This window comes from Pseudoliparis swirei, chromosome 5, assembly GCF_029220125.1.
Source record: "Pseudoliparis swirei isolate HS2019 ecotype Mariana Trench chromosome 5, NWPU_hadal_v1, whole genome shotgun sequence".
NCBI classification, from domain to species: Eukaryota; Metazoa; Chordata; class Actinopteri; order Perciformes; family Liparidae; genus Pseudoliparis; species Pseudoliparis swirei.
The window spans coordinates 22,585,549-22,642,254 of NC_079392.1; the positions used below are offsets into that span (position 1 = coordinate 22,585,549).

The following is a 56,706-nucleotide window of genomic DNA, read 5'->3' on the forward strand; positions in this document are numbered from 1 at the left end:
TCCTCATTAATCACCAGTGTTATCACTCAATTGGCCATTGGAGGGACAGCTGCTCAGTGTCCTTCCTTATCTTTACTGACGGATTACTATACTATTTATTGCACCAGAACAAGATTGATGAAATGTTAACTAGATATCAAACTCACTGAGGAAGCTGTTTTATGGTTTCTTATCGTTGACTTCCCTGCATATACACTCCCATAACAGGGAGCCATCAAATAATAAACTGCAACACAAAAAGTCAACACAATTTATGTGCTCAGTTTGAATTGAATATTTTAAACCTCTAGCGGAAAGGAAACAGTGACTTTAAAAAGCTAATTTCGAAAATATGTTGGCAAACACCCAATATGTATACAACCAATAGATACAAAGCTACATTACTATTCATTGGAAGACGTGATTGTGTGCACCTGACACATCTTAGTGCAGTTTTAGCTCCGTTTTGGTCGCCACCATCCCAAGATATGGAGCAAGATGCTAAATGCTCGGCAGGTAGTGTATTATGGGATTATCAGAGCTTTTCAATGAAGCGGCCAGAAACTCTGCTGATGAGAGCTGAGGGAGTGAAGCAAAACACTACATTTGTAGGCCAGAAAAAACAAAACAATGGGAACAAGTCTGTAGAGCTGAAGGGACCTGCACATTCTGGTGGTAAAGTTCTTCTCCTTTACATTACATTTTGTAATTTGATCTATTGTTAATCAAAAAAAATCTTAATTTGTTATATTTTTATGATATATTTGTATAATTATTGAAATTTTAAATGACTCATTTCAGCTGAACAGCATTATTCAACGGTGGAATAATGTTGCATATAAAAATATAGTAAATGTGCGTAAAGCCGTTTACTTTCATCCTATCATAAGTTCCATTTATTAATTGACATTTTTGATGGATTAGTTCATAAAAAAAAAAAGTATATGTTATGTTTTAAAGTTCAACCTGGGAAGAAAAAGATCTAATAAATACTAAAATGCCCTTGGCAGATACATTTAATGTTACATTTCGTATTTCATGAACACGTAACCTCCCAGACTGCAGTACCGATATCGTGCCAGCAGGCGGCATCGCTCAGTCTGTGCTGTGAGAGAATCTGCCTCGTCTGCTTAGCTTGAGGCGGCGTGACCACAGGATGCACTGCCGGCATGACGGCGCTCCGTTACTCAGCTTTCTGTGACACACAAGTACGCACGCGACACACGCGCACGCAAAAAACACACACACACACACACACACACACACACACACACACACACACACACACACACACACACACACACACACACACACACACACACACACACACACACACACACACACACACACACACAAAGATGCCACACAAAATAAGATCTTCTTCGTTTTTATTTTTAATAGAAAAAAAAGTATCCAAAATAATAGAACAGGAAGTATCCGGTAAAGACGAAACAAAATAAGTAAAGAGAAAAAGTGATCTGTGTCTACAGGGAAACGACGCATCCTCCCCTTGAGCTTAGCCCTGTTTTCTGCTTGTGTGTGTGTATGTGTGTGTGTATGTGCGTGTGTGTGTGCACTGAATCAAAGCAGAAACAGAGCTTTATGATGCACATGACTGCTGGTGAAATGAAAAGGGATACAATGTGTGTGTGTGTTAGTGTGTTTGTATGGTTTATATGTACATGCTGAGGTTTGTTGGAATGAGAGTGTGCTACGATATGTACAAAATAAGACTGTATGCGTGTGTGTGCGGGGGGGGGGCTTGGATGTGCAGTATTATTATTATTATATGAAGGAGGATGGATTGGGTTGAGACAGATGATCTGAATTAACACAGCTTCAGCCTGCCTGCTGTGGTGAGGAGGATGATAATGGAATTGGTGATGATGATGATGATGCACTACAAAGGAAGCCAAGAGTAAAACAAACTGAAGAAAAATAACATCAGAAAAAAGGAGGGGGGGGGGGGTAACTGAACATGTAGCTGCGAAACACAACAAAAATAAAAATAAAAAATGTCCTCGACTTCAGAAGGCAGGGGAGTCTTTAGTTTCTAAATCACCGGCTCGCTCCCTAATCTCTCTTATTAAAATATCACACATTTGTCGCTCTCTTTCCTCGCCCGCCTCCTCACCCATACTCAGTCCCAGTCGGCCCAGTCGGCCCGGCTGTAGGTAGGCAGGCCGAGAAGTTCAGTGCGGACCCTGCTGGTGTTGCGCAACACCTCTGCCGACCCCGAGGGCCTCCTTTTGGTCTCGTGTCTCGTCCCCAACACACACACACACACACCGAGGACACGCCTCCGTCGTGGGAGCTCCACGTTTAGGAGTTCCTTTGCCCACTTGCATGGGGGAAATATCCAGGATCGGGGGGAAAAAAACACGGGGCGGTGCAGCCGGATACACGGAGGGACGGATGGAGGGACGAGGAGCCGCCGGGTGAAGTCCCTCAGTTTGAGCCGACGGGCTCCTGCTCCGTCACGTCCTCCGCCACCTCTCCCTCCTTTCACCTGTCCGCCTCTTCATCGCTCCGCCACCTCCATCTGTGCGCTCAGGAGTCTCTGAAGAAAGTGCTCTTCATCCCATTTTTCTCTCTTTCTCTTTCTCTCTCCACCACTCTTTCGATTAAAATACTATCTTTGCCATACGTCCAAAAACACACGCATACCAACATATACCGTGTCCCTCTCACTCTCTCTCAGGCACACATACACACACACATCCGCATTTACACACACACACACACACGTTGTGAGGCTCTCTGTGAGGATGAATCTCGCTGGCCTTTGTGCTATGTCCCATCTTCCTCCTCCTCCTCCTCCTCCTCTGAACAGTAGTCTTGTCCCTGCAAAAACAGAGATTGGGGGAGAACATGAGATGTGCATAACGTCCTATTTTAACTCGCTGTGGTTGACTCTGCTCGGCGATAACAGACTTTAAATGACTCCTGTCTGAATGCATGACAGCCCCTCCCCCCCCCCGGTCACATCCAAACAAACCCGTATCCGGCATAGAAGACGCCGGATGAGGCGGTTAAGGCGCCGACAAGTGGGCAGTTACGCTGCTTTATTGCTCCCGTCATAATGAAGAGCTAACTCAACCTTCCTCTCCGGAGCCGGCCTGACAGCTCGTCTTCGGTAACTCGGCTCGCCGTCTCCATTTAAATTAGGCTTTAAAACACAAGCGGCCGCAGAATACTAAACAACTGAAACTCACTGGCCAGAAAGTGATGCTTTACATCGTCTTGTGCGATAGAGGGGATTTTCTCTTTTTGGTGGCCAGAATGAACTATTTTGAAGACGTCATCTTTGGGCTTTAGGGGGTTGTGTTTGTTTCTTCGTTATTTTCTTGTACGTCGAAGACCAAAGAATAAAAACGACCGCCAGATGGATGATTAAAATAAATCGCTCGGAACAGCACACATCAAGTAAAGTGGGACATTAGCATTTTGAGCGTTTCTGGCTAATATTTCTGGGACGCCCAGTATCCCCTTTCCTTTTGTTCTCCTCCAACTCGTGAACAAAATAAATTTAAGCTGAGTGCTCCGCAATGCTCCCCAGTGGTCGCCATCTTTGACCGTCTGGCCAGACGCCGTGCAGAATCCCAAAACGATTAGCTGGAAGAATCTAAAACACGCGCCGTGCAATAATTCTTTGCGTTTTCATTTCTATGGGAAAACCTACTTGACATTATGTAACCATTTAATCCACATTTAAAACTAAAATATTGAATAGAGCAGCTTTACGTTTATATTCCTGATAATAACCAGATTATATACAGTACCGTTACCTGTATTTCCACACAAACCTCATTCCCACTGCAGAAAACAGACTTATTTCATTTAAAAAAATGTAACGCATGAGCCCAGAGCTGAATCCAGCCATTACTCGTGTTCACTCAGACACAACCGGGGAGATGAAGTGGCAGACGAAGAGCAGCCCTCCTCCTCCTCCTCCTCCTCCCCCTCACACAGAGTGTTGAGCTCGTAAGCAGAGTGACAATGTGGACTAATGGATGTTGTTGTAGTGCAGCCTGTCTCTTTAAATGTTAAGACCCAGCTGTTAGGAGACCCAGTCCATGCACCCCTCTCTAAACTCACACACACGCGCTCGCTCTCTCTCTCACCTTCTCAATCTTCTCATCCAGCAGCCTGAAAAATTCCTGCTGGCTCTCTGACGTGTGAATGCTGAGAGAGAGAGAGATATAGAGGGAGAGAGAGAGAAAGTTGGAGGCGAGGAGACGGGAGGCAACAAATACATCATGAGAATTTTCCATTACACCCCCCCCCCCACACACACACACACACAGTGTAAAAGGCTGTGGAGGAATTTAAACAATTATTTTCTAAAGTTAACCCGGTCTCTCATCCGAAGGCTAAAAACTAAATACTGTGCAGCCACCAACAACCAACACACACACACACACACACACACACACACACACACACACACACACACACACACACACACACACACACACACACACACACACACACACACACACACACACACACACACACACACACACACACACACACACACACACACACACACACACACACACACACACACACACACACACACACACACTATATAAACCAGACGCTGTATATCCTTTACTTCACACATCGTTATATGCACGTACAGATTGTAAGTTGCATCTTAAAGGGTCAGTTCAGCCAAAACTACAACACACTATGACGACAACGAGGTCTTACTTTTCATTCAAGTTGAACATTTCGCTTTGGCTACTGCGAGAGCTAAAAGACAAAGTATGAGGTTTTTTTATTTATTATTTGGGTGAACTGTCCCTTTAAACATGTTGGTGGTCCAGAGCTGTCTTTTGAAACATTATTCACTTTTATTCCAGCAAACGGACACAGTGGCGGCCACTTACTTAGACTTGATGTTTGCTGAAGATACCTCTTTCTGCTGTTTGCCCCTGCACTGCACATTACTCTTCTCCTGAAAGAGACACACACACACACACACACTAAATTATGTCCCCAGCTGGCAGCCGTTGGCCATCGGGTGCAGATATAATGCATGCAGGTGTAATAAAAACGGGTGAAGGTCGGTCACCTCCCACGAGGCGCCCTCCCGTGTATTTCTGAGCTGTGTGGACAGTTTCCTGCTCCAGTCGTCACCCCAACAACACACCGTGACGCGCTTCTTGTGGAAGACAACCAATACTGGTGGAACCACATGCCGAGGCCGAACCGGAGGCTACCCAACAGGTTTCAACCTTAAGAGGCTGGGAGGCGCTTCTCCTTGTGGTTGCAGCCCGTTACGCTTTCTGAGCTGCAGTAATAGAAATTAGCGGCAGAAATGTTTACGCCCATTTCATCCGAGTTGATGGGAGACTTTTTCTTTGCACACAAAAAGACAGGTGTGACTTTATCAAGATGCTGATTAGACGTATTTCTCTCAAAGCGAACACTTCAGAGAATCTGTACCCCTGACAGGGTTATTACAGTGTTATTAGTGTTATTACACAGCTGCGTGCTCTAGAATTCTATTTATTTTTTTACTGGTCACACAAACTGAAGTATTAGTCAGTAACTGGCATGACCACCCGATGCTTTATGTGGCGCCACACACATCTCTTTAAATTGTCTGACGTCGCCGATTTATCCGCCGCATCCCAAACACGCTCGCTGGGCTGAAGGGTCACGTGGACGTGCAGGTCGAGCAGGAACCAGGATGTCTTCAGCGCCCACAAAGTGTCCCCCGGGTCCTTGCAACACGGGGCGGTGCATTGAGATGCATTGCACGACGGCTTCGGGTCGGGACATGAACATTTAATTCCCAGCTGTAGTGACCAGCCCGAGGCCCACCTGTGTGATAATCACGCCGTCTAATCAGCATCTTGATAAAGTCACACCTGTCGGGCACACCGATATGGATTTAACAAATGTGTGAGAGAAACTTGACATTAACCTTTTGTGTGCGTAATCTTTTAAACAATCAAAAAACAAGTGTGTTTTTCTAATTATTTGTTTGTTTTTTTAATCATTTTGTTGTTGTTCTTTACACTTGTCTTTCTCCCTTCCCTTTGTATTGTGTCCTTAAAGTCCTCTCTTGTTAATTTGTAAAATCAAAATAAATATATATCTAAAAAATAAGACACTAAATAACTCTTACAAAAGCAAATACACAGTTATTTTCTCATATCAACTCCAGTAAACGTTGTTAAAGAGTCTTTGGCAGTTTCATCTGGAGCATGATGTAAAAATAAACTGTGAACAAAACAAAAAAAACTGTTACTTTTATAGATGTTTTATGTTCTTCGTTTTATTTATAGAAGTGCAGTTGTAAGCCAATTTGTTGTACATTCCCAAAAGGATAAAGACGTGAGTTGTGTTATCCCATTTTATGAACTGCATGAATTGTTTTAAATGGCTCGTTGTCTTGTTTCTAACTGGGAGGTATGACATGTTATTTAGAGGAGTTATGGGAGTTATGGGAGACCCAAACCACTGTTTCACACAGCCAGGTAACCTCCAGTAAAGCCACAACATGTGGTTAGACCAGTACGTGCTTTCTACCACGAGTCATTAAAGGAGGTGGAAGGAATTCACACACACACACACACACACACACACACACACACACACACACACTCTGGGGAACTCGTTTGGTGGACCGACCTTCATCCGAGAGTTAAACCCGTTGAGTTTATTTAATCCAAGATAAAATTGCAGCTTTTAGAGTCATCGTTTTGAATACATGTGAATTATTGATCAGCAGCTTCGGATGTCGGGTGGACGGATTCTCTCGATTCTCGTGGATGGCTTCTGTGTGCACAGAACAAGTTTTATAAGTATTTTTTTTTAAACTTGTGAGAAATGTGAGCAACGTGTTTGTTGTTTTTCTGATCATTGGCGTCGCTTTTCGCGTCGCCGCTCGGCGGGACGCCGGGCCGACCGGTCGACCGGCTGAGCGGACGGGATCTCACGTCCCTCGACGAGTCATCAACACTCACTCGGCGAGCGTGTTGATGAGGGTGTAAACCGTTTGCTTTACAAATTGGAGGTTAAATGTGCATCGGATAGTGGAATTTAGCAAGTTATTAGCACCAAATAAAAATAAAAAGACTTGTTGAATGACGATTTAACGATTCTTTCCACCGTTTTGGGGTCAAACCAAACGAGCGATCACCCCCTGCATTCCACACACGCCAGCAGGGTGTCTCTACCTGCGTGGGAGGCGCCTCTTTGTGGGGTTTTCCACACGCGCGGGAGACAATGTGTGTGCATGTGCAGGCTGGGGGGGGGGGGGGTCTGCCTTCAGACTCAAACACAAGCTTGTTTGCCTCGCGTTGATAAACTTGTCAGGTAAAAGGTCTGGAGTCTGTGTGAGGATGACGGGCTGTCAGTGGACAGGCTGGTGTGTGTGTGTGTGTGTGTGTGTGTGTCTGCTTGTGTGTGCGTCTCTCACCAGGTTCTCCTGGTTGCGTGCGTTCACCCGGTTTTCATCCCCTCTCATGTACTTCACCTCCTCCACTCCCTTCATCTTGTATTCGTCTGAGGAGAGGAGGAGGCATGATTAAAGGAGGGAGAGAGGGAGAGAGCGAGAGAGAGAGAGAGGGACAACAACAACATGTATTCATCGGACATCTCGCAGAGGACAAACACTGACCACATTTCTCTCAATCATCCCGGTGGATGTGATTTGAAAGGCTAAAGCGAATTCAACCTGCGCCACGTCGGCCTCACCGCATTACTCCAACATCGCCGCCGCCGCCATTGATTTTAGTGGCAATTTGTCGACGGTAATCCGATAACTGCGACCGGACGCAGTGTTTTTCGAAAGTGGACGTGACAGCGGAGGTTTTTTTTTCGAGCGGGAGGAAACTAGTCATCTCCTTTCCTCTAGTCACCTCCTTTCCTTTTTAAGCTGCAGCAAAAGAGGAGAGGGCGAGAGGGACGACGCGTCCGCGTGATGGAGGAGAGAGGACAGAGGAGACGAGGAGGGAGAAGAGACACAGATGAGGAGGAGAGAGCTGGAGGGGATTCAAGATCAGGCCGACAGATTCTCGGCTGCATGGACAGTTTAGACGAGCTCAGCTCTTCCTCAGGACGACACAGGAGTCGGGCCGTCACAGCGGCGTGAGCCGAACACACGAGCAGAGCGGTGTGTTTGAACACGCATGAGGACATCGCTCCTCGAGAGACATTTCAGTTAGATTTGCATCCCTTGTTGCAGTTTGCAGTGCAGTGAACCGCCACGTTTGCATGTCAACATTTCCATTCGGACGATCGGTGGATCGCCCCAACGCAACAACAAGAATACCAAACATTCCCTCGGTGCAGCTTTGGAGTTCGGAGAGAATTTCTCTTCCACGTTTGCGAAGTGAAAATCTTCTGGACTGCTGGTCACAGATATCGAGCAATTTCTAAGACGTCGTCTTGAATTTTAGGAGAAAGAGATAAATGATGAGGAAATTATTTTTCATTCTCAACTGACACCATAGTCAATATCACAGCCTCATTCACTATTCGCTTCATACATGCCGTAATGTGGACTCTAGTTTACTCTATAATCAGAATGAATAATTGTATGCATATCCTTATCAGTTCATGTATTATATATAAAATAGGGACAAGAGGCTTTTTGTTTGAGTATAAAAAGCACAAAAAATGAGTTTGAATACCCAAAACAGACTTTATACCAGACAATAAAGTTACATTAAAATCAAATATTTGAATCCGTTTCAACAAAACATTTTGTAATATTGAGGGATTGAACATCGGTGCTTTTACAAAAGACGACACTTGAGCCATATCACGATATCCAGAATCTATTCTCATATCACGACGTCATATCAATATTTTGCCTGACCCGACGATGAACCCGACAGTGATGTAACATGATATGACACACACACACACTTTTACCCTCCCTCGCTTCTCTTTCTGTTTGTCCTTGTCTTTTTCTCACACTCTTCCCCCCCCCACCACAGCGCCAGTATCACCTGTGTGCACGATCGGCCGCGTTTCGACATCAGACGTGTGCGTCACCGCGCCCTGCGTTCGTCAGATAAACGCTGCTGACGAGAAATAATTTCAAAAGGGAGAGAAAGAGAAAGAAGAAGGGAGACAGAGGAGGAGGAGGAAGAGGGATGAAGGGATGAGAAACGCCGACTACTTTTCTGCTGTTCTGTTTGCAACAGGAATGTAAACATGTCAGCTCCTGTCTGAACACGCTGACACACACACACAATGGTGTTACAACACTACACAGGATACACACACACACACACACACACACACACACACACACACACACACACACTCTCTACAGGAGCGATCTCATTTAATTAATTCGCTGTAATTACCGGTGATCGTGATAGAGCAGAGGAACGGGTAACATCCGCTCCGGGCCACGCCAACAAATCCAGACGGACGTTTTTCAAGCAGCGAATCGACAGAAAAAATTTCATTTTTTGTCATTTGGGGGCGGGCTCAATCACACAGATCAAAGATCAGATCATCATCTCATCATCGTCCTCATCACAGCTCCCACAAAGAAGAAGAAGGTCATGCTGTGTGAGTATAGAGTGTGTGTTTGTGTGTGTGTGTGTGTGCGGCAGTCATCGTCACAAGAGACGACAAGGGTGTTTCCTCACGCCGATGCCATCCCGGCTGGCTTTGGGACGGAGGGAAGGGGCTGTGTGGGGGGGGGGGGGGACAGACAATCATCAGTGTTTTGCATGGGTGTGACTCATTTAAATAGCAATATTGGAGAGGAAGAGACAGCGTGTGTGCGTGTGTGTGTGTGTGTGTGTGTGCGCGCTCTAACAGCCCTGGCTGTCCTGTGGTGATGTCACTCCGTCCTTCCCGCTGTGCGTCCTCCCTCCAGGCCAGCCATGACATTTACACCTGAGCACAGAGTCTAGTCACGAACACACACACACACACACCACACACGCGAACACACACGCTGGGGGAATCAATTTAGGAGGAAATGCGGTGCATAATAATGCCACAGCTTTTATTGGCGGGAATAAAAAGACGGGAAGCTCGTGCAGAATGTTTCCAACAAGCCGTTCTGATTTGTAAGCGAATAGAAAAACACCCGAAATTGAATTTGCTACACAACTAAATAAATGATCAAGATGATATATTCTGGCTCCATCTGTCACAATATCTTTCAGCGGCAGATTCCTTTTTCTAGCCCCATAATGTTAAATATTAGACGTTATGTTTCCTGTATGAAGGAGGATACGGCTCCGTGAACGTTGTCGTTAGCCCAGTGATGCTGAAATCAGCGGACAGCAGTTCTATGTAGACGGGGAGATGCATCAGGCCAGCGTTGGAAATACACGAGGGCAAAACTGCCCCGAAGAATTATAATGTTGCCCCTGATATCAGTAGGAGGGGAAAAAAATGCCCCCATGATTTTATCAAATAAGTCTGATAATTTAATCGCCTTTTCTTTGTTGAGTGTGTCCTATCTGTACTTCCTGTACTTGGTAGGAACACAAAAAAATCAATAAATATAATTTTGATTTATAAAAAAATAAAGATATAAGTTATAATTGTTAATAGTTGTTTAAAAAATGTAATAATGAATAACCACAAAGAAATAAGAATACAATTTAATATGATTGTCTGATTAATTATTTTTCTTTTTTTCTTTTTCCAACAATCTAACATTTTGAATCTGTCGACTACTGCCTGATAGTCTTATTTTTGCCATTTTTATGACAATTGCTCATATAATGTACGCCTAAATAAGTATATGTATTATTTTTGAACAACGGTTAAATGTCATTTCACAAGTTTCAAAAAGTGCCCCCAATTTATCTTGAAATGCCTCTGGATTTCAGTTCGTGCTGGGAAGAATTGAAAGCAAAATCTGAGGGAACCGAAAATAATCGCCATTTGTGGAATCAGTCAAATCTAATGCCGGAAGAAAAATTGGACAGTGCAAATGTTTGGGGCTTGCTGGAACTTTAAAAGCCTTAAACGGACAGAGAGCCATCCTGCTAGACAATCTGATCACATGAGGAACCCTCAACAAGCCACAGACCCGTGAGGCGTTCAGGGAACACACGTCACCAATTAATCCAATACACTGCATTACAAAGAGAGTATATGGACTTCATATTCTATGTATATCCAGTCAAGTGAGGGAATGAAAAATCTCTCTCTCCGGTACCTACGTGCAGCCATCTGACCTATTATTCAACAAGCGTTAATTTGAATCTTCCTTTCCGCGAACGCTCTGCTCCACAATCACACACCCGGAAGTTTTCCCCAATACAACCACCGTTAAAAAAAAAAAAAATACAGTGGAAATCTCCAGTGGGGCGGCCGAGCAGCCTCATGACAATGAGGGGCGGGGCCCCTCGACGCTCCTTCGCCTTTCAAAGGAAGTGCACTTGTTGTGCGTCGGGCTTTGTGCTCAGCAAGAGGAGACAATTCTCTGAAATGTGTCAACACAACAACAACAACAAATCATTTAAGGATGTAGCTGCTCTCTCGGAGAGATGTGGTGATATTTACAGGGTCACTTAGCGGTTTGATGAAGAAAGCTCAGTGTGATTGAATTTCTTTGAGGCACTCATAAAACAATATCAGAGACATCTCATTTTACTCAAAACACACACACACAATTGCTTCTTTTCGCAGCGGTTTTGGACTGAAGTGTGACTGTCAGCCAGTCACAATCCTTTCTGGGGGACAGGGGGGGATGGGGGGGGCACTCAGCTGCTCCACCGCCTCAAAAACAACACTAGCTCTTTAAATCTGCACGCCGCCACGCTGCGCGTCCACGCCGTGAGCGCCACTTTCACACAATCGCAAACGCACACGCAGTCGCACGTGCGCAAATCTGCGCTCTGATCTAATCTCTCCTCATGTCTCGTGTCACGGAGCTCAGCCTTTTCCGGTTATTGTGCGAGAGATGGAGGGGGGGGGGGGGGGGGTAGTGGCCGGAGTCTGACAGACCGGGCAATCAGAATATCTGGGACACACACACACACACACAAATACACACATGGGGACAGACTGACTGGCAGACAATGTGTTGGAGGCGGATCAGTGTGAGTGAGCTGACGGCTCACCTCACTTAATACGTCGATATGCAACATGAAAACATGCATGAACACAAACTGATGGACACCTGCTGACACGCGGTGTACAGGAGGTAGATTTGTCTGTGTGTGCGTGCCTGTGTGTGTGTGTGTGTGTGTGTGTGTGTGTGTGTAGGCAGCTGACCGACCAAAACCGACACATCTTTTCTGCCTCGATCATGACGAGTCCACCGGACGCGGTGGAGCAGGTCTGCCGGGGGTTGGACAGGGCAGCGAGTTCAGTGGGAAAGAGTGACGACGCCGTCAAGAGACTGAACTACTGCAGAGGAAGAGGAGGAGGGGGGGGATTGGAAAAGTGAAGAAGAAACAAGAGATAAGACTGGATGAAGAAAAAGGGGGCGTGAAGAAAGGGTGTCATTGGGCCTGGGATAATCCACACTATCCAGGTCACTTCTATTGCGTCACACACACACACACACACCGAGGCCCCCCTCACTAAGTGACAGTGACACTAGGGGATAGGACGGGAGGAAAGAGGAGGTGAAAGGACAGAAGGCTCTGACCCGATGCTGTGCCAGAGGAAGAGAGGAAAAGAGCCGGGGAGAGAAGAAGCGGGGGAGGATGAAGGCAGGAAGAGAGGGAGGAGGAAGAGGGTGTGCAGAGAACCCAAAATAGAGAGAGACGGAGAGAAGGAGGAAGGGAAGAGCGAGGCCTTGAGCAGGGAAGGGGAGAGGCGATCTGACCGAGAGAGAAGGTTTCAGAGAGAGAGAGAGAGAGAGAGAGAAAAAGAGAAGAGCAGCAGCGTCAACACAAGTCATGCTCCCTTCCTTTCTCAAGGAGAAAAAAGCGCTCCACTCCTCCCATCTCCCGCCTCAATCTGTTGCTCCTCAAAGAGACGAGGAGGGGAAACAAGAGAGCGGCGAGATCACAGGAGGGGGGGAGGCGGATGAGGGGAACGCGCCGAGGAGAGAGGACAGAGGGAGAGAGAGAGAGACAGAAGAGAGGATGAGGAGAAGGGAGAGAAAGGGGGATGACGGACAGAGGGGACCTCCTGCGAATCGTCATCCGCCACCAGAGTGTTGCTCCTAATTCTTAATCGCTGTTAATCCCCTCGCCAACCCATCATCTCTCTCTCTCTGTCTCTCTCGCTCTCACTTTCATCTCCGCCCCTCATTGCGTAACAGCCTGCCAGCTATTATTAGAGCCGCCACTGACGATCATATTCCTCACAGATGAAATTTATTTCTCCAATTAAATCGATGATCACCTTTTTGGGGGGGGATTCCTTGTCAGAGGAAACCGAACGCCATCATCTCATGACGGTCCTGCGACGACGGCCACAGATACCGGATCTTTTTTCTTTTTCTCAGTGTTTTTTGTTTTTATTGATCGCTGTCGGGATGCACAAACTGATTTCAACAAACGAAAAACAAAAAAGTGTTTTTGAAGGAGATTACCAAACCACGGCCGTACGATAAACCTGGAGGGCAGCCATGGCCGCCGCGCGCATCGATTCACCCTTAATGGAAACTCTCCCGCCTCCCTCCTCCTTTTTACTTTCCTCGTCCTCTCCGGTTCCAAAGATGACAAAAAAAACATTCAGATCGTCCAGAAAGCGGCAGCGCGAGCACACGGGCTAACGCCGCTGACCGACTCCCCCTCCCCTCCTATTAACGACATAGATAGCGCCAATAAAACCGCAGTGTTGACAGTTGTTGCCTGAAATGGAGAACTCATTGCGAGGGCAACCGGGGCGACGCCGAGCAATTAACCGAGTGAAACGGAGCTTTGAAGCTTTTATTGACATCTCCCTCTGTGCGTCTGTGTGTGTGTGTGTGTGTGTGTGTGTGTGTGTGTGTGTGTGTGTACTAACCAGTGAAGAGGTCTCCGTTGCTGTAGGCCTTGCCGCGTCCCTCCTCCTCGTTGGGCACGGCCGACACCTGCTTGGCCGAGGTGCAGCCCATGGCCTCACGCTGTGAAGCCTCTCCTCATCTCACTCTCACCTGGAAAAAAGGGGGCGGAGACAAAACATCAGGAAAAATTGAGCAACACTGCGGCCGTTTTTTTTGTTTTTTTGCACAATGTAGTGAAACACTTTTGAGATCTGCACCCCCCCCGCCCCGTTTTTTTTTCCAAAAAGAGGGCACTTCAGATGCAGGGTGTGCGATAAAATTCCACACTTTATTTATTTAGAGAAAGAAAGAGAAAAAAAGGTCCCGGAGACCTCCGAGCCAGGAAACACATTCCTCTTTCCGCTTCACAGACGTGTTAATTTCACACCTGGTGTTCGGAGCCACAAACGTGGGTTGAGTCATGAAATACAAATTGGGTGGGGGGGGGGGGGGGGGGGGGGAGTGAAGTGAGCATTTACATGAGCGAGATGATTTAGATTATGTATTTCCGGGCTAAACAAAGACCCGGACGTTACATGTGGAGTGGGTGAATAACAAGGCGACCTGATTTGGAGCTAATGAATTAGCATTTTCATTATATTCACATTAGATTAGGGTGTTGCATTATTGAACGCCATTGATGATTCTTTGTTGATTAATACATGGATTTACATAATAAGGAATCATTCCCACCGCAAGAAGAAAGAAAAATAAATAAAAACACAACTGTTTCATTACGCTTGAAAACTGTTAAAAAGAGATTAAATTTGTTTCAATATAAAATAAACAAAAGCCTGAAATTATTTTGTATTTTTATGAATATGAATATAACGCATTTCCAAACTTTTTTTCAAGGACTTTTCCAGGCCTGGAAATAACAAATTTTAAAAAAGCGCTGACTTTTCCAGGTTTCCCATGACCGTACGAGCCCTGTAGATTATTTAGACGCCCAGCATCACTTGGAACGGCAGTACTCGCTCTCTCCTCGCAGCTCCGTTTGGATCTTCATCGACTCCCGAGGGAAATATCTGAGTCATTAGCTGCTAAACGCTTCATTATATTCAGCAGCTAGTCTCTAACGCCGTGTGGCTGCTGTGCGGCGCCGTGGGTTGATCACAGCTTGCTTGGCTTCGAATAGCTGCTTGCTGTGGCTGGAGATGAGGCGGTTAAGAATGAACCCCCCCAAAAAAAGGTGCAAGCCAGAAAAACAACAACAATGAGCTTAAAGATAGCAAAGTGATCCATTGTTTAAATAATAAAATATTGCTCGCTGCAGCGTTCACGTCACTAAGAAAACCACTGAAACGGTCGTCTGTAATAATCTCAACATGTATTTCCAAAAGTGATGAGAGTTGAAGTGTCCTTTAACCAAACGGCTCCCTCTTATCGTCATGAGGGTGAGAGTAAAACACACTTAATCAGGGCTCTCCAGCACGGGTTGTCAGGTTGCCGTTAGCAACCATGAGCGGTTCAACCATAATGTGCACCCCAAAATGAATCAATAAAATGACAAAAGAAGAAATATAGATATATTTGCATTGGTGAAATTTAAATATTTCCTTTAAATGATTCTCTTCCCGAGACCACGGAGGAGCAAATGAAATAGTTTGACCTTGCGGTACAAAAGGTCGACAACACCATCAACATCACAGACGACTGTGCAAAGTGATTCAACCGGATGTAAAAAAAAGGAATCAGGCGACCGTGTGACCGTGACGTGCATATCAAAGTACTCCAAAAAATATGTGGGGAACAAAAGTGTCAACCGTGTTTTTCAGTTACAGCGACCGAGAGACGGCAGCCGATTAATAAGCGAGTGATGAGCCCGGCGAGCACTTCATTAGAAAAAGAGGAGAGCGAAGCGCTCACACCCACCAGGACAGCTGACACGTCACCGCCAGTCTCACACACACACACACACATTACGTTACAGAGAGCCTCCATGCCACACACACGCCATACGCCATCATTGACAGAGCCCGTCTGACTGCTCCCAGTGTTGCGCGCACGCGCACACACACACGCACACGCACAACATTAAAAGACTTAGAGGAAGCCAATGATTACCCATCACTAAAATGAAATCTGCATCTTCAGTACATTAGTGAGAGGAGGAGGAGGAGGAGAGCTGACGGGGCTAAAGAGCTTTTTTTTCTTTTCTTTTGGAGCGGCAGAAACGACAAAGTTAGAAGGTTGAGATGAAGGGTGACGGAAAAGATGGAAAAATAAGCGGGATAGAGAGAAAGACGGGCACCGAGCTTCAAAAGAGCTCCTCCTCCTGCTCCTTCTCCCTCCTCCCTCCTCCCTCTTCAGCGATCCTCGGAGCGTTTGAACAGTTGTGGACAGGAGGCCGCCGGTGTTTACTCCAGAGTTCGGCCTCCATCCCTCTGGACTCGACACACCGCTGTGTTCAAAGGAATCGTTAGTTTAGCAAAACATGGGCCTTCTCATCATCGCTTTGCCCACCACCCCTCATCGGGGAACTCAAAGGTGTTGCCGTGGCTACAGAGATGCTAGTTAATTGGGTCGATCGTGCAGGTTTTAATAATTAAAGATCCCTAAAAAGGACCAAATGGGTTCCTGAAGCTGTTGAGATCCTGGATCTGTGGACAAACTGCTGACTGGCCGTCTTTCTCTCTCACTACGTTCCCACATGAGGAAAATCACACTACTATTTGAACGTGTGAAAATAATTAAATATTCAATCGGAGACGATCTGTCCAAAACTAAAAGCAGTGCAAAGCGTGAAGCAAACTCTGACTCATGATCCATTTCATGATCTGCTGGCTTATAAATAACAATACTTGCAATTATATGAGTTGCAAAATGTATAGAAATATAGTCAAGACATTGACAAGGTTAGAAATAATGATTTGTATTTGAAGTATTAATTTTTTTCTTCAAACTTTGCTTTCGTCAAAGAATGCTCCTTTTGCAGCAATTCCAGCATTGCAGACCTTTGGCATTCTAGCTGTTAATTTGTTGAGGTAATCTGTTGAAATTTCACCCCACGCTTCCTGAAGCACCTGCCACAAGTTGGATTGGCTTGATGGGCACTTCTTGCAGACCATACGGTCAAGCTGCTCCCACAACAGCTCAATGGGGTTGAGATCTGGTGACTGTGCTGGCCACTCCATTACAGACAGCATACCAGCTGCCTGCTTCTTCCATACCTGCAAACTCATGAGGGGTGAAAAAGGTGACAACGGGGCGGGGGTGCAGGTGACTTTTTTTTTCTTCTCTCACCACACCACATCCACGTTGTTTGAAGCCTCAAAGCTTTTAGAACCACAACTACAGTCATTTTATTGTTCTGACCACAAATCTAAATAATGATAATAAACAGTTTAAGAACAAAAGGTCCTCCGCTCTGACTCAGCCCTGTAATGATAGTAATAACAAATATACATTGTCATTATATATAATATGGTTAAAGTCATTCATGAACCAACTTCCTTTTGTTTTGCCTGAAGTTCCTCATGGACTTTTCCCTGAATCTGTTCTGTCTCTACCTGTTTGTCACGATACTCATATTATAACTTCTATACATATTACATACCTGCCATAAATATCATGATACCCGATACCAGAATTCAATACACCATACAAACAATATGGTACCATAAATACGAGACTGGTATATTTATCTATAATAGTAATAAATAAAATATCTGTATGGTTCACTTTTTACCAACTTTTTCAACACTTAACAAATGACAGTAATATTAGTATTAATACAGCCAGATATGAATGAAACTACATGGTTCCATCATAGCATTGATTATACACTATGAGGCCGTTAGTCTCTGACCAGATGATCCACAGTTCATCAGGATGAGCAGCTGGAGAGTTACACAACTTTACAGACTGAAACATTTCACTTCTGGCATCTTTGTATTTGTTAAGCCGAAGTCTCTAAAGCTGCGCCACTTCTCTCGCTGTGAGCTGCGCAGCGCAGTGTGCGCAGACAGCTCGACACGGAGCAGCGCGTGTGCTCTGATCGCTCTCTTAATGAAGTATCGATACTAAAAATATGCTAAATCACATCGTGTTTAACGTACGGTACTTTGTTAGCATCGCTACACCGTGCAGCGGGACAGCAGCAGATGTAGCGGGCTAACATTCAAGCTAACCTGAACCCCCAAACGCTGTGGACATCTGAACGCTGATTGGCCGAGACGCGACACGTCCCATCAAAGATGTTTTATTGCGAAGAGCAACACTTCACACTTTTCTCCGCGTCTCACTGCAATCTCAACGGCAGCGGGCCAGGTGACCCCCCCCCCCCCAAAACAAAAAACAAAAACTCTTCGGATCTCCACGATTCACGTGGATGACCTATTTTGAGTTCAAAACGGTGAATTTCACCGAAAGGTGACAAGTTTGCAGGTATGTTCTTCCCTAAATAGTTCTTGCACAATGTGGAGGTGTGCTTTGGGTCATTGTCCTGTTGGAGGAGGAAATTGGCTCCAATCAATCGCTGCCCACAGGGTATGGCATGGCGTTGCAAAATGGAGTGATAGCCTTCCTTATTTAAAATCCCTTTTACCTGGTACAAATCTCCCACTTTACCAGCACCAAAGCAGCCCCAGACCATCACATGACCTCCACCATGCTTGACAGATGGTGTCAGGCACTCTTCCAGCATCTTTTCACCTGTTCTGCGTCTCACAAATGTTCTTCTGTGTGATCCAAACACCTCAAACTTGGATTCATCTGTCCAGAACACCTTTTTCCAATCTTCCTCTGTCCAATGCCTGTGTTCTTTTGCCCATACCAATCTTTTCTTTTTATTGGCCAGTCTCAGATATGGCTTTTTCTTTGCCACTCTGCCTAGAAGGCCAGCATCCCGGAGTCGCCTCTTCACTGTCGACGTTGACACTGGCGTTTTGCGGGTACCATTTAAAGAAGCTGCCAGTTGAGGACCTGTGAGGCGTCTATTTCTCAAACTAGAGACTCTAATGTACTTGTCTTCTTGCTGAGTTGTGCACCGGGGCCTCCCACTTCTCTTTCTGCTCTGGTTAGAGCCTGTTTGTGCTGTTCTCTGAAGGGAGTAGTACACACCGCAATTTTCAGTTTTTTTGCAATTTCTCGCATGGAATAGCCTTCATTTCTAAGAACAAGAATAGACTGGTGAGTTTCACAGGAAACTTCTTTTTTTCTGGCCATTTTGAGAGTCTTATCGAACCCACAAATGTGATGCTCCAGATAATCAACTAGCTCAAAGGAAGGCCAGTTTTATAGCTTCTCTCATCAGCAAAACAGTTTTCAGCTGTGCTAACATAATTGCACAAGGGTTTTCAAGGGTTTTCTAATCATCCATTAGTCTTCTAAGGCGATTAGCAAACACAATGTACCATTAGAACACTGGAGTGATAGTTGCTGGAAATGGGCCTCTATACACCTATGGAGATATTTCATTAGAAACCAGACGTTTCCACCTAGAATAGTCATTTACCACATTAACAATGTATAGAGTGTATTTCTGATTGATTTAATGTTATCTTCATTGAAAAAAACAATGCTTTTCTTTGAAAAATAAGGACATTTCTAAGTGATCCCAAACTTTTGAACAGTAGTGTATATATATTAGTGCTGTGAAAAATAACGCGTTAACTCAGTTAATTAAATTACAGGTTTAACTAGTTTTAAAAAAAAACGCATTTAACACATGCGCAGAATGAGCTTCCAATCCGTCTGTTGTTGGTCGTCGGGACGAACAAAAAGTCACTTGCAAAATGAGCTTCCAATCCACCACTTCAATCTGAACTCTGTCCGCTCTCATGCAGACGGTCTGTTCATCGGTAATGATCCTTCCGCAGGTTCACCTCCGGAAACCTTGTTACGACTTTTACTTCCTGTAGATCAGGGTCTCAACACGTCGATCGCGGCGTAGTGTCGGTAGATCGCATGACATTAAAGAGATTGGCCCGCCCCCTGACATGTTCTCTATAGCACGTCTTTGTTCTTTTATTAAACTAAACGTCTGTTGTTGATCGTATCTCCACAGCAGCATGTCATTTCTGTCTCTTCGCGTTGCGTTAACACTTAGCGATCTCAGTCTCACGCGCCACAGAGCTCCGTGCGCGCATCGGGACCGAGCAAAAAAAAGTCACTTGTCAATCTGTCCACCTGTCCGTGTCGGTGAGGTTTCAGCTTTGCAGCGGTGTCCCCGCCGTCCCTTTCATCACGGCCCAGTTCATGAAGAAAACCCACACAGTCAGTTTGCCTCAGCAGCTGCTAGAGGAAGACTAGAGGCCTTTAGATTGTATCATGGTGGAGTTAATGGTTGACAAACAAGAGAAACATGTTCTGTTTAACCCTCCTGTTACCTTTACATTTACTAACATATTTTACCCTCGGGTCAATTTGACCCCAGCAATTAAAACCTCCAGAAAATTATTAGAATTAATATTGCTTCCCAAGTTTAAGTGTGAGGTACTTTATGTTTGTTTGTTGACAACCTAAATAGCCCTTTAAATAAATAAAAAAGTTGATATTTCTTATATGTTTGACACAGTGAAAAACAGCCTGGGGTCAAATTGACCCCAAAGAACACCGACATTAAACATTGAATGGGGTCAAATTGACCCGAAAGGTAACAGGAGGGTTAAACATTCTGTTTAGGATGAAGATGTATTAATGTTAAGAAAACTGCTAAATAACTGCTGAGTTGCAGCACCATTGAATAGAAGAATGTATAAATGTTCTCACAAAATATACCGAGAATATCGGTAATATGTGATTAATCATGATTAATCCACAAAAACCTGTGATTAACCCGATTAAAAATGTTAATCGTTTCACAGCCCTAATATATATATATATATTTGACATTTCAGCAAAGCAAGCTCTTACTTGCACCGTGTTGGTCGAGCTCCAGCTATTGCAGTAAACTAGGCACCGCAGTTCTCACGGTTATTATCACAGATGTGAAGAAACTGACGGACCCAAAGGAAACCACATCAAAGCGTACGGTTTATGATTCACTTCAATTTGAAATTGTTTAAATATGACTTCTTTTTAAAAAGCACAGCAGCACTACAGCGACTACAATGCAAGGGCATAATCAAAACTATAAATCCACGTCTCCCGTGCAAATGAACCATCCTTTCATTCGGCAGTGTGTGTGTGTGTGTGTTCAGTAGAAGATGAGGGAATTTGTATGGGAATCTCTTTCTCAACTCTCCAGGTAAACACACACACACACACCTACACCCGCCTACACATGCCTACACATGCACCCCAACGCCTACTCCACCCCCTCACACACACACACTCACACACCTGGGAGGTCTTAGTGTCGCAAAGACACACCGGTGACACAAGTTTCAACAATAACATCTCATCCGCCGTAAGTCCAGAGCGGGGCTTCTGCCCGGAGGATGACGAGGCGGACCCCCGGAAACTGCCTGTTGTCTGTCAGAGCATCACAGGCACAGCGAAGCAAAAAAGAGAAGAAATAGGAGAAAAGAGGAGACGGAGAGGGCCGCCAGTGCAGAACTGAAGTGAATATTAGACGAGCCCAGAGACTCCCTTCTGACATCTCAAAAGAAAAGGGTCTCCAGTGAGTGGGCGGCATCTGTTTGAAGGGCTTTGATCTGTGTGTATTGAAACATCAAATTGAGAGTAGGGGCGCGCTAAAAATAGACCCAGCCGCCCCAGAGCCATTGTTGTGTGCAGGGATAATGCTAGGCTGGGAGCATCTGGAAGCCACGCTGCTGCTCTCACTTTGGGTTATTACCCATGAGCTACAGCTTCGTAGGGCGACTATTGCAAAAGCCCAAAACAGCTAGAAATACATAACGGCGGCCTGCGGCGAGGCCGACGGTGGAGGGACGCCTCAGCGACACGCACAGCCCTGGTGTTCAGATTCAAGGGAGACACTTGGATTACGCATGGCCTTTTTACACTCAGGAAATCCTGAACTGTGCAGTACATAGACGCCGAAGATTAATAAATAAACAGGGTTTTTTAAACTTTTTGATCTGAGAAAAAGAAATGGAAAGAAAATGATCCTTCGCTCCACAAACTTGTGTTTATTCCTCTTTCATCAATCCTCTGAACGTTCTTTAAATAAAAACCAGCCAGAGAGAGGACAATATGCTTTTTGATTGAACTCCTCCTCACAATACACACTCTGTATCGAGCGATCGCATCACTGGCACAGGGCCGGGAAACCGACCGCAACAAAAAAGGAAGAAGAGAAAACTATGGAGGCCGAGGAACACAAAACTCGACACAATGACATCAATGCATGCGCTCTCCCCTCTCCCTCTCCCTCCACCCCAAAAAAAGAGCCGCTCGCCGCCACATGAGAGACCACGGCGGGGCGTTGCAGTGTTGATTCAACCCACGGGACGGCTGCTCTCGGGCTCGCCTCCTCCTGAAGTGTGTCAACGGTCGGGATGGGTATCGTTTGGGTTTTTTCCGATACCGGTGCTAAACCGGTACTTTTAAAACGATACCGGTGCCTAAACGGTGCACAATGAGGACATTAAAAACCTCTTTGGCCATATTCCCTGTAGAAGCCGTTATCATGGAGCCTAACAGACAACGGATATCAGACTGTTAACATACACAATACATGTTCTCCATTATAGGATGTGATATGTATTGTCATGTGCAGACGTTATAGGGTTAATCCTGTCACTGTGTTGATGGGCAAAGAGAACAACCAATCAGAGGGACTGAAGATGACACGTGACAAATAAAGGTTTGCTTCTGACAGCGAGAGTTACACTGAAACAAAGTGACGCCCCGCGGTCTTTATTCCTCCGTCATTATATTCCCGGTAACACCGGGTATACAGCCGGGACCGCTGCTAGCAGACTGTCACGCTCGTAGCTCGTAGCTAGCGCTAGCTACGAGCTAGCTTAAACATGGTTATAATGGCTAATTTATTATTTCTTGGGCTACTTTTATGAATGCAACACTTGCAAACAACGATACGGTACTAATCTGAGTTACGGCTGCTCGTCATCATCGGTCTCCCCGTGTTCAGGGGGACCGGTGACGGTCTCCCCATCGCACCCAGCCTGACGCTGGTGTGCTCCACACGGGCTCACTAGTCACACACGGCGCAGCCTCCGCTGTCAAAGTTAAATATGAGAGGCTCGTAACCTGCTGACAGGGCGGAGTCACCAGAGAAGTTCACAACAATAGTTTTTTTCAATTTCAATCGGCTCAGGCACCGGAAAGAAGCACCGGAATGTGCGTTGCGTTTCGGTCCGGGTAATACCGGTTGTATTGGAACCGGTACCACATTGGCACCGGGTTTCGGTACCCAACCCTAGTCAACGGGACCGGCTTAGTCTGGTGAGTCAGCTAAGACCCTCACACACACACACACACACACACTCACCAACCATCGCTCGCTCGCTCCTGCTGTGTGTGTCTCTCTCACACACACACACAAATCTGAGCCAACATGATCTGATAAACGTCACATCGTCTGAAGGGGATAAGAGGTCTTAATAATACCAACTGGCACACAACCACGGTCGCTCCAGATGCCCGACATCCATCCAAAGCAGCGCATTAGCCGAATTTAGAGCTCTAAATAACGCCACGATGTCAGCTAGCGGAGGTCCTCTCAGAGCTGAAACTTAACAGCATTTGACTCCGAGAGCCGTTCCCCCCACACCCCGTAAGCAATCCTAAAAAGCGCCTGAGCAATAACGAAAAAAGGGCCCTCCCGCTCCAGCAAACGCACGCGAAGGCCGAAAAAAAAGGGGCCGAGCGCGTGGCAAATGACCACGCCCTCATAATGAGTGATTTGGTGAAACACGCGGGCTCGCCCATGCCCGCATACCGTGAGCTGGGTGTCGACCTTTCCCCCCAGCCAGTCCCCGTACACACGGCTTGCATAAACACGAAACCAGCACACAGGCTGAGCAGTGTGCTGGTTTCTCAAAACACAGGGTTGAGCCAGAGGCGGAGCACGCCGCCACCGAGCCTGAAAAACTGGCTGGGCGACGGCGAGAGAGAGAGAGACGAATGCAACAGGTTATCGGTTCTCTTTTAATGGACCCGGTTGGCGTGTGGGTTTATGATCAGTTTCCCACGAGCCTCCTGTGGGGGGGACTCGCGCTCTGCTTCCTCGGCGCCGCGTTGCGATGCGCTGGTCGTGATGCGCCGGAAACGATGTTCTGGTCTTGATGTTCCGGTCGTGATGTCCAGGTCGTGATGTCCCGGTCGTGATGTCCCGGTCGTGATGTCCCGGTCGTGATGTTCAGGTCGTGATGTCCCGGTCGTGATGTTCAGGTCGTGATGTCCCGGTCGTGATGTCCAGGTCGTGATGTCCCGGTCGTGATGTTCCGGTCGTGATGTTCCCGGTCGTGATGTTCCGGTCGTGATGTCCCGGTCGTGATGTCCCGGTCGTGATGTCCCGGTCGTGATGTCCCGGTCGTGATGTCCCGGTCGTGATGTTCCGGTCGTGATGTCCGGTCGTGATGTTCCGGTCGTGATGTCCCGGTCGTGATGTCCCGGTCGTGATGTTCCGGTCGTGATGTTCAGGTCGTGATGTTCCGGTCGTGATGTCCCGGTCGTGATGTCCCGGTCGTGATGTTGATGTTCGGTCGTGATGGTCGTGATGTGATGTTCCGGTCGTGATGTCCCGGTCGTGATGTTCTGGTCGTGATGCGTCGGTTTCCTCCAGCGAGCGGTTGGGAAGCGAGCCACACATATCTCGACGCCTGTGGTCCTCTTCCCTTTGAGGTTAATGTTTCGTCTCGTAAAACAAAATGTCTTTTATGAGGCTCGTGGGCGCGAGTCGTGATTTTATTTTACAGAGAGGAGATTAAATATAAACCGCCATGTCGATAACAGAGAGGTGGAAACCGCTCCACGCTTCAGATGAACACGGCCTCGTGAAGTTACCGTCTGGAGGATGAAGGTCTGTGCAGCGGCGTGTTGATTCTTTATCTTATACAGGATCTAAAATGTGCAATATGAAATAGTGGGAACATAGGAGTGGGTCATAGGGACGGTCTATAACAGTGTTATTTCAATATACTTCATGATATCGTCAAATGTAACTACAAGGAACTTTAAACTGGGTGTGAAACAGTGAGACCTCGACGAGAGACGAACAAGACCATCAGCGAGAAGATTGTCCATTTCTATAAACTTATTCTTAACGCCTGGAGAAATCAGACAAAATCATGTTTACGACATGCAGACCCACATCGGGGTCCGCCTTCGACCTGCACTCTGAAGCTCCAGAGGGAGGTGGCATCGGAGGCTCCTCCTTCAGCCAGGAGCAGAGCTCCTCTGCCGGTTCCCCCCCGCTGGGAGGCAAAACCAGCGGCAAACGACTGGAAAACCAGGCCAGATAGCTGCGGCCCGGTGGAGGGAAGGGAGGCCCGGCAGAACCTGAACCAGGACTGCACATAGCAGACTGTCAGATCCTGCTATATATATATATCACCTGTCACCCAGCCGGCGACACGCCCCCCCCCGAATGAATAACAGACAAATTCAACTTAAAAATGGGCTCCAAGAGCACACAAAAAACAACCTAAACGGCGTGTGTGGAGCTGCTCGGCGCCGCGTGCTGCGAGTGTGTCGAGTGTGTCTTTACCTCAGAGCAGAGTCTCAGTACAACTGCTGGGCCAACGCGCCATAATATTTACTCAAGCCAGGCAGCAAATGCTGCACCTCTCCTCTTGTCCAAGTGTAGGCACTCCATCAGTCTGACAAGCCTGGGAAGCCATGCCAACGCACACACACACACACACACTCACAAGTGGACAGTAAAGGCTTCTCCCGAGTGGTGTGCTGCTGCTTTAAGTGTACATCTCTCTCTCTCTCTTTCTCTTGCGTCTCTTTCCTCTTCCTCACTGGTGTAATGAGCGTGATAAGTGGTTAAAGAGGGTGGGACGGGCGTGGACACAGATTTTAAAGGGGGGGGAAGAAGGTAAATACAGGAGCTCCTCTGTTCACGTTGGGTGTGAAACAGTAGCCGAGACGCGTGACTGACAACGAGGGAGGCTCATTGCACGATGGCGAAGGCATGCGAGGAGGAATAAGCGCAGGTCTGAGACCAGTTGTTACATAAAGTCGCATTGGCAAGAGGCCAATGTTTTTACTCCAGGCCCGTGAAAAAAAAACAGTCGGGCTGAAATTGAGACGTCTGCATGGCTCTTGCCATTTCTTTGAGCTTATGCAGAGAGAGAGAGAGAGAGAGAAGAGAGAGCGAGAGAGCAAAAAAGGAGGGAAAGCAGAAGGTGGTCCAGGCAGATCCAAACGACAGAGGAACCGATTGCAGCGATCCAGCCAGATTTATTCCCGCCGCCGGGTCTCTGGTTTGGGACCGAGGTGGAGAGCAGGATGAATAAATAAAAAAAGGGGGTGGAGAACGTAACTGAAGAAATGCGTGAGGGATGTTGTGGCTTCCTGCTGCGTTGCCGTGACACTCAAGTGTCACGGCAACCAGCTTCCAATTTCAGTCCGGGAGGCAGACACAGTCACCTCGTTTAAGAGTAGACTTAAGACCTTCCTCTCTTTGAGAGCTTATAGTAGGGCTGAAATCAGTTTTGCCTGGTCCCAGCCCTGATATATGCTATATAGGCTTATAGCTGCGGGACGCTTTTTGATGCACTACTGAGTCTCCTCTTTTCTTTTTTTCTCCCTTAATCAATTTCAATCTCTCAATCACCGTTACTACTCTCTGCTTCTCCCGGAAGTCCTTTTTGTCTCGGGGTCATCGGGACCCTATGAGGCAATGCCATCCTATCTGCCTGATGATGATGGTGGGTCTGGGTTGTTCCTGCTGCTCCCTCATACTGTGTGTTGAGACTCCTCCTCCTCTCCTCCTCCTCATCACCCTGATGGATGATGGAGGTCTCCATGGTGTGAATATGCCTACCATGAACTATTCATACTATCTGTATTATTCATTGAATGTTTTTTAACTCTGTCTGTCTCCTCTCATCATTACATCTATTGCATCTGTCCATCCTAGGAGAGGATCCTCCTCTGTTGCTCTCCTCAGGTTTTTCCTTTTTTTTCCCCTGAAGGGTTATTTGGGAGTTTTTCTGGTGTGTGGTTTTGGGTTTGGGGGGTGTATGTGTGTGTGTATTATGTAAAAAAGACAAATTTTAATTATTTGTGATTTGGGCTATACAAATAAACTGAATTGAATTGAAGTCAGAAAGAGAAGCAGGAGCATCAGGCGGGTCACGACGGACCACTTTGGGGTCCAAGTTCGGCTTTTCTAACATGCACTTGGCAACGTCGTCGCCCTTTGATTTGAGACATTCTTCTGTTCTTTAGATGCTTTTAAAAAAGGTATATTTTAGGACTTCACTTCTTCAAAAAATATCTTTCTGTCCTGGCTGAGGTTCCTTTCAAAAATGAAAAGGCTCTGCCATCTCCCCGCAGAACTGTAACAAGGTGTCGTGTTTCTTTCTCGTCTTTGATGCATTCTGGTTTAGGATGAGCGAGGAAGTGCTGGCTCATCACATTTACCAACAGACCGCTGCACACGGCAAGGTCGAACACGCTTGTGCGTTCTCATCCCGAGCGAACAACCCGACCCGCCGCCAGGCAAAAGAAAGAAAAAATAAAAAAAATAAGAGAATGGCATCAATATTAATTAGAAATCACAGCCCAGGAACGCATAAATATCAATCTCGTGTAATTGGCTGCAGGATACCTCTCGGATGTCAGTCGCGTCGAGCGGGCGGCGCGACGACACCGTCGTTCTTTCCCCACGCGAACCGGGGATTCTCCTCGTCTGTCAGCCGTGACACACGCGTGTGCACGCGGTGCCGGAAGCCATTCGCTCAAACGGGGACCGTTCGACAGAGACTCGGTGGCACCGACCCGGAAGGTCGTTGTGATTCACAACCCGCTAGACAGCAGCTGATGGGAGGGAGGTCATGACCTTTATACTGATACGCAAACAATAATAACAACAAGGCTGAGGCGAGGTAGAACACAACGGTTATTATGCTTTAGATGAGAACAAACACCAACTGCTGGTTTGTAATTTGTTATTTCGCCACAACGGAAATTCATCAATTAGTCGTCAGACAGGCGATTAATCAGCAACTATTTATAAGCTCTTCTGTTTCTAAACGCTTCGTCTATTCAGGCATCTTTCAAGCGATGAACGGCAAATTCTTGCTAGGTCCCAACCATAAATAATGCTTAGTTGAGGGAATGTGCCGATTAATTGATTTGTCAATCGACCAAATATTATTCTGCAACTGTTTTGTGAATTGTTTATGATATTTTGTCAAGCAAAGAGGCGTATGTGGGGAGTTACTCTTTATAATCACTGTAAACGTTATTTATTTGTACGACTGTTTTCGTCGGACAACGCGAGACATTTGGAAAAAGTCAACTTTGGGGTCTGAGAACTAAACTTGGCCCGTTTCCCTACTATCTGCAGTTTTATACAAACAAAACTAAATAGATATAACGCCAATTTTTATCAATGTTGAGACGTCAAGCTAAATCAAAACTCGACATATTTTAGTTCCTGAAATGGCATGCCGTGTTTTCTATTAAAGTGAAAGACTTGCATAGAAAACCAACTGGATCGAACAAATGATGCACATTAAAAGTCTTAATAATCACAAAGTAATGCGTGTGGGCAAATCAAAATGCTAAAACCCCAAGACACTCGTCTTAATAGCTCATATTTGGGCTTTTTATTGAAGGCTGATCGCTCCATTTCTGTTCTCGCGTCACACCGACGGTGGAGTTGTCGTTAACAAGGAGACGGCCTGCGGCGATGCCATCAGACACCGTTTTTATCTACGGAGGAGAGACGGGGGAGCGAATGCATTCCGCCTGATGGGAACACTGTGCAGGAATCACTGCACTTCAGAGAGAGGATAAGAGATAAGAAGCGAAGAAAAACAAGGAAAAGCTCAAATCAGTGCTGTCTCTATGTCCCGTCCCAACTGGACCCAGAGCTCAAACTGCACTGTAAACACGGAGAGGGAGGCGCTGTTGCATCATGGGACGCACGCAGAGCATGCACCGCCAACCCCTGCTGACTCAAAGAGGCGATCGGAGAGCAGCCCGAGAGCACAGATGTCCCACGTGCTCCCGTCTGCAGGTCGACTGCAATGCAGACGACCTGCAGATGGGCGCATGATAACGAACACGAGTGCATTTTATTTATTTATTTTCTCGAGCCGCAACATTCGCCGCCGCTCGAGCATCAATTACGGACGACCGGATCGACCGGCGGGGGCCACGGAGGCCGGGAGGGATCGTGTTGCGCTGGCCTCGTGCTTTCGGCACCGCGAAATAGACGAGCTCATCACAGCCGATGGCACCTCGCGATAAAAAGCGAACACGCACTGGATGGAAGAGACGGACATGGGAACTCCCTCCCACGACAGAGAAGACATCCTGGGGAGAAGACATCCTGGTAACCATGGAAACCCTCCTCCTCCTCCTCCTTACACGGTGACATCACAGGTTTGGAATCATGACCCGGACAAGGGGCCAAAGCAATCAACCTGACCTGCTAGTTAATCAGCTCAAGGTGAGGAGGCCACAGGTGGACAGGCCGGACGGGGCAGATGACGGTGAGGATGACTGAGGGGACGAGGAAGAGGGCTGGGACTAAGAATAGATCCTAGTGCGCCTCGGAGGAGAGAGACAGAGAGGAAGGGAGAGAGGAGTGCGTTTCAGTCTCGCTGGCTAGCCACCGGAAACCATATGTGAGCAACGACTCATGAGAGCACACACACACACACACACACACACTATGCTCTGTGATGAGCAAGTGAGTGAGGCAGATGGATGAAGACAGAGAGATAAATCAAGTAGGCATGGGGGGGGGGGGGGGCAACATCCACTCACAGGATTGCTGGTACGTGCTCGTAGCCCGTGTGACCCTGATGTAAGCCGCCGGTGACAGGATGCTGGACGCTCTGTGTCGCTGGCCACGCCGTCACTTTGACACCAGGGTGCTGCACACACACACACACACAACGAATGGATGCCATGGTCTGGTGTTGATCACACAGGAGGGGGACATCTACAGTAGCTAATGGCCATATGGCACATTTAAGCGCAGCAGTTATCGAGCCCCATATGGCGGTGCAGCGGGTACGATGGTGTCTGAGGAAGCGGGGAGGGGAAACATTTGAAGTGGACTCATGGTGAGTTTCTTTTAGTTAATGAGTCTGCATATAAAGTCCAATTCCGGCTGCTCTGATTTTCCTTTTATTAGTATTAATGTCTTAATTATAATTAATGTATTCAATCTGAGGCGGATACGTTGCAACAGCAGTAGTGAGTAACAACCGTTCGGCTACTACTCAAACCCTACTGGTGATGTGTGGTGGTCAGCAGGAGGCAGCGGGTTTCTGCTACCCCGGCTGCAGCAGCAGCAGCCCCCCGACCACAGGGCTCCGGCCCGGGGCTTTGAGCTGCAGCAGCCCCCCCCCCGGCCAGGCCACAGGGCTCCGGCCCGGGGCTTTGAGCTGCAGCAGCTCGGCTCAACAGCTGTGTTCAGCTGCGCTGCACGGAGGACACTGGGCGCTTTGTTCACCCATAGGGGGAGGCAGAGCTGCGGGCACCCGGAGTGAGAACGGTCTCACCTACGGTTTCATTTCCACGAGAGTGAGAAAAAAAAGAAGGTTAACCCTCCCAGCCCCCCCAACACCAGGCGGCCTTACAGCGGCAGCAGCCGGCGGGGGGACCGGGGGGGTACAGCGGACCAGGATGTGTGGAAAATTTCAAATGCGCCCGAGCCCAACACACACACACCAAACCCCTCCAAAGAAACGTGTACACACACGTACACACATAGCCCCCCCCCCCCTCCTTAAATGCCTTCCGTGATGCTCGTTTAAATCGCCCGTGAAATGAGGATATACACATAAAAGCTGCCGTCGCGCCAACGACAGAAACCCCGTCGACAGACGCGAAGCCCCGCGTGCAGCAGGAAGCAGAGCGCCGGGGAACCGCGGAGCAGCTCTCGGGAAACAACAACAAAAGAGAAGAGTAAAAAGAGGGAGAAAAGAGGAGCCGCGAGCGGGCGCGTGAAGGTGGGGAGGGTACGGTGACACCTCCGGGGGGAGGAGGAGGAGAGGGGGAGACGATTAACAAGTTAAAAAATTTTTTTTTTGGGTTGCCCCGAGTACTTACTCAGATGAACCGGTTCTCCTCGGTCCACTGGAGGATCGCCGGGTCCGTCTTCCGGCTGCGAGGAGTCGGGCGGGATCTGCGCCGTCGGGAGAGCGCAGAGAGCTCAGAGCCTCGAGGACTGCACGTAAACTGTGGCTTGCGTCATTTCACCAGGATGCCACTATTGCGCGCAGCAATGCAGCCATCTTGCCGAGGAGTGCCCCACCGCCGACTCACCAATCAGTGCCGGGACCCGAGCTGCCACGAGCCCTCGGTGTGTGTGTGTGTGTGTGTGTGTGTGTTGGAGCTCGCGCGATACAATGCGCAGGAAGATCGGGGGGGGGGGATCATTGACATTGTCTTTTATTTTTTATTAACATGTTTTTCTTCTTCATAAAGATACTTTATTGTAGTTGGTGTGAAATCATGACTGAGTTATTTATGCTCTACTTTAATTTAGTGAATGTGTAGCTCCATCTCGACCAGCTGTGATTTTTAAATGTGGATTTCATGTTTGTGTCAAAAGTAATCCACTAATATGTGGAATAATATTCTCTAAAACGTGGCCCGTTGTACTTAAAGTCCACGTTTCACATTTGGAATAATTTGAATGCAGGAACATAAAGTATTTTCTTTATCTTATTAAAATATGAGCACTTCTTCCACCACTGCTGTACTCAGTGAGACAGTCACACCTTGGTGCATGCTGAATATTTTTCCAATTATAATTAATGTTGACTGAGATTTTATGTGAGTCCGCCCACTGTTTACTCTCTTGGAAGGAACTGATTAAAAACAATAAAAAACAATTACGCTTTCTCGTAAAAGTCAACATGTCTTGAGTTCCCCCTGGATATCCACAGTGCTAAATATCATATGAGGCCGGCGTTTACAGCATTTAAGTGTTGTAACATTTAAAAACAATCTACAAGTTAAATAAGACCAATCCACAGATCTCCATGAATCCAGAACACAGATTTAAAAAATGACAAATTCAAATAATCAAGCCAGTTCTTCCCAATTTCCCTCTTCATTTTTATTTCATTGTTAATTTAGTGGCATATTATGGCTCCTTCCAATCAGACAGAACTCATAGCGCCCCCCTGTGGCGCCTTACAGGTGTGTAATTGGTCCCACCACGCAGCTGGGGGGGGGGGGGGGGGAGGATCCAGAGGTTGGAGTCTGTGGGGGAACCAGAACCTGAACGAAGCGTCACTATATCTCGACAAATACATATTTACATTGACAGATGACTTCATACTCTCTCTGGAGGAGATGTATATGTATATATAATATATACATTTATATATATACCATCAAGCCATAAACACATCCTGCAGCTCATTCAATGTCACTGATTTCCCCCCCCCCCACACACCATGAATCGAGTATTGAACTCACATCAATGCGTACGTACGATAAAGGCCCGAGACCATGAAGATTGTAAATGCATCATCATCATCACACACACACACACACAATCATCACATTTACAAATAAAATTAATTGGTCGGTGGATTAATTATTAGTTGTTGGACCGGCGTTCGTTTGGAGTCAGAGACGCATAAGAGAAGTAATCTGGGGTGGAACGTCGAGACGCCCGTTACACACGGCGGGCGACACTTAATGCATGACACGGACCTCCGTCTGCATGGTCCGTGTCATGCATTAAAAAAACAAAACGGTTTGTTATGAAACAGAAACTGCGCGAGAAAGCGAGGTATAAGAACCCGGATGTCTCTCGACCCTAAACTACCGGGCCGGAGAGGACGACCCGATGGTCCAGAGATACAGGACGCGGGCCGCCTGGGGGCACGGCGAGATCGTCGACAGACGGTCACGCGGAACCTCTTCCTCAGCTCCCCCTCTTCCTCAGCTCCCCCTTTGAGCTCACCGGATTGACACCGGGGGCTTCGTGCAGACGCGTCCCCTCCCGGTTTGCTCCCCGCGTTGGGATCAAACCGCAGTCGCGCGGCTCGAGGCGCCCGGCGCCCGTCAGAGCTCCTCCTTCTCCATCTGCTGGAACGCCTCCAAGTCTTCCCGCCAGTCGGCCAGCAGCTCGTCCGCCGACTGGCTGCCCGAGTCCACGTCGCCCTCGGGTTCCTCCCTGTCCTCAGAGTCTCTCTCCTCTTCGGGCCGAGTCGACTCCTCCCCGGCGGCTTCCCCTTCCGGTGGTCTCGCATCCTCCGCAGGACTCTCCTCCTCCTCCTCTTCCTCGGGGGGTCCGACCTCCTCCGCAGGACTCGTGTCTCGCTCAACGGGACTGGCTTCCTCCCGCGATGGCGTGACCTGCGCGGCAGCCGGTTGGTCGAGCTCCAACGTGCTCGTTTCCGATTGGCCGATGGGCTCAAATGAGGTGGGAGTCGTGGCCTCCGTTAAGCAGTCTTCAGTGGGCTCAAATGAGGAGGGAGTGGTGGCCTCCGTTAAGCAGTCTTCCTGCGCTACTTGCACATCCACACCTGAAAAAGAAAAGAGGAGCGTGAGAGACACACACAAACGCACACAAACACCTCTCGTCCTCCTCCGCAGTCGGTAATCCATACAACATGGCCCCCGGGCAGCCTCTCTCTATCGAAAATAGAACCCTTTTCATTGTGAGGCTGTCAACTAGAACAGCGTGATGCTGATGGTGAGTCATGTTTCCCCAGAGGACAAAGCATTTCTCGCATCGCTACACAACCGAACCGGGAGCCGACCGCGAAAAGAAAAAAACTGTCAAAAAGAGTTAAACTGTGACCTTTGAACAGAGTCCGGTTCGGAGCGTTATCCGGTTTCTAAAAGCGGAGCCGCTGGTTTTAAGCGCAGGCTGTACATGTGTGGGAATACTGCGAGGACACCAGGTAACGGCTTTAGAGACGCCTACGGAACATCTCGTCTCAAAGCGATGCAGAAAAAAAGGGTTCACGCTATTGATACTTCGAGACTAGATTACTGCAACTCCTTATTACCAGGCTGCTCGAATACATTTATTTAAGTCCCTCCAGTCGATCCAGAATGCCGCAGATCACGTGACTCCTGTATTAGCTGCTCTGCACTGGCTCCCTGTAAAATCAAGAATCTCATTTTAAATTCTTCTCCTCACCTACACAGCCCCGATTGGTGACGCTCCATCATATCTTAAGGAGCGTGTAGTACCATATTGCCCCACTAGAGCGCTGCGCTCACTACATGCGGGGCTACTTGTGGCTTCTAGAGTCTTAAAAAGTAGGATGGGAGCCAGAGCCTTCAGTTATCAAGCTCCTCTTTTATGGAACCAGCTTCCACCTTCAGTCCTGGAGGCAGACGCAGTCACCTCATGTAGAGTAGACTGAAGACTTTCCTCTTGATGGTCTTATAGTTAGGGCTGAATCAGGTTCAAATCTGTAACTTGTAATTCTGGGCTATACAAATTAAACTATATTGAATTCATAAGGCTCCATGTCATTATTGAGTCCCGGCGGCTTTGAGCCATAAATACTAGGATCTGAAGTAAAGTGTAAGTACAAGCCCTCTGTAACTGTTGGTTTGCTCCAGAGACTAAAGAGACGTGACGAGTTGCCGTGTCCTCTGCTCTGAAGGGGAAATCAGAAATGACAACACCGTGTCGGCTCTAAGCCTCCCCATCAAACGCAAACAGAATCCTGTGGTTGGAGGGCAGAGTCAGAGGAAGGGATGGAGAGATGAATGGAGGGAGAACACGGATAAAAACGAAGGATGCAGAATGAGGATACCAGATGAGGAAAAAGAAGGAAAAGAATACTTACTGCCCTCAGTCACGCTGGCCGGAAGAGGTTTAACTTTGAATATGTTGGCTGCTCATCCAAAAGGAGGGTTATGAAGGAAGAAAGAGAGAAGAGGCACCGTTACAGTTCACCACGGGGAACAGAGGGATTTGGCAAATGAGGAAAAGAATAATGATGCAATATTGCTAAGTGTGTAAGAAAAGAATGAAAAACCCGCCGCCACCCACCGCTAGAACCACAGCTGGTGGGCGGCTCGGGAATGAGTCACGATCTGCGAGACTTCAAATAAAGCCCGAGTCCCTGCACCCTCATCTTTATTTCATGAAGCCGGGCACATAATGAGGCTGTCAGTGGCGAGCGATAAGCGCGCCGAGATGTGATCAATCTCATCGAGAGCGCCAGCGTGGAGCTAAAAAGAGGCGGGTTTGAACATTTCGGGAGGAGGCGTGTGATGGAATGAATGTCCCACCTCGGTCCCTGGCTTTGTCGCTCAGCAGCACCTCCGCCTCTCTGTACTCCTTCAGCGCCTCCAGCAGGATGTTGCCCTCCTTGTGGAAGAGGAAGAGGAGCGGCATGGTGATGTCATCCGTGCTGCGGCCGTCTCCCGCCATCTGGAACAGCGGCGCCGTGTCGCTGCTGCTGCCCTCGTTGTCGTCTGAGAGATGGAGGGAAGTTAGCCGGGAACAACTTTTGGTGAGAAGTGAAATCATTGAAGTCCTTCACCGAGGGAAGAGTGTCTGACATTTTGTAGATTTAACGATCCAATTTAAACTATTTGATCACTTCAGCATCACGGCTGCCTCTTAAAGGGCCGGTGTAACTGAAACTGTATAAACTACTCCCAAACATATAGTTAAAAAACTGTTATTGCATTTGATTAGTTTATTTTAGTGTAAAATTATTGTCCATAAGAATATTTCACTGATATTATAACATAAACACATTTAATTTGAAACCTTCAAAATAAAAGTATAGGTTTTTTCAAGAAAAAGGTAATCATATGTCTTTCAAGCCGTCATGGGCCACATAAAATGACGTGGCGGCCCGGATTCGGCCCGTGGGCCTTGTGTTGGACACCTGTGTATTAGATGAAAAGAAAATCATATGGAGGTTGTAATAAACTTTTTACGGGTTATACAGGAAATTCCCAACTGTTTCAAAAGGTCCTATATCAGACGCAGCTCACCGTTATTAAGCTCACTTGAGTCCTGCTGTATTATTAAGTTATTACCATGTAATGTGCAGGAGCCTATTTCGACTCATCTGTCTTCAAGGTAATCCACTTATAGAGCCCTAATCTCGTCAGCGAGCGGCGCCCTCTTCCGTCTCGTCGCGGTCAGCTGCTCGCACTCACCGATGACGATGCCTCCGATGGCGCCGGCCTGCTGGATGTGCCGGGCCTTCTCCGCGAACATGCACTGGCCCCTCTGGAGCAGAGCGATGTGGCCGCGGACGTACTCGGCGTTGGTGATCTCCGTGCAGCCGCTGTACGGTTCGGCCACCGTCACGAAGCCTCGTACCTGCACACGGGCGCAAAAAAAAAAAAGGGAAAGAAGGAAGGAACATTTTTATATTACGGGGTGCACCGCACCTGCAGGTGTCCACGTGTTCTCATCTGCAGCAACAACAACAACAAAAACACGCACTCATCTTTTCTAGCGTTCGAATTTGGAAAAAATATTCTCAGAAAAAATAAGTGCCCTCTTAAAAAGTGAGAGGCTCTGTGAGGACAACACTAAAGCAGAAGGAGAGTCAAGTGCTTTGGCAAAGCCACAAAACCCACTCACCCCCGTGGAACTCTTGGACAGGTCGATGCCAAACTGTGCCGGGCCGGCGGTCAGCACAACCCGGCCGAGGAATGGATGCGAGACGATCTGAATGGCCCTGGGAGGCAGCTGCTCCTTCTGCTGCTGGCTGGACAGCTCCATCATCTCCTGCATGAAGCGCACGCCGTCCTCTGCCGTGACCGCACTCACCGCCTGTGGCGGGAGAGAGAAGGAGAGAGAGAGAGAGAGAGAGAGAGAGAAAGTCAGGATGGAAAGAACACCGTGATTTGTTTTTTTGTGACAAAAAACATGTCCTCCATTAGATAAATGGCACCAGTAGCATATTATATATTACATTGTGTGTGCTGAAAAGCTAACAGTACTGCATCATTCATTCAAACTAACTTATTCCAGCTCTGGATTCTGTCTTTCTTTTTTTTTTTTAAATCAGCCACTAGCGAGAACATGCCGATGTTAATCCATGTTGGATTACAGTTAACCTGTAAATTTCACGTACATGCATACGCTCATACATATACATCTGCCTTCATCTATGTATTTTGTTTCTTTAAATAAAAAAATTTAAAAAGCTCACACACGCACACAAATGGATTTTTGTTATTATTATTTTGTTCTCAATACTCTGACTTTATGATGTTTTGTCTACTGTTTTGTCATCCTCTAGGTGTTATGTCTACGTATTGTCTTTTGTCTTCTCATAAAAAATGTAATAAAAAAAAAAGTAAAATAAAAAACAGTTAACCTGTGTGGCATGCTGGACCAGCTGCACTCGGCCATCTTTCAGGTGGATGAGACTGACTCCCATTCTCCTCAGCAGCTCCAGATGTTCCGCGTTGTTTGCCATGAAGTCCTGAGCCCTCAGTGGGGGGTGACCCATGCCGGGCTCCCTGCGAGGAGGAAGAGATTAAAAAAACAGGGTGGGGGGGAAGAGGCGTTTTCTGAGACACGGATAAGTGCAGGCACACCACCGGGTCACACCTGGATGGACACATACCGGTAAGGAGGGGGCCGGGGGCAGCTCTTGTCCACAGCGCTACGGATGGAGTCTCTCAGAATGCGGGGGTAGGCGGGGTCAGGAAACAGGAGACGGGTGTTGGGGCAGGTCCAATCGAAGTTGGAGTCGTCCAGCTCCTCCTCGAACTGAATCACCAGGAGTGTGGCGTCACAGGTTCCGTTAGCAGCTGGAATGTCTAGACGCTTTCACGTCAGATAAAAAAAAAAATCCCAACGCCGTCCATTACCGTTCGGTTTGAGGGGAAGAATGAGGCGTGCGCGGCCGTGGAGAGGGACAGGGGCAGCAGGTGGGCCTCGGTCGTGAAGACGTAGTCCTCCACGTCGAACGGCAAGTCCTCCGCGTCCGCAAACAGCAGGAAGAGGTATTTGAACATCTCGGCGAGGAAGTACGAGTCCATTCTGGCAGGAGAGAACAACGTGGACGAGGATGAGGAGCAGGGCTTACTTACACTGCTGGGTCATCATCAGACCATCAATAAGGGCGTCGCAGAGCCGAGCCAGGGTCATCAGCTTATTGTGGACACTGTATGTGTAGATACCCAAAATGTATATACCGGATATGTGGTACATTCATGTTTTACAGTCTGCATTGCTATGTGAATATGACTTTTCTCAATCAATGTATCAAGCTCATTTGTATGTGATTATGGCACCACTTAAATTATTCTGATGGCAAACGTTTTTTTCTTAGCTTAAAGAATTCATAAAAAATATATTTTGTTAAATTTGTTCAAGTCAGAAATGTCTATTTATATATTTTTTAGTGCTGTGAAAAATAACGCGTTAACTCAGTTAATTAAATTACAGGTTTAACTAGTTGTTTTTTTTAAACGCATTTAACGCATGCGCAAATGAGCTTCAATCATCAGTCTGTTGTTCGACGGAAAAAAAAAAAACTTTGGCAATGAGCTTCCAAAATACACTAATCTGAACTCTGTCCGCTGTCCGCCTCCTCATGCGGACGGGTCATCGGTAATGATCCTTCCGCACCCTACGGAAACCAAACCTTGTTACATTTTACTACTTAGATAGATCAGGGTCAAACAGTCGATCGCGCGACTGCCAGTCCATCGCGCGTTCGGGTCGGGAGAAGATCGCATGACATTAAAAAAATTGGCCCCCCCCATGTTGTGTTCTCTAGCACGCCTTTTTTTTTCTTTTTTAACTGTTGTTCCTGTTGTTCCACGCATCGATTTCACAGCGCATGTCATTTCTCTCGCTTATTTTGTGCTCCGTCTACAGCGCTCAGACCTCTCCGGCTCACAGAGCTCCGTGACGCAAAAGTCAAAAAAAAAAAAAAGTCACTTGTCAATCAGGTGTGTCATAGTCCCGTCCATCAGTTCCCAGTTCATGCAGTGAATGAACAAAACAGTCAGTTTGCCTCTGCTGTGGAGCTAAGAGAGCAAAGGGAGGAAGACTAGAGATGGTGGATTGGTTGGTGGACAAACAAAAAAAGAGAAAATGGTTAAAATGTTCCTTTTAACCTTCTGTTACCTTTACATTTACTCGGGTCAATTTTTTATTAAAACCTCAGAAAAACCCAGAAATTTAAATAGATTAAATTTGGTTCCCTTGTACTTTATGTTTACTTGTTGTTTGTTGACTACTGCCCTAAATATAAAAAAAATAAAATATAAAAATTTAAATTAAAATATTGAACAAGAATAATATTGTGATAGAATTATTTGATGATCAAATTCAAAACAAAATGAAAAATGTTAATTGGTCGTATTCATTAACAATGATTTATCAACTTGCATATTTATTTTTTTATATTTTGCATTATGGAAAGCTACACTAAACTTAAATAAAAATAAATAACCCCAAAATATCATATATAAATAAAATGAAAAGTATTTGACAAACAAATCAAATGAATTGTCTAAATTGAATACACCTGCGAAACACCTGCCCTGGGTTTCCTGAGCTGACTAAAATGTTTTTTTTTTTTTTTTTCTTTTTGAATTAAAAAAATTTTAATAGATAGGATTTTAATTTTAGAGTTTTCTTTTTAAAGTTTACATCAAATTAATAAAATAAAATAAGAATCAGTTGGTTGGCATTATATTTTTGATATTGCACAATTTTTTTGAATTTTTGATTTTATTTGCATTACAGAAATAAAAGAACTTAATCTATATATTTTCTGAGATTACAAAGTCCTGTTTACAAACAAAAAAATAATCAGTCAAAATGAAACATTGAAAATTGAAAACCGACATTGAAAAGGTAACAAACACATAAACATTAAAACAGGAGGAAGATTGTATTATGGTTTAATGATGTTGTTGTATAAATAGATGTAAAAATGCAAAATAACTGCTAACTTGCAGCACCATTGTGTATTGTAATGAATAATGTTATATATAAATATCTTTTGTATCACAAATTATGTTCTAACAAAAAATAATGAATTTTATACTTATATTTATACTTACATCATTTGAACCCATCATGCTCCTTAAGTATACAGCTTTCTGACAACGACAACGAGTGATCCTTGCAACGAGTGTGTCTTCATCCCAAGTGTTTAATGAAATAATAATGCTTCTTGTAAATAACACCATGGAAGGTTTATCGTTTGGGTTTTGGATTTGCCTTATTGATTTTAATGCAAGCCTTTTGATATTGAATCGTTTGAATGATTTATAGAGGCTTTAATCCACTTCCACTCTTAGCAGATAAATCAGAGTTTTATTTTGAAAATTCAAAAAGGAAACGCACTTTTGTTTTACATTTGAATGCAAACTTGACGGTACGGCTGCGGATCGTGTCATGGACAGTTGCGCATTTATACTAAGTGTAATAGTTTAATGGACCCGTATGAGGCTAGAGCTCTTACGGTGGGGATAGTTTACCAGTTTTAATGAATGTAGCGTCACCCAAAGAGAGAAAATAAACCAGTAATTTCCCCAGCAATAAGTTTCATGCCACTTCATATACAGGGATCTGTGTATGATAATTATTATTCCCCATCTCCTCTCCTCACCTGTCCTCGTGGCTCCCGGTGCGCACGTCCTTCATCGCAGCGAAGCCGCAGGGGACGCGCGCAAAGCGGTTGAGGTTGTCCAGGATGGTGCGGCCGGCCTCCAGGTAGTACGGGTCACCGGTGGCCTGGGAGGACCAGAGGAGAGGAGGGGTGATGGTAACAGAGGACATGAGGAAGGCTCCAGTGGCATCAGACGAGACACACAAGACACCAGAATGCCAAAGGCAGAGTAGCGGCCGGCTGCTTAACGACTGCAGAAATGGAGATTGTGAGTCCAAGTCAAATGTAACGAGACTAAATCTGCCGCATGAGAATCAGCATTCACCTCTGTGCTGTGGAAGGGGAGCGTCTGCATGACGACAAGCGGCCTTGATAAATTACCTTGTAAAGGAAGTAGGTGCTCTCTGCAAACTCGGGCCTCAGGGGGTGTTGGGCCCAGTGGACCCTGAAATCGGTCGTGAAGGCCTGGGGAGAGACGGAGAAGGACGAAGGGGTCAGCGCACCACCCGGCGCTTTGTGACGAGAACAAAGAGACGGCGCTGAACTGCGGGCTGCGCCGTGTGAAACGAGAGCTCGCGTTCGGGGGTTATTTGAGTCCGCGGAAGAAGAAGAAGAAAAAAAAATCAGACCACGAATCTCTTTCTCTGTGGAGCGGTTTAAAATCCTCACAGGGTAATTACAGTTGGACACACACACAGAGAGGCGGATTACCTCTGGGAGGAAGTTGTGTTTCTTCGTCACTTGATACAGCATCTCGTGAGTCTCGATGGCCGGACGGATGTCTCCCTTCAGCACCTGGGACACGCAACAGTACGGACAGCGTTACTGTAACCAGCACGAGGCGTGACGAGGAGGAGAAGAGGAAGAATTCCAATCTGACCTGCAGTCCGGGGAAGAAGGCCAGCAGAGAGTCCATCCAGGTGCGAGCGGGAAGCAGAGGCTTGTGGATGTGGACGTCCAGCAGCAGTGGAGGCTGGCTTATGTACTTCATTATAGATGCATAGTGCTAAATGGGACATGCAGAGGACAATATTAACAGGCGCGCGGTGCTCGGTGATGTAAACACAACTAAACAGAAACCTGAAGTGCACAAACATAAACATAGAATGGTGCTTTTGTTAAAAACACCACAGTGAGGAAATGTTCTTATCCAGACAGAGAGGCACCACATTACTATGTTCAAGTGTCTATATGTGTGTGTGTGTGTGTGTGTGTGTGTCCTCACGATATTGAACCGCTGCAGAAACAGGTCATCTCCCAAGAGGATGTAAGCCTTCAGCAGGTATTCATAGTACGAGTCGATTCCAGCTCCCACTCCGCTGTCTGGGGGTGACACAAATCAATCAGCACACTTTTAAGAGACACGAAGAAGAAAAAAGAAGAAGAATCTGATGGTGTCCCATGTTTACCCATCAACCCCTTCATGACACCTGTATCCTCTCCTCGCCCAGACAGGAAGATTGCACCCATATATTACATGTTCACTTTCCCCATGTCCTTGTCTCCTCATCCCTCTCTATCTGCCACAGCCTCCTTCCCTCTTCCTCCACTCCCACTTCTCTGACCACTTCCATCCACCCTCAGACCCCCCCCCTATCCCGTCTCTCACCCCTGCGGACCCACTCTCCAGAGTGGATGTTGATGGTGGTTCCCACCAGATTGCTGTTTCTCTGTCTCTTCTCCCACAGGAAGTCCAGAGCTCTCCGGGCATGAATCTGTACAGAAAGGTGCATTGTTGATTTGACATTTTTTTAGGGGGGAGAAATGTAGAAAAATCCATCTGCAGAAGCTGTCAACTGTGAGAGAGATTAAAGTGATACACCGTGTGCTTGATCAGCAGTTTACTGCTGCCAGTGAACCAGTGCAAAGAAAGAGTAAGACTCTGACATCGTCACATATTTCATATTTTAGACGACGTTCACGTTCATCTATCTTTGCGAGATGCACATTGATCTACAGGCAACAGAGGAGAAGGAGATCTCCCTGAAGACGTAACCTGGATAAACAAAGCTTGTTAGTTGAAATAGACGATGGCGTTCGGAACATCCAACAGCTCTTTGACCCGCAGGTTTTGTTTATGAGAACAGTTTTGCAAAAACAATTATTAGCCGTAATAATTATTCAAAATAGGAATTATTCCTTTTAAAACATTTTGTTGTTGTTATGAATGGTGATGCAATATATATATATATATGCATCACCATTCATACTTTATGGGACAACAGCATAAATCTGTGTACACTTATAACTCTGTGATTGTTGATATGATTTTTTTTTTATTTTTTTAACATCATAAGATTCCACTAAATCATAAATCCCAACATGTTGATGTTTTAATGTAAGAAATGGAGGATCTTATGAATGGATACCTCAAACACAGGATCTCCAGTGAAGCGACTTAAGGCAGCAAACTCCAGGATCATGGTTCCGGCACACGCAGTGCAGGTGTCCGTTTCTGTGCCTGTTCTCGTCTCAGGACCCCTGACACCAAACCTCAGGTTCACCTGTCAGGTTCAAAAGAACACGGGGGGGGGGGGGGGGGGGGGGTGAATGAGTTCAAACATATTCATTTTTTGTAGTGCATGAACAAATATGTTTGATGGTACCTTCCACCGCCTCCCCCCCAGCCCCCCAAACATACAGTACTCAAAGACTCAAAGAGATGCATCACAAATTCATCTCCCATTAATATTCATACCTGCAAACTCATGAGGGGTGAAAAAGGTGACAACAGGGGGGGGGGTGCAGATGGATTTTTTTTTGTCTCCACACCACATCCACGTTGTTTGATGACACCTCAAAGCTTTTATAACTATGGTCTTTTGATTGTTCTGACCGCAAATCGAAATAATAATAACAAACATTTTAAGAAAAAAAGGTCCTCTGAATAATTCAGTGATCGGGCCCTAATAATAGTAATAACAACTTTACATTATCATTATATATAATATGGTTAAAGTCATTCATGAACCAACTTCCTTTCTTTTTTTTTTACTTGTGTGCTCTGCTAAGCTTTGAGCCTGTTCCATGATTCTGTTCCTGTTCCATGATTCTGTTCCAGGAGCCTGTTCCTTCGACGTGTCCCATCAAAGATGTTTTATTGCGAAGATCACCACATCGCATGTTCTCCTTGTCTCACTCCAATCTCATAAATGCCGGCCGTCCAATTTACCCCCCGCCCCCCCCTACCCCAAAACAAAAATTCTTCGGATCTACACTATTCACGTGGATGACCTATTTTGATTTCAAAACGGCGAATTTCGCCGAAAGGTGACAAGTTTGCAGGTATGAATATTCTTTTCCAATCCCGGTCCAGATAGTCTTTGTGAAAAAATACTAAACCTAATTTATTTGTCTGCAGTTCAGCATGAAGAGCTTTTTTTTTTTAAATGACATTCAAAAACAAAATCGAAAAAATTGGATAATATGGGACAGAAGGAGAAACTTTAAAAAAAAGAAGCAATATTAAGATTAAAAACCAGTGTGTTAGATGCTTTTGTTGAACATCCCGCCCCCCCCCCCCCCCTTACAAAGACCATAGTGCACGGAGGTTTGTGCCGTGTGGAGGAGCAGCACGGGGGCATCTCTGCCTGTGTGTCTCACCCTGGGATAAGGAAGGCCACTGCTGGTGTTGAAGGCCGGCAGCAGTCGGTGGCCCAGGTCTTTGGCCATATGCAGGAGCTCATCCTGGTACCACAGCATGTGTTGACCTTTATCCTTCAGCATCACAGCCATGGAGTGCCCTCCCAACAGACCTCTACACACACACACACACAGACACACACGCATAAAATTAAGCACTGCAGCATCCAGTGAGTTCTCGTCACCAGTGTGGTTTTTTTGAACAGCTGTTCCATACGCTGTGACTCACAGAGCACACTTAATGTGGTATTTATTAACCGTTAATATGTGTCGTCTAATCCGATCTCACCCAAGGACTCGTATGTTGGTTTCGAAGACCGATACCACGATGTCGTTGTCCAGCCTCACATCGGTCAGCACTCTCCTCACTGCGGCCTCAAACTCTGTTGTCTTGTTTAAAAGCTGCCAATGAGAAAATAATACATGATTATAAAAGATCCGGCTTAATTATGAGTTATTACATATCATAAAAGGTGGACTGAGAGACTCTGGACATTCTTCAGGCGGACTGACCTCAGAAATATGTAATTAAAGACTTCTTTTCTTTTTTAAACATTGACATTTCAGTAGAGTTAACAACGTTATATAATTACGACATCGTGCCAATAACAGCAGAATAATAATGGAATAATTATGACCACTAATAATAGCAGCAGCAGTGGATATAATAGGATAATAATTATACTAAATACAGCCTCAAATTAAGGATACAAACTATGACTTTTAGACAAACAAACCAACACCTACCACCAGAGTGTCCAGTGTGTCGATGAGGGTCAAAGAGAACCTACCAGAGAGAGACACTTATTAAGCAATAATAATGACTGTAATTATATAAGTCAATGGTTATTCAGCAATGTGTACACTTTGTCTCCACCTTTCCACTTGGCAAGTGTTTGACCAGGTGTGGCGATATGTATGTGTGTGTGCGTTTGGATGTGTGTGTGCGCGTGCGTGCATGTGTGTGTGTGTACCAACGTCATCATGGCTCCAATAGGTCTCAAGGGACAAAAGTCAGGGTGTTACTCACATTCCAAGCGCGTCGTCTATGTCACCTCGGCTGGGTTCGAGCCCACGGACTCTTCCTCTGCATGTGAGTGGCATCAGCTCATCTGCTGGGTATGCATGGTCCTGGGAAACACACACACACACACACACACACTACATTGGCCATCTTTTATTTCCCTCAGGGGGCTAGCTCAGTCTGATTAGACCAAAGTAGTCTTAAAATGCATTTATCTCCAACATTAAAGAAGTTACAATAAAGATGCCGCAACAAGACAAACACTGGAAAGTCCCACTGCTTTGAAGGGATCCAGTTACATTAGATAACTTACCATATAATTCTGATAGGCGTGGTCGAACATCTCAACCACTTGGTTCCTTTGTTGAGGGGGGAAAAAAACAAACATACACAAGTCAGCATGTGGAACATGTAATTATAGGGAAACGCTGTGTGTTTTTGCCAACTCACCTCAACCCGTGCCTCTCCTCCCGTGACATGTCCTGTCCGAGGCTGCATCGTGCCCCGAGCAGCACCAGGAAGAACAGTACTGCCGGCATCGTGGTGGTGGGCAAATTTGCAGCAATATTTATAAAACTACAATTTGGTCAGACCCACAGCAAATACCGAGTCATAACCAATATATTAGCCCTAACCATATAGCTCAAACTAACAACACCAGAGAGACACAAACCTACACCACCCCATTAATGTTATACCTCTGAGATCATGTTAACGCACTTGTTATTTCCCGGCCTAAGATGAACCACTTATTCATGAATAAGTACAGAAAGCGTCATGTAACCATGCTCGTTAGTTTCCAATCACACGCAACCTGTTCCTCAGCCACCACTCCAAACGCAAGACTACACCTCAAGGACCGACTGTGTGCAATGTGCGCCTTCATGTGTGCGCAAAGACTGCAATCAAATAGTTCCCAGGAATGTTGTCGGTTCAAGTCAAGAGAAATCGACGTGGAACTGATAGAGACGGCGCGGGCATTAGTTATACTGCACAGTTGGTTTGTCACAGTTGGTTAGTCACACCCGTTTATTTGCATAAACGGTGACCCGGACATGGCTTACTGTCCGCAGGTGTGACACGTTGACACGCACTGACGATAACGTTGTTTCCTGCGATCTAATGATGCAAATCACAAGAAAACGGTATTTTTTAGACGTGATCTTCGCACAGCAGCGATGAAATAAACGGCTCGCCTTTTCGGTTCAATCACGAGACATTGTTAAGACTCACTGTAAACCGAAACAACGCACGCAGATTAACAATCGGAGTCTGTCTAAAATCCACAAATTGGACAACGTGCAGCCACATAAACCACATGTCAAACCAACAGCTCCGGGAAACAGTTAACACCAACCTCCGTTATCCCTCTGACGTGACAACTGTAGATATTTTTTAACATAGTTAATTATTTTTCACCTCTTGACATTTCTCTCGACAGCCACTCAAGCCACTTATCAGGGTTTATTCAACCAGTTAGCCAGCTGGGCTAATTAGCCGAGCTGGCAACACCGAACCGACGGACTAATGATACAAGAAAATCGAGAAAAACCCGCGTCTATTGTTGAGCGGCAGACCTGACCGAGTGATCTTCTCCGTCATTCGGGATATAAAGTGGTCAATTTGGCCGTAAACAGCTGTTAAGACAAGCTGTCCTGTCTGTAAAAAAAACCGGATGCAGTTGCGATGAAAACGTTAACAACATCCGCTTCCTGGTACATTGGGATTTTGCGCCCTGGGTTAAGCTTGCCAGACAGTAATATCTCGAAGGACGGCGCGGCAAGTCGCCTCTCCTTCGTTGTGATACGCAGACATGACTCTAGATATATGTATAACCCCATTATTACGTGTATATAATCATATCATAAGGTTAGCCATCAGTTTAATAGCGTTTGAATGGGTTCAACAAATAGTCATAGTTACCTGAAAGTCAATGCTGTGGTAATAATCCATCAAAGTAACCGTGCAGACTGTACTTATGTGTGTTGCCTTTTTGTGCTGATGAATGCTCTGAAAAAATATCCGGGTTCTAGTCATCTTAATTATTTACGTGAAATGCACGCACTTATTAAATGCAAAGTTTTTTCCAATAACTTGTTTCAAAAATTATCATGGATGTGTTATGTACTGTTACAAGATAATTTATTTATAATAGTTTATTTGTATGAGATGGCATGCCTACACTATTAGGATATCCAAACTACTTTTTGTGACGACACTGCGGTCATGTGAGGCGGCATCCGCGGATACTCGGTCATGTGAGCCGCCGCTTGAAATGTAATGCACCTCTATTCAAGGTGTTACGGCTTGTACGGCCCCCAAAAGCACAACGAGAGACCCATTTCTCAGCAATAATTTCTCCAATTTTATATAACAAATTAAAAAAAACATTATTTTGGACATTACATGAAATAATATTATAACAACATATGAAGTTACACTACTGTACTGTTTTTAATTGAAGGTCAGATCAAATTCAATGTATTCATAATTTCTCAATATTATAACTGTTATTAAAGCAGATCCTTAAAAGGTTACATTCTATTTACACTGGATTGTTGTTCATGAGGTCCCCTGCTATGTTCCTGTCTATTCTTTTGAGATTTTACTGGACTGTCTTTGTGAAAATTAAAGGCAAATTTAGCTCACATTAAAAGAAGATATTCTTAATTTCCCAATATTGTAACTGTTAGCATATCTTTCGAAGGTTATATTCCATTTCCACTAGTTTGTTGTTCACGTGGACTAGGTCTCACGGTTTCATGACCTTTGACTTACATTATGTTATATCACATTGGACAAATCATTGCAAGTCTCTGTACCGTAACACCATGAATAGAGGTGCATTATATTACAAGCGGCGGCTCACATGACCGAGTATCCGCGGATGCCGGCTCACATGACCGCAAAAGTAATATTTGGTAAGAAAGGTTCCTAACTGAGTGAAATTACCCGGAAGTCTCTAAGATGCGCATTTGTTGTCGTCCATCTCCTGCACATTGTAGTTTCAACGCTGCAGACCGACGTCACTAACAGGAAAAGTGGTTAGAGTTAACGCGTTACGAGGTCATTCTTTGACTACATTTCCCATCAAGCTTTGTGGCGTCACGTGATCGCTTCATGTGACAAGCACCAACCTAAGCCTGCATCTACGAAGGCATCCTGAAAACAAAAATTGATGTCCACGCCACGCAGAAGGAACACACGCAACGTTACAGGTAAGCATGACACGTGACGTGTACAGGTTTTAAACATATTTAAATGTACTCTTCATAAATACATCCACGCAAGCCTAATATACAGTATGTCTTCATTTCTAACAGTGTTTCCTGTGGTTGCATGTTGCTGTATCTATGTAAATGTAAACATGTGTGACGTTGAACGTTAACACCTCTTGCTTCTTCTTTTTTTTGTAACGTTGGGGTTGGAGTTGCAGTTTGAGTATGCATTCCTCTGTAACTGTATATCCATTTCCTCTAGTACCTCGTTATTATTGAGTAGTACCTAACTCTGCCTTTTTGTTTGTTTTGTGTCTACCTATTGCCATGTCTGTTTGTTTTCATTGCCAGGAAGAAGAACCAGCCATGGCTCCTTCTGCTGAGAAAAAGCTGACAGGCCTAGTTGCAGCCACGTTTACTCCATTCACCCCACAGGGGTAAGTCACCTTCAGGGACCACTTCATCTCTTCTGCCTATTGTTCCACTGAGTGATGTGTTATGTTGTTGAGGAAGTGTTGGAATTTAAAAGTGAGGAATGAGCCTGTGGATGTATTTGAAAGCACAAGGAGAGACACATTTCTCAGCAATAATTTCTCCAATTTAATATAACAAGTCAAAAACAACATTATTTTGGACATTTTAGATCTGCTGCACTGTTGTTGCATGTTTGGTGTTTTTCTGCAAAAAGTGAAAGCTGACATTTCCCATATTTCCCCAAAACAGTGAAGTCAACCTTGCAGAGATTGGACCTTATATTGACTACTTGACAGAGAAGCAAGGTGTTCAGAGCATATTTGGTAAGTTTAAAGGTGGATTCTTCCTTTTTGATATTTGTCATTTTTTCCCAATTTGAATCAACCCCATAATTGCATTCCTTATCTTGTTGTTTTGTAGATATGCCAATCGGTTTGTCCTCTGTTCACAATATTTACCCTCATTTCTGATCAAAAGGATTGGAATGTTATCAGGTAGCACTGAACCAATCCATAGTCCGCTCGTCGTTTCACAAATCTTTCAAAAACTAAGAATAACTATTCTGAAGGCAATTCTACCCTCTGCAACTATAATAAAACCAAACGTTATTTCAACAATAATAATTATTTTCTTTTTAATGTCACGTGTTAAATACCAGAGAACAGAGCTGTCATCAAAACATATTGCTTCATAGGGTGGGATTTATGTCATTTCATCATCAGCTTCAGTCTCATTTCCTTAAAAGAGCATTCCCTTTTATTTTTTCTTGTTGCAATTGCTCTTACATTAATTCAACTACCTAATATTTTATTTGAGTTAGAGTATATCATTTTAAAAGCATTGATACCGATTACACCACAGCATAATCTGAATTAAAGGGGCTTTGTAGTGTTGTTTACATGTTGTTCACAAACACGTGGTGTATCCTTGAGGCAAAATAAGTTAGAGAAATAATCTTTGAAGATATCAAAACTGCAATTTGCTCTGCTTTGATCCAAGCTGACCAGTGTTCCCTTTGTGTCGGTTGTTTCTCTAATTAATGTTTAATTTCACACTTTCCTCAAACCCAATGAATCATCGTAGTTGTAGTCTTTCACCCTTCTCTGCACTTCCATTCGAGCCGTTACTCACTGTGGCAGCTGTCCCCAATCTGGCCTCGGTTGCTGGCTGGTTGACAATCAGTCAGCTGCTCTGACTGAGTGGCAATCAGTCAGCAGCCGATGCTGCTTGTATAAAAGGGCAGCAGAGCTGGAGGGAGGGGGAGGTGAGCAGACGCGTTGCTGAACGGTCTGCTGTGTGTTGTGTGCTGACAATAAATATGTCTTTCAAGCAAACCTCGTGGTTCGGGGCTGATCCTTGGTGCTGGAGGGGGAAACCCACGGGTAGCGGCAGTAGGCCTGCTACACCCACCCATAACTATATAGAGACTGTCCGCCACACGGCCACTTTAATTAATAAAATCAAAAGTAACCAGAAGAGGAGTCATACAAAATAACCTCATAAAGGTTAACACCACTGTTTCTGCAATGCAGCAAGACAAGATAATTAAATGTGGACTCCTAAATATGAGATATCTGTCATCTAAAGCTGTATTGGTAAATTATTTAATATCAGACAATCACATTGATTTATTTTGTCTGGCTGAGTCATGAAGAATATGACAGCCTAAATGAATCAACTCCTTCAAGTCTCTCGCCTCTCTAAGCACTCTCACCTTCCCTTCCTCTCTGAGATCCTTGAGAAAGTAGTCGCAAATCAGTTGTTTGACTTGCTTACATCATCCTTGTTTATTTTAGTCAGGTTTTAGAAAACACCCCAGCACAGAGACAGCACTAGTGAACATTACACATAACCTTCTAATTGCTTCAGATAAAGAACTCATCTCTGTACTGGTTCTGTTAGACCCTAGTGCTGCGTTTGACACCTTGACCATGACATCCTACGACAGAGACTGGATCAGTCGATTGGCATTTCAGTTACCGCACTTAGTTGGTTTAAATCCTGTTTATCAGATCGATCTCAGTTTGTATTTATAAACAATGAAGCCTTGATGACCACCGACGTTAGATACGGAGTTCCACAAGGTTCTGTGCTTGGACCATTTTTATTTGACCTTTTTTATATATGCTTCTTTTGGGCAATATTATCAGGAAACACTCCATAAACTTTCATTGTTATGCAGATGATACTCAATTATATCTATCGATCCATCCAGAGGACACCAACCAGCGAAGATTCAAGCATGTCTTAAAGACATCAAAACATGGATGACCTGCAACTTCTTGATGTTAAACTCTGACAAAACTGAAGTAAACACCTCAGAGGTCAATTATCCGGTGATGTGGTTTCTGTTTATGGCATTGCTCTAGCATCCAACACCACTGTGAAGAATCTCAGCGGTAGCTTTGATCGGGACTTGTCCGTTAACGCCCACGGGAAGCAAGGACTGCATTTTTTCATTTATGTAACATTTAAAAAATCAGGCACATCCTGTCTCAAAGCGATGCAGAAAACTGGTTCACACAAGTGTTACTTATTGAATAGATGATTGCAATTCCACCTGCCATGGCCCTGCTGATGTGGATTCTTTGTGGATTTATGATGAAGTATTCTATTGCTTTGTGATTCAGTACCGCTAGGATCCAGGCCAGCTTATTCTCTTTACTGTTACTTTTCCTTCAAGATGTGCTTTTGTGACAAAAATATCTGAATAAGACTATACTTGCTTTCAGTGAACGGGACCACCGGAGAGAGCATGTCTCTCACTGTTGCCGAGAGGAAGATCCTGGCCGAGGACTGGTGTCAGAAAGCCAGGGGCAAGTGAGTGAACCACACTGGGCCTCTATCTGGAGGAGTCTCAGGCAACGAGAAGTCTACAGTTTGTGAACTTTCCTGTGTGTGCGTGTCTCGACAGATTAGATCAGGTGATCGTGCACGTCGGCTGCCTGAGCCTTAAAGACGCCAAGGAACTGGTGAGTTGCTTCCTTGAGTGACGTGGACATTAAACACAACACGCGGCACACAAGAGGACCAGATGGTGTGTTTCACAAGGAAAGGTTACCAGGCTAGCTGCACTGAATCCGCCTTATTTTAGGGAACACTTTAAACGAGTCCGAGTATTCATTCAGTCCCGGGGGAGTTGATGATGAAGTGTTTTAATATGTTTTTATGGTGGATGCAATTCCACTCAGCCTGCCTCGTCTACTCAGACTACGATGTCCCGCATTTTTCAAAGCTTTCGACATCGAATTTAATTTAGTATTAGTGTATGACAAGACCGCTAGTTATAGAGCCCCTACTGAAGACACTAATTTGTCTTGTGGTTTCATTGCGTTTTACTCCGTTGGCAAAGAGTATTGCCGCCTTTTTAAATAAAAAAATTAAAAAGTATGATCGTTGAACAATGAGACACTTTGGGGTCGAGCAGAAGCTTTTGGTCTTAAACATAAAGCATGTGGCCCTCGGGTGAGTTTGGATGTAGCTATCCGATTGAATGCTACAGCTACATTCAATTAATAGTTTGACATTTTACGGTGGGGGGGGGGGGGGGGGGGTTATGAGCGGTTGCACAACCAGCGGAAACTCTAGGAAGTTACTGGTTTCCATAATATAAAAAAAAACGTCTTTACACTTTTTAACGGGTTGAACAAAGCAAGATGTAACATGTTCTTTCTTTAGCCTTAGAGATGGTGTTTGGTGGATTTTCAGATTTGTTCAGGTATCAATCTCGTCTGCCAGAAAGTGAACTATTCCTTTAAATTAGTTGCCGAATTCAGAATTCTTTGGGTACTTGATCCGAGCTGCTTTAAATCATTTATGGCTGGAAACTAAACCACATATCAAAATACTACAGTGACAGTATACTGTGTAATCAAACTACACATGTAAGATACCAACGATAGCAGGGGCTAGACATTGCCTCCGTTTCTGTTGCTCGCCGTCTCACCTCGCTCGCCATGTGCCCTCCAGGCGGGACATGCGGCGCAGATCGGCGCCGATGCGATTGCAGTCATGGCCCCGTTCTTCTTCAAGCCCCGGACTGCAGGTATGCGCTGGTTTTAATGGGTACGAGATTTCCACATGTTCAAATGCAAGGCCGCACACTGTCCACGTGTTTTTCATTCGCACGTCAATATTGCTCTTGTTGCTTTTCTTTCCCTGTCGCCGCGCTTCAGACGCGCTGAGGTCGTTCCTCCAGGAAGTGGCTTCGGCTGCTCCCAATCTGCCTTTCTATTATTATCACATTCCAGCTGTCACCGGTGTTAACGGTAAGTGCCGATGTTGATTTACGTTTTCTTTTTTCGCAAATGCATTTAGAAATGTAGAGGCTCTGCGTCCCCATGGTAGCAGCATGACGCATGTGTGACCGTCTATAACTGGTGGTATCCTGAATGTGAGGGGATCTTCTCTTTTCTTTTCTTTACTTTTCTTTTCACTTAGTGCCAGTGAAAGATGTGTTGGAGGGTATTGAAGAGCTCATTCCCTCCTTCAGAGGTGTGAAGTTCAGTGGGAGTGACCTGATGGACTTTGGCCAGTGCGTCAGCGACAGTCCGCCTCACTGGTCCTTCCTCTACGGCATGGACGAGGTCGGCTCTGTCTCCATCTCTCCCCTCATCGACAGCTGCTTATCTGGCAAGAAGTCGTACGACTCTGACCTCCACTCTCTTTCTTTCCATAGCAACTGCTTGCAGCTCTGGCGATGGGGGCCGATGGAGCAGTTGGGAGGTCCGTGTGCGTTCCTGCATAGCGCTTCATCTCCTCTCGTACTCTTTAGTTATTTACATGCATTTCATTTCTCTGCCTGCAGCACTTATAACTATGCAGGATGTCATTTCAACAAGCTCATAGCAGCATTTAAGGAAGGCCACGTTGTCCAAGCCAGAAAGATACAGGTACGTCCATCTTGCTGTTGTTTCCGATTTCATGTTGATTTTTTTTTTCTCGCATTCATTAGTTTTCTGACCTCTTTTGTCTAATTCGCAGTTCAAGATGCAAGAGCTCCTCAGTTATGCCATGAAACTTGGTGAGCGACACGTGTGTCATGATGTCATATTTTTAAGATAAATTAATGCTCCTGTGCCAGAGAAGTCTTCCTACCTCCTTTTACAAATTTTGTAAACGTCCTTATTGTTCTCGACAGGCTTCGATGTGGGCGTGAACAAGCAGCTGATGATCGAGTTGTCCGGCCTGAGCCTCGGGCCCCCACGACTACCCGTGACTCCGTGTCCGTATTCTCACGCTCTGCTCATCGTGAAGAAATACCACCACGTTTTTACCAACTGATAGTGCATTTCTAACTGGATCGTTAGAATCCCTCATGAACTCGGCGCAGCAAATTTACACCTTGAATGAAACTCGACTGTTGAATAAGATGTAAAAAAAAATTAGACGTCTTTCTTTCCATAACGGAGAACGTTAACAAATATTTTAATCTCCAGTGTTGAATGATTTCTGAATCGTATGCGTTAACTAAACCAGGGAAATGTGGCACTTTTGTGTTTTTGCTCCATGTAGGAAAATGGGATGTGTCACGTGACATTCATAATCACTTCAACATAATCACAGTGAGCTACCTCCAAAAAGTGTCAACGCTTTACTACTTTCATTGTTTTCGTGTTTCGGGTTCGTGAAATAAAAGTTGTAACTTTTCTACTTTTGAAAAAGCACAGTTATGGAGAAAAAAAACACAACGGGAAGCTTTCTCCATCAGAGGGCCGAAAACAGAAGGAGCGGAGCGTGGATATGAACCGCTGTTTCACGAAAGAATTAGCACTCTTGAAAAGGGAATAAAACATAAAACACAGATTCAGCCTCTGTTTTGAGTTAGAATTCATACTGTATATTCATAAATAAATACTTTTTAAATGACGTATTAAAGGGAAATATACTCTTTAATGATATGCCCCTGCTTTGGTTTATAACAATGAATCACGAATTCATGCTTTGGGACAGATCTATTAATGTCTATTTTTTGTTCTGTTCTGAAGTTTAAATATCACACGGACAGATTATCTCTGAGGCAGCACGAACAAGCTCTGCTTTTTTTAATTTATATTTTGATCTTGCTCTGTATTCACTAACATGTCTTTGAAATACCTAATAGTTGTATATTCTTTTTTTTTCTTCAATTTATCGGCTGATCCAATAATAAATTGTAAATCTCTCGTGGATTTGTTTTTGCTGGTTACATTTGGTTGCGTCAGATTTTGGGCAACTTTCAATAAACTATTTTCCTCCGGGAAACGGTAACATCCTGTTTGCACTTCTCAGACGACATGACTTTACAGATTGATTAAATCCTGTTTATTGTTGACAAACCTCCTCAGTGGATGGTTATCCCCTTCCCCCAACCAGTACTTAACTTTAAACCTGAATAAAACTAGTTTGAATAACCATTCATTCTACACGCGTCCTCTCCATACCTGAATAGCTCTGCGGTCGTTTCAAATTAACCTCTAATTACACGGTTTCGCTGTTGTAATCCAGCTGGTTGCATTAATCTGCTTCTCTACTCCCCACAGAAAGGCAGTGAATTCACACAAACGGTAACCCGATGAGAGAAAGAAAAGCCCCGCATAAAAACCAACCTGGCCGCTTGTGAGACGCTGTGCCACCCACTCAGACAAGACCAGCGTGTGACTGTCTGGCCTCCAACATGATTTGCTTATTGGTGACTCAACCCGCCGCTCGCCATGTTGCATCACGAGCTGCTTCTCGAATAGAACATCTGGATTCAAAACAAGTGCAGCGCCGCCCGTGAACTATCTTCTGTGACGACCGTGTTGGGTACTACAGCGAGACCGTGGGGGGGTCACGTAAAGGTCATTGCAGCGACCTTTATTGTCATGTCATTGCGGTCCTAGTCGGGATTTAGCCTCTGCTAGTGGAGGCGGTTAAGATGAGTATTATTAGATGGGCACATCTACAACACACTGTGGTTTCACTATAGGCACCCAGTTGATCTTGGGTTGACTTTATTTTTTTAATTATTATGCCTCCCTGCTTGGTGCCATGTTACCAGACGGAGCACACAGAGAGGGGAGATGACACTGGACGCCACGTTGATGATCCCCATGCGGACACTGGGCTGTTGGAGCAGAACCGACAGTCATCTGATATGCAACTGATAACTCTTGTTACTGAGAAAGAAATGCAAAACATTGAAGCTGTATACCATGGATGACGGTTAAGAGTATGTTCATGAGTAGCAACAGGCGAAGGCGCTGCATAGCATCTTCCCTCCAATGAGTGTGTGTTTGTAAGGCGCCCAACAAAGAACTGTGTGTTGTTGAACCAGACCGAATCACTCCGAGTTAGACATATCCACCACACCAGTAGAGGGTAAAGTAGTGAGATGGGGCTTTCCCCGCCAAACTTGTCATAAAGCTTTTTCAATATGTACTTGTTAGCCATGGAGCCTTCTTGTTCCACTCGATGCCTCGGCTTCACATTGTTCTGTTGTCCTTGAATATTTCCGCCCCCCTCCTCAGCTCCCTTTAGACACACTTCCTACACGTCTCCTATCCTGAAAGTCCTGTAGAAGAAGGAAGTATTGTTTTTTTAAAGATATGCAAACAAAAAAGCCTGTTTTTTCTCTTAAATACATCCACACGGGATCCACACATCCGAAGCTTCCACCTAGTTCCTCTCAGCTCAAGCCGTGTCTCGCCTCCTTGGACTGTCGAGACAGGCAGCAGAGATGCTGACCTTTGACCTTTGTAACCGAGAATTCAAATAATTTGCTGCACATCTTCTGTGTGAAGCTCCTTGCTCCATCCCCACATTTCCAAATCATCTGTTCTCAGGGTGTTATGGGAAAAG

The 56,706-nt window shown here is 45.6% G+C and overlaps 3 protein-coding genes across 7 annotated transcripts; 1 reads left to right on the forward strand and 2 right to left on the reverse strand.

The window, feature by feature from the left end:
• Positions 1–1,350: 1,350 nt before the first annotated feature.
• Positions 1,351–31,303, reverse strand: zgc:92140 (uncharacterized protein LOC447854 homolog). 2 transcript variants are annotated; one of them, XM_056414356.1, is made up of 7 exons: positions 31,037–31,303; positions 29,744–29,853; positions 13,894–14,023; positions 7,418–7,503; positions 4,875–4,942; positions 4,104–4,164; positions 1,351–2,823 (listed from the first exon to the last, which is right to left on the reverse strand). In XM_056414356.1, the coding sequence occupies exons 3-7, from the start codon at positions 13,982–13,984 to the stop codon at positions 2,770–2,772; spliced, it is 360 nt and encodes a 119-aa protein (XP_056270331.1). In that variant the 5' UTR covers positions 13,985–14,023; positions 29,744–29,853; positions 31,037–31,303; the 3' UTR covers positions 1,351–2,769. The 2 variants fall into 2 exon arrangements, with proteins under 2 accessions (XP_056270331.1, XP_056270329.1); XM_056414354.1 differs by lacking the exon at positions 29,744–29,853 and having other exon boundaries at positions 31,037–31,302.
• Positions 31,304–32,026: 723 nt separating this feature from the next.
• edem3 (ER degradation enhancer, mannosidase alpha-like 3) lies at positions 32,027–46,866 on the reverse strand. 2 transcript variants are annotated; one of them, XM_056414293.1, is made up of 21 exons: positions 45,644–46,865; positions 45,507–45,552; positions 45,200–45,300; positions 44,917–44,956; positions 44,459–44,571; positions 44,131–44,284; positions 42,897–43,031; positions 42,137–42,242; positions 41,753–41,850; positions 41,408–41,533; positions 41,239–41,322; positions 40,909–40,992; positions 40,528–40,652; positions 37,766–37,937; positions 37,519–37,664; positions 37,267–37,411; positions 36,525–36,716; positions 36,092–36,257; positions 35,207–35,392; positions 34,759–34,806; positions 32,027–33,474 (listed from the first exon to the last, which is right to left on the reverse strand). In XM_056414293.1, the coding sequence occupies exons 1-21, from the start codon at positions 45,730–45,732 to the stop codon at positions 33,011–33,013; spliced, it is 2,820 nt and encodes a 939-aa protein (XP_056270268.1). In that variant the 5' UTR covers positions 45,733–46,865; the 3' UTR covers positions 32,027–33,010. The 2 variants fall into 2 exon arrangements, with proteins under 2 accessions (XP_056270268.1, XP_056270269.1); XM_056414294.1 differs by lacking the exon at positions 34,759–34,806 and having other exon boundaries at positions 45,644–46,866.
• Positions 46,867–48,108: 1,242 nt separating this feature from the next.
• On the forward strand, positions 48,109–55,049 carry npl (N-acetylneuraminate pyruvate lyase (dihydrodipicolinate synthase)). Of its 3 annotated transcripts, XM_056414338.1 has the most exons (12): positions 48,109–48,411; positions 48,763–48,848; positions 49,135–49,208; positions 51,618–51,705; positions 51,800–51,857; positions 52,855–52,930; positions 53,061–53,153; positions 53,326–53,471; positions 53,564–53,610; positions 53,693–53,777; positions 53,869–53,908; positions 54,026–55,049. In XM_056414338.1, exons 2-12 carry the CDS (start codon positions 48,778–48,780, stop codon positions 54,166–54,168), a joined length of 921 nt encoding a protein of 306 aa, XP_056270313.1. In that variant the 5' UTR covers positions 48,109–48,411; positions 48,763–48,777; the 3' UTR covers positions 54,169–55,049. The 3 variants fall into 3 exon arrangements, with proteins under 3 accessions (XP_056270313.1, XP_056270312.1, XP_056270311.1); XM_056414337.1 differs by lacking the exon at positions 48,109–48,411 and having other exon boundaries at positions 48,433–48,848; positions 53,332–53,471; XM_056414336.1 differs by lacking the exon at positions 48,109–48,411 and having other exon boundaries at positions 48,435–48,848.
• The last annotated feature ends 1,657 nt before the right edge of the window (positions 55,050–56,706 follow it).

What these genes read in the sequence shown, in the direction of transcription:
- npl (XM_056414336.1), top strand. Translation starts at nt 48,739, where the DNA reads ATGTCTGTTTGTTTTCATTGCCAGGAAGAAGAACCAGCCATGGCTCCT. An exon ending in TTAAAGACGCCAAGGAACTG is followed by an intron (nt 51,858 to 52,854) that starts GTGAGTTGCTTC and finishes TGTGCCCTCCAG; the next exon opens with GCGGGACATGCGGCGCAGAT. An exon ending in AGCTGTCACCGGTGTTAACG is followed by an intron (nt 53,154 to 53,325) that starts GTAAGTGCCGAT and finishes CTTTTCACTTAG; the next exon opens with TGCCAGTGAAAGATGTGTTG.
- edem3 (XM_056414293.1), bottom strand. Translation starts at nt 45,732, where the DNA reads ATGCCGGCAGTACTGTTCTTCCTGGTGCTGCTCGGGGCACGATGCAGC. An exon ending in ATAGACGACGCGCTTGGAAT is followed by an intron (nt 44,957 to 45,199) that starts GTGAGTAACACC and finishes TCTCTCTGGTAG; the next exon opens with GTTCTCTTTGACCCTCATCG. An exon ending in ACCAACATACGAGTCCTTGG is followed by an intron (nt 44,285 to 44,458) that starts GTGAGATCGGAT and finishes GTGTGTGTGTAG; the next exon opens with AGGTCTGTTGGGAGGGCACT.
- zgc:92140 (XM_056414356.1), bottom strand. Translation starts at nt 13,984, where the DNA reads ATGGGCTGCACCTCGGCCAAGCAGGTGTCGGCCGTGCCCAACGAGGAG. An exon ending in CAACGGAGACCTCTTCACTG is followed by an intron (nt 7,504 to 13,893) that starts GTTAGTACACAC and finishes TCCTCTCCTCAG; the next exon opens with ACGAATACAAGATGAAGGGA. An exon ending in TGGATGAGAAGATTGAGAAG is followed by an intron (nt 2,824 to 4,103) that starts GTGAGAGAGAGA and finishes CTGTTTTTGCAG; the next exon opens with GGACAAGACTACTGTTCAGA.